This window comes from Mercurialis annua, linkage group LG5, assembly GCF_937616625.2.
Source record: "Mercurialis annua linkage group LG5, ddMerAnnu1.2, whole genome shotgun sequence".
NCBI lineage: Eukaryota > Viridiplantae > Streptophyta > Magnoliopsida > Malpighiales > Euphorbiaceae > Mercurialis > Mercurialis annua.
Genome location: NC_065574.1, coordinates 18,834,369 through 18,895,316, shown reverse-complemented (window position 1 = coordinate 18,895,316; position 60,948 = coordinate 18,834,369). Strand labels below are relative to the sequence as shown.

General features: G+C 34.3%; 3 protein-coding genes across 3 annotated transcripts; 2 read left to right on the top strand and 1 right to left on the bottom strand.

Annotated features, from left to right (window-relative positions):
• Positions 1-8,899: 8,899 nt before the first annotated feature.
• On the bottom strand, positions 8,900-20,567 carry LOC126680579 (heat shock 70 kDa protein 17). The gene is made up of 14 exons (XM_050375724.2): positions 19,704-20,567; positions 19,390-19,622; positions 18,216-18,375; positions 16,367-16,612; positions 16,038-16,174; positions 15,586-15,910; positions 15,305-15,466; positions 14,985-15,059; positions 14,733-14,833; positions 14,542-14,611; positions 10,736-10,792; positions 10,401-10,462; positions 9,344-9,416; positions 8,900-9,275 (listed from the first exon to the last, which is right to left on the bottom strand). Exons 1-14 carry the CDS (start codon positions 20,463-20,465, stop codon positions 9,120-9,122), a joined length of 2,619 nt encoding a protein of 872 aa, XP_050231681.1. The 5' UTR covers positions 20,466-20,567; the 3' UTR covers positions 8,900-9,119.
• Positions 20,568-23,861: 3,294 nt separating this feature from the next.
• On the top strand, positions 23,862-24,857 carry LOC126681644 (uncharacterized). Its single transcript, XM_050377189.1, has 2 exons — positions 23,862-24,102; positions 24,250-24,857. The coding sequence occupies exons 1-2, from the start codon at positions 23,862-23,864 to the stop codon at positions 24,855-24,857; spliced, it is 849 nt and encodes a 282-aa protein (XP_050233146.1).
• Positions 24,858-28,208: 3,351 nt separating this feature from the next.
• On the top strand, positions 28,209-29,021 carry LOC126681643 (uncharacterized). Its single transcript, XM_050377188.1, has one exon. The coding sequence runs from the start codon at positions 28,209-28,211 to the stop codon at positions 29,019-29,021; it is 813 nt and encodes a 270-aa protein (XP_050233145.1).
• The last annotated feature ends 31,927 nt before the right edge of the window (positions 29,022-60,948 follow it).

Sequence of the window (60,948 nt, the reverse complement as noted above, 5' to 3'; positions counted from 1 at the left end):
CAAAGGAAAATGTGGCGCAAGATGGAGTATTATCAAGAGCGTTTGAAGGCGAAAGTGAACCGCCATGGGCGCGATTTCCGTGACTATGTGAACGGCACGGGCGACATTTGGATTGATACTCCTTCTCCTTCTCCCGAACCTCCGGAATTCGACTAAATCGAGATTTGCATCCTTCTAACTCAACTCATACAATTTTGCTTGTTTTTGTTTTATTTCTTGCTTAGGGGCTAAGCTTGAAATAGTGTGAGGAGGGTTGGCAAAGATTGTATCTCGTTTTAGTGTGTTTTATTTTATTGCTTTTATCGCTTTATGTCGAGTCTTGTGAGTCTAGTTTGTTTTAGTTTGTGATAGTTGTTTTAGTTTGTGAGTCACCTCCGTGATCTCTTGTTTGAAATCTCGATTATGGAATGAGAATCCGTGCAAATTTAGAAAATTCGTCAAAGCAAGTATTATCTCCCGGTTTATGAATGTTTAAATGTTTTTATCTAATTAAACAATTTACGGTTCATGCTTGCTTAATGAAATGCAATGGAATTAGACATGTTGAGTTGGCATTAGGGCAAGTTTTACAATTGTATGATCTTTAGGCATGACCGAGATACTTGATGCGGATTCATGATGTGTGACCTTGATTGGAACATTGTTGTGTCGCTTTGAATATGAACATACATTGGCATGAATTCATTTGATTTAAGCATTTGAGCACAACACCACTTTGTATGTGAGCACTTTTGAGCCTAATAGATTATTGTGAGTGTCTTTTTGCCGAGAATTCCTAGAATTTGCTCGGTGTCCATTCAAAATTGCAATGTTGAGTAATTGATGATTAGATGAATATGGCATTAGGAGTAACCATTGTTTTAGATCCCACTTTAAAAGCCTACCATTGTACCTCTAGAAACACAAGCTTGAGCCTAAAACTTTGTTTTTGTTGATATCACCATTGTCACCTAAGCAATCCTATTCTCCATTTCCGCTTGAAAACACCCAAAACTTGACTTGGAAAACTAGTGTGAGGAGGTTAATATAGAAGCTTGACGAAACAAGATAGATTGAACTCGAGTTTAAAAGCCGAAAGTCTATGCCTAAGAAGAAAAGAGAAAACAAAACAAAGAAAGAATAAATAAAGTTTATGAAAAAAAAAAAGATAGAAAAGCAAGAAGAGAAAAGAAATAAGGGCATTAGAGGACAATAAGAGTTCAAATGTGCCAAAATTCCAAGCTAACCTAAGGCCGATGATAGAGTATCACCTAGTTTCAAGTCAAGTTTTTAGCCTACATATCAACTTAAACCGTCCCCGAACCTTGGCCACGTTACAACCCTTACAAGTCCATATGATAATTATCAATTACCGAGCTAGTAGTGGAGTCTAGGACTATGAGCAAACCTATGGGAATTCCGTGATTGTGTGTTGCATTTCCTTACCTTAAACACTTGTGCGAAAGAGAGAAATCATGTGAGAAATAATTGTGCTCGTGTTTAACGCTCTTGGGTGATTGACATGGTGCTCATGTTCTAAGTTGACCAAAATATCGCATGTCCCTTAAATGATAGTGCTCTCGTAAGTGCCAATTGAAAGATTTATTAAACTTTTTGAATTGTTCAAAGTGCCATATTCCTCATGTCTTGGCTATTGCATTCCTCATTTGTTTGCATGATTCGTGAGTTGTTGACACTAGATGTTGCATTTGCGTGTTCATAAATTGGGAGTATAGTTGTTGCTAAGATTGTGTTCCGTAGTTGTTAAGTGAGAAATTCTTCTTACTTGAGGACAAGCAAGAGCTTAGTGTGAGGAGGTTTGATAGGAGTGGAATACTCCTATCGGTTCGAGTCTTTTTAGCATCGCTTCGAACGTTTTATATGCGTTTTTAAAGCAATTGTATGCCTTATTACGTGTATGTGCAATTTCAGGTAATCGGAGCGATTATGAAGGTTTTTGATCAATAAAGGGCGAAGTATCAAAGAAATCTAGAAGACGGAAGCTAGGACGCAAGATGGAAAGAGACCCAAGGTTTACCAAGGTCTCTATCGAGACAAAGGTTTTCAAATCGAGAAGCCACCTTTTAGGCAGGTCTCGATCGAGAAGGCTCCTGTTCTAAGCTTCTCGATCGAGACCAGGGTCTCCAATAGAAGCCGAGAGCTACCTAAAAATAGGGTCTCGATCGAGAAGCATCCTTACAAAGGCTTCTCGATCGAGACATGAAGGAAACCTGGAGTAAAATCTTTTTGGGTCAGTGTGCTAGTGGGCCCATTTTCCCCTTTTGGCCAAACCTTTGTACTAGTGGATTTGTCATTTAGCCTCTTTTGGCTTGGCTATATAAGGCCTTTTATGTTTTTAGGGTAAAACATGCTACACTTTTAGCCTCAATCCTAATATAGTACTTTTTATTTCCTTTTGTAGAGATCTACAATTGTTCTTATTGTTCTTGAGAAGTAATTTTCCAGATTTTAGTTTTCTTTATGATTTTTCTTCTACTACAAGTCTTATTATTATTTCAAGCTTCATTATCTAGTGAATACTCTTATTTACACACAAGCTCTACTTAAGGTAATTGTCTTTTACTCATTATGAATAGCAATAGATGTTTAATGTTTGTTGATAAATTAGTAATTCTTGTTATCTTCACCATGGTTGGCTAAACCCCATGTTTGGGGGTTAATTTGAATCTTAGTTGTGTATGATTGGGTTAGGGTTTTGGGGTTGTGTTGATTGTTCTAATTAAGGAGCCTAAAGCTTGCTTAGATTAGCTACCTAAGTATTGTTCTTAAATTAATTCTCACCTTGAGAGAGGGTTTATTAGTTGGATTTGATTAATTAGAGACTTAATTAGTAACACCATGAGAGTGGGTTAGTAATTAGGTGGCCTATGAGTTGTGAATTATTTGTTAATTGCCTCTATTTGCGTTTAGTGCTACGAGAGTAGGTTAAGCTCGTTTAGTCGCGGTTTTGTAGCTCTTTGAGGCTCGAGAGAGCGGGAGTTGCGGTCTAGAACACTCGGTCCTCGTTTAGAACCCTAAGCCCGATACCCTTGATTACATGACCTAGGAGGATTATTAGCTCCCAAACCTCTTTATCACTTGAATTTCGTTAATTATTATAGTGTTCACTCGTTTCTTTAAATTAGTAATTTGTTAATTCCTAGATTAGCATAAGTTTTTAGTAGTTGGTTGTTTGGTTCATTAAGAAAAACACTTATTCTCTTGCTAAACGAATTGAATCGCAACTAAGTTCATTCTCATCGATAATCACTCTTGAATTCACTCCTTGTGGGATCGATAACTCGGACTTAGGTCCACTCTATTACAAGTTGGGGTTTTTTCTCAACAGTTCCCAAACAAGAAAGAGGAGGCAAATGACAAGTATGTCTCATGTCTGTGATCATTTTGAAAAGGTCTGTGATGAAAATGGTAGAGTCCTAAATGCTTAATGTTTGTATTGTACTAAAGTTTATAATTGTCACTCTAAACTGAATGGGACCTCTAATTTGAGAGCACACATGCTTTCCTGCCTTAAAAACCCACATAGTAAACAGACTAGGCAAACTTTGTTAACAATGATTTCTGTTGTTAATCTTTTGAATGCTGTTGATCATAATGTTGTTGTGGGAGCCTGGAAATATAGTCAAGATGCTATTAGGGTGTTGTATGTCATATGATCATTATTGATGAACTTCTATTTAGGTTTGTTGAGTAGATAGAGTTTAAAAGACTAATGAACATGCCAATCCAAGGTTAATCATACCCTCTAGGTGGACTGTGACTAGGGACTCCTTTAAAATATATGCAGAGGAGAGGTTAAAATTGAAAGTTCTTTGAAAGAATCATAGTCAAAGGGTTAGTATAACGACTAACACATGGACTAGTATTCAGAGAATTAATTACATGTGTGTTAATTGCCATTGGATCGATTATTTCAGGGTATTGCATAAACATATCATAACATTCATGCCTGTCACTGGCCATAGAGGTGAATACATATCTAAATGCTTAGAGAATTGTTTGGTTGATTGGGGTCTTAAAAAAATATTTACTATCACTATGGATAATACTAGTAGCAAAGATACAACAGTTTCTGCCTTTAAGAAAAAATTACTACAATGGGGGACTAGGGTAGCTAAGGGGGAGTATTTGCATATGAGATGTATTATACACATTTTAAATCTTGTTGTGAGTGATGGTTTAAAAGATTTGAATCTTTCTGTTAAAAAAGTGACAGACTGTGTTAGATATATCAGAAATAATCCTGTTAGGTTGAGAAAATTCGAAGAGGCTGCTGAGTTTGTTGGCATTGAAACAAAAAAAATGTTTATGTCTTGATGTGCCTACTCGTTGGAATTTAACCTTTTCAAAACCATTAAAACCAATTTGCATGCTTGTTAAAGGCTTTTGAAAAGTATGATGAGGATGAGTCTTTTTTTAGAATTGATTTGAAACAAAGTGTACCTGATGCCATTGATTGGGAAATGGTTAGAAAGTTTACTGATTGTCTATCTCACTTTTACTGTCACTTTACGCATATCTGGTTCTTTATATGTCACTGCTAATATGCATTTACAAGAAATATGTGATTTAAATGTAATGTTTTGTGATATGATTGGGAGTGATGATAATGAGGTCAGAATTTTGGGTGAAAAATGAAAACCAAATTTGATAAGTATTGGGGGGATCCTGAAAAAATGAATATGTTGATTTTCTTTGCTTATATTTTTTTTATCCTAGTTCTAAGTTGGAGGGAATGGAATAAAATTTGAAAATCATATTTGGTACTGAAAGGGTGGGAGTCTGTTTAAATCTGTGGTTGATGAGTTAACTGTATTGTGTAAAGAGTATGTTACTTTGTATGAATGTGGTGGAAACAACGTATCTTGTCTGAGTTCTCATTCTGAGTTGACTCAACCTCAAAAAGGCAATGCCTTAGCCTCTCTTGTGCCTGGTTCTACTAGAAACAGAAAACCTGCTTCTGTCAGTAAGGCTAGATTCAAGCAGCATAGATTGGAAATGGGAACTTCAAGTTCTCGAAAGAGTGAACTAGAATTATACCTCAATGAGGATTTGGTAGAAGATGGTGATGAATTAGAGGTTTTAACCTGGTGGAAGCAAAATTCTCAATGTTTTCCAATTCTATCTAATGCTTGCTAGGGATATTCTCGATGTTCCCATTTCCACTGTGGCTTCTGAGTCAGCCTTCAGTACAGGAGGAAGGGTTCTTGATTTTTTTCAAGAGTTATTTAACTCCTAAATTGGTGGAGGCTTTAATCTGCACACAAGATTGGCTGAGAGCTTGTTAGGCCCCTCTTGTTGTTGAAGAATGCTTGGATGAATTGAACTCTTTTGAGAAAGGTTATGCACTCTGTTTTTTGTATTTTGATATTCAATTATTTTCTTTAGTTCACATTTTTATTCTGAACTTCTTTACTTTTACTTGTTAATCTAGAGTTGTCAAATGTTGGTCCACCTGTAACTTGAATCAAGCAAATGCTGCTTTTTTGTTTTTTGAAAACACATAATGTGTTTTGGACCTTCTGGTGGAAGCAGAATGCCTGCATGGTCCATGTCCCTTAAATATATGGAAAGTGATCTAAGGATTTTTGTCCGTGCTCCTCCTGAATTGAAATTGATCTAAGGATCAATTTGTACCTGACCCTGTCCCTTCTAGTCAGAATATGTTGATGGAAGTAAAGCAATTGCTGACTTTGTCTACAACTGCAAGTATGATTTTCTAACTTTTATACTTCTATTTCTATTCCAATATTTTTCAAGCTATTTAAGTATGATTTTCTAATTTTGAAACTTCTATTTGTTTTCAAATGTTACAAGCTATTTAAATATAGTTTTCATTTTCTAAATTCAAAATTTGTATTTCTTTTCAAATGTTTCAAGCTATTTTGAAACAGTTTAACTTATGGTTTAAAATTGTCAAACTTCTTTATTTAATTTGTTACGTAACTTTTAAACTGCTTTTAGTACTTTTGAAATTATAACTTTTAAACTGATTCATATTTCTTTCCACCACATTCAGATTTTGTGAGGCCTTCAGTATTCTGGTATGATGTTTTGGCACCTTTTTCAGCCACCATATCATTTTATCGCTTTACAAATGAAATGATAAACACATTTCTGAGTCCCATTTTCTTTTAAGTTCCTTTTGGTTTGCAAATTGCAGAATTTAAATTTCCATTTTTCAAAATTTGTGTAGTTTAACAGCTTTCAAAACTTGCTTGTTTGAAAATTAAAACTTATACTTGTTTTGTTGTATTCTGTTTTAATTTTTTCAGCTTTCTTCTAATCTAACTCTAAGTTGTACATCTCCACTGTAACTGTTGTCTGCTGCTGCTCATTGATTCCTGCTTGATGGACAAGTACAACAAACGATTCATTTGCCAGTCTTTTGCATTTATAAATGAATCTGTATAATTTTTGTATATTCTGTTAAGTGTCTAGTTAGTAAATTGTATATTTATAAGCAATGTACATTCTTAACACTTGATTGCTGTAATTTTTTATCTGTATAATTGTATGTATATGGGATTTGGGGAACATTTGACTATTATAAATATTTAGGCACCGTTTGGATTGATGGATTCTAAACGATGGATTTTAAACAATCAATGGATTTGGACAAAATCCATCGTTTGCCTCAAAAAAAATTGATAGAATTCATGGATTTATAAATTCCCTCATTTTCTACAATCCATCATTTTTTAGGGTTTTGATTTCCCACCTACTAGGTGGGAAAGTCCAAATCCACTATTTTTTATGAATGATGGATTTTTATACTATTTATTTTTTTCCAAAAATAATGTTAAAAACCATTGATTTTATTTTCAATCCAAACGATGGAATTTTAAAATCTATGGATTTAAATTACATTGATTTATAATCCATCGATATTGTTAAAATCTATAGATTTTAAAAACCCTCAATCCAAACGGTGCCTTAAGGAATTTTATAATTGAATGTATGAGTTTGAATTGAATGGGCTTTTACTGAAATTTGGTTTTTTTATAGAGAGAATTAGAGAATTACCTAAATAAGAAAAGTATTAGCAATTACCTACCATAAAATTTGGACTTGACTTACATACCTATCCGTGTCAGCCATTTATTTTTATACCCTATCTTATTTGTTTTATACCTAAAAATTACTCCAGCTGTTTTTATCATAACAAACTTCTTCTTTCTCCTCAAAATTTTCATCTCATCTTTGCTTTTCTTTTTCAGATCTCAAATTTTTTCAAATTTCACTATTTCTTCTTCAATATTCTGTCAGATATTTTCGAATTAATGCTTCATTATTCAAATTCATACATTACGATCAATAAAAACTGTGGATTCAGTGAAAAAAAGGATATAGAATTGTTCAATCGAATTATTTTACAGTTTTAGTATGTTTAATTAGGTTTCAAAGATTTTCGAGATGTTTAAATAGTTTAAAACGTAATAAAAATTATATAACAGTTGCAAACTGTTTCATTCGCTTAAATTCAATTACGGTATCAAATACAGTTTCAATTACGGTTCCCAACCGTTACAAAGGTTTCAAACAGTCTAAAACAGTTTCTAAAAAACGTTTTTAAATAGTCTAAAAATAACAGTTTTAAACAGTTTCAAAAAACAGTTTCGAACAGTATAAAACAGTTTCAAACCGTTTACAAAGGTCTCAAACTGTCTAAAACAGATTCTAAAAAATACTTTCCAATAGTTTATAAAATAACAGTTTCAAATAGTATCAAATAGTTTCAAACCGTTTACAAAGGTTTCAAACAGTATAAAACAATTGCAAACCGTTTCCAAAGATCTCAAGCAGTCTAAAACAGTTTCTAAAAAATACTTTCAAACAGTTTAAAAATAACAGTTTCAAACAGTATAAAACAGTTTCAAACAGTTTACAAAGGTTTCGAACAGTATAAAACAGTTTCGAGAAAACAGTTTCAAACGATTTCTAAAATTAATTTAAAACATTTGAAAACCAGATCAAAATATCATTAATGAAGAACATTACGATTTTTTCAAAAAAAGTTGTAAAAAATTCCAAAAAACGATGGTATAATAATTTAAAACAACATAGAAAGAAAAAAGTAGAAGAAGAAGAAGAAGAAGAAGAAGAAAAAGAACTTTCTCCTCTATCACCATCATATTATCTCTTAAACTCTTTTTTTATTCAAATTTTTTTGTTTTAGAATTCATTTGTATAATGTGGAAAATAGAAGAAGCAGATTCGAAAAAAACGAAGAAGAAAAAAGTTGCAGAGGAAAGAAGAAGAAAAAGAAGAAGAGAGAGAAGAAGAAGAAGAGAGAGAAAAAGAAAAGAGAAAAAAGGAAAAATGAGAAGGAAGAAAGAGAAAAAGGAAAGAGAAAAGAAAAAAAACGACAAAAAAGAGAACGAGGAAAGAAAAAAAGGAGAGAAAAAAAAGGAAAAATGAGATATGCATGTGTTTAAAAGTAGGGGAGTAAAAATACAAATAAGTTGTTTTGCTAATTGAGGTACAACTAAAAATAATAGAAAAATAGAGTAAAAAAGTAAATTTTTGAAATTGAGGTATTTAGAACAAATAAGTTAAAAAAAGGAGTGTTTTGTGCAAATTCCTCTTTTTTATATGGGCTTTATGTAAGGCCCAAATCATCCTATTGAACCGAAACCAAATCGAACCGACCACTAAATTTCATAAATCATTCGGTTTTTGCAAAAAAGAATAGACAATTTGGTTATTGATTCCCTGGTTAATCGGCACCGTTGGTTTTGCATATCCTACTACCGAACCAACCAACACACACCCCTAAACTCCATCATGTGACGACGACGACTTTATAGGCAAAATGTATATAAATATGTGAAAGCTACTGTTTTAAGAAAATGAAAGATGTGCGGTAAATTCTATAGAATGAGAATTAAAACAAAGATTACCAAAAAACACCCATAAGAGGCTGGGTATAATAATAATAATAGAGATGTTACAGTTAGCGGAAGGGGCAATACATTTGATACTTTAGAACTGCTGATTAACCTAATATCTCTGCTATGCTACAAGTCTTCCAAAATTGAAATTCGCAGCGACCAATCCATCTCTGCTGTATATTTCTCATTTTAACTCAAATTACGCTAAACAATAAGTGTCCTTAATCACAGCTCATCGTGAGTTTGTTCCGTGTTGGTTTTTTCGGATTCGTCGCTTGCAGGAGTTGAATTGGAAGTGTTCTGTGAGCCCCCGGTATCAGTTTCATTTTTATTAACTTCAACTTTAGGCTTTGGCTTGGGAATTTTGTTGACAGAGGCAACCTAGAAAAAATATTATTTAATTTCCTCTATTCAGTCAGTCTTAACAAAAAGATAGGGACAAAATGTACCTTATCTTGAAGATTGAACACCTTTAAGTATACTTGCTCAGATGTGAATACCGGTTTGCTGAATCCTGATGTCCTGTACAAAAATACCAAAAACAAAACATTATACTATACTGTGTGCCCCTCCAGTTCCTCTATCTCTACCAAATTACTGAGTTTTCCTAGCCACATCAATTATTAGTTATTCAACAGAATTTTAGAATGACACTCTGCTCTATTTCTAAGCAGAAAGCATTTGTGAAGTTGGAGATTCATTTTGGAAAAAGTTGAGAATTCCCGCCATGCTAGCCAAATCCCAACTGATAAATCAGAAATTCGGTGATTTCCATGTGACAAAAACAGTTACCAGCATCCTTTTCACATAGATTGCTAGAGTTACTATAAAGATGATGAGTTTGTCAAGCCAAATCAAAATTGCTGAATTTAAGAAATCAAAAGATTATCCTGTATAAATTATAATATCCAAAAAACAAATGATGGAAATGACACCATTACTATAGCATTGACAAATGCCAAGACACCAAAGATACATACAGAGTTGTAAACAATACACCTTGATCCAATCACACATGACAAACATATTTCAGTCTTCTCAGTAAAAGCCCTTTTTACCACAAACAAACTAGGATCTTAGAATAAAAATAGGATCCGACTATAGCTACTTAGCTATGATTACTTTGTTCTTTGTTATTTATGTCTTTTTCTAGATTAGTTATTTTGGATTTCTGAAAATAACTTTGTTTAGATCCCGATCCCATATGGGTTTGTGCTTCTCAAACTTTATTCTATAAATATATAATCCTTGACAATACCTTTTTTTCAAACTTTATGTAGTTTTTATCATCATGCACAAAGATTCAGAAATTCTAAATAAGTAAAAATAAACACAGCACATGTAACAGCTTCCTTAGACTTGAAGCAATGAGTTCAATAACAGAGGTGAATATGCATTTCCAAGTCTATAATTACATAGACGAATATAAAAAAGGGCTAAATACTTATAGAAACATAAAAGAAGTTAGCAGCGCTAATAACAGAAACAGGCATGAAAAGAACTTACTTCTTCTGCTCAGTCTCCATTTCGTCTAGCCAACTCTTTATATTGTCAGCATCCTTATGAACCTATAAAATCCAGTAAGAATAATAACAATCTCTTAAGCTAAACAACAATGACAACAACACTAATAATAATAATAATAATAATAATAAAACAAGAAAAACATTGACAATGATGACCATACAACAACAACGACAACCTTAACAATAATAATATTATTAATAACTATACCAACAATGATAATAGTTTCAATAGTAATAATTATTATTATTATTATAAACAATAACAACAACAATAACAATAACAATAACAAAGATTTCATTATATTGAAAAAGCACCTCATCCATTTTATTCTTTGGAAGCCATGGTTTGTTTGTTTCCCAGCCCTGTATAATCTGTGAGCACACACCAAAAAGAAAGGTTATTTTCTGCCATAAAAGGCCAAACCACTGCCCATATAGAAAATATAATAGTTGCAGGCAAATCATTTAACTTCCACTTCCAAAAAAAAAAATTCATTTGACTCCGATCTACAAAAACTGTTTATTGATGCACAACTTACACATAATTAAATATAATATACACGTTACCAGCAAACTACAGGAAAATCAACAATGGACCTAGAAGGAAAACTATCATAATCTAGTGCAAACTGCCTTCCATTACTTCTATGAGTAATTGCCCAAACCCTTCTAGATGTGATTTTTAGAAGAGTTTAATATTTTTTCTTACTTCCTCTTATTATTCAGATCTTAAAGCGTATGATAAACCATATACTCCTATCCAAACATTTAGCTTCCGCAAATATACTTATCGGATAGTTTACCCCTAAGCTTCCCTTCAATCAACAAGTTGTTTCCCACTTTCCCTAATTTAAACATTCATAAAGTTCTGGACAAAAAAATATATAAGATCTAAAGTTATCATACATTTTCAGTTATTACTATTTTAAGAAATTCAATCCCATCACTATTTCAAAACCATAGAAAAAATTTAAGTTGTATTAGTCAGATTTAAGAAATTTAATTCTTAATTATGGTTCTAAATTATGCACGCATTTTAACTATTGCTCCATAAATAGAAATTAGTTTATTACTTTCCTAGTTAGAAATTAGGATTATTTTATTTCGCGAGTAATATTAGGATTTCTTCTCTCTATAACTCAGTAATCTCTTGTTTTATTTTCAGATTTTTGAGAATAAATTAAAAAGATCAGCTTACTGTTATGTGATTTGTCTTGATCCTTTTAGGTGTGCCAAACCCTTTTAGGCGTGCTTCTTAGAACATTTATCTTTTTTTTCTGTGTTTGCTAATAGTTTTAAGACCTGAAATTCAACTCTACTCAAACATACGTTGAACAGATTGAGAAATCTGTTCTACATCAATTTTGGTATCGAAGCAAGTAAAAGAAATTCTGCAATAACCACATGAAATCTTACTAGATCAATGATTTAATTTGGTCAGCAATGAGGTACTACAATATTAATACTAGAATCTTTATCTGATTGGTAGAACTTCAATGATGAGTGTAAGGTGAGGTTTCCATTGATGAATTTGAATGGTGGGGTCATGTTGAGCGCTAACATTGAAAAACTGAGACAGCCACTAATCAATACATAGCAAGAGATTAAAAGAAAACTTCAAGGAAAATATATGCTATGTATTGATATTTCTCTTAGGGCTGTTTTAGGACATGTCCGTGCAGCCTTTAATGTCAAGAAAAAGATTACCAGCATACTTGCATATTCAAACTGTGATTTCTGGTAATTAGTTAAAGAAACTTATTATTGATGGTGAAGGTTGCATGAATGTAGTGTCAGAGTCAACAATTGAACTCTTGATTATTTCCAACCAAACCAGATTCACACCCATATAAAATTGTTTGGATTAACAACTCTATTATTTGGATAACACATCATTCCCTTGTTAGTATTAAACATGGCGGTTATAGTGATAGTGTATATTATGATGTTATTACCATACAAGTAATAACTCAAATTCTTTTAGGTCAACCATCCCCTATGAGATGGGTGTGAATCATAATATCATGGATAACACTTGCTCTGTCCGAATACTGTTGTTTTGAAACCCATGAGTTGTCTTGATTTCAAGAGATATGAAGAAATAGGGTTTCAAGTACAAAGGGTTGCAGACTGCAGAGGTTTTAAACCAGACAACATTTCTAAATATGAAGCCTATTGCTCCAAAAAGTGAAGAAAAATTGAAACAGCAGGTCAAGACAGTAGACCTGTATGCACAAATTTCTGGGCAGCACAGTAGAAAGTCAGTAGAACAGCTTGAAACACTTCACCCACAAGGATGAGGGGCAACAGCAATTACAACTACGATAGGAACCTGAACAGCAAGCTGAGTAACATGAAAGGGGGTCGGAAAATCAAATCTTGAAACCTCAAATCCTTATACAATAAAATCTGCTCTAAAATTTGCAAAGTCTGACTGAAATAAGGAAGAATTACATAGTCGACAGCCCAATAGAGCCTTTGCAAGATGACTGCCAACATATCGGTGAGTCAAAGAATGATATTTTAGGTGTTGAAAACTCCAAAGAGGAAGAAATGCTGATTTTGAATTACCTATTGCTCATGATGAGAAAACTGACTTTGTTATGCCCAACGATTTTTAATTGAACCGAAACGGAGGTTTGAAGTATTTCAATTGCTGTCAATGATCAAGAAGGAAGGGTGGAAGCCTAAGGCATTTAGGCTTCTTAGGCACTTCAAAATTGAGTTTTCTCCAACCAGGGGACAATGATGCATCAAAAGAACTATGAAATAAGAATTTTAATCCTATATTATGGAGTAAAGAACTCCTAAATTTTCTAGTAATGGTTAGTATATGTTTCCCTGGTTTATAACTAGTTCTAGACTCTAGTAGTCTTAGGATTTATTTTCTCTGTGTAAATACGTACAGTGCGTTTGGTTCAAATGAATTTCACAAAATTTTGTAACAAAAAAATTGTAAATGAATATAGCTCTATTTGATTTAATTGAAAATTTATTAATTCTTTTCTTTAAGTTACATAAAATTAGTTATGTTTATGTCAAATAAATACTAAATAAATTCATTAGCAAATGAAATGAATACTACAATTAACTGAACCAAGCAAAGGGTTAGTCTTGTTAAGTTTTTAGATTTTGAGAATAAATTAAAAGTTCAGGTTTATACCATTTTGAGTTGTGTTGATTCAATTCACAGCCACTACAGGCGATTGCCTTGGACTCCTTTGAGTGTGATTCTTACACAATGTTCTTTATTATCTTTGTTTTTAATAGTGTTCAGGCCTGAAAATCCCACTCTAGATATTTGCTTCCACTGTTTTTCTACTCAAACATGTGTAGAACAGAATTCTCATATCTGTCCTACATCAATAAGCTAAATTAAATGGATATTTTGAAGCAGAAGAATCTGGCTTGAGCTTTTCCATTCAAAGTTGGGATTTATCATACACATTAATATATTAGTTCTGGCCGATGTTTAGATTTATCAATTTCTTTTCCTGAATTCTAATTTTTCATATAACCAACTTAGGCAACTAACATATTATGATTTTGTTTGTGGAAAATTATACAACACAACCTTTGCGCCATGCCAGTTGTGCAACAAACCAATAGTGCGTTAGACATGTGGAAAATTGAATGATAAAATAATAATAATTAGAAGATTCCCTATTGCAAATGCTCATTGGTTTGTATAAATAATGTGGCGCAACGGTTGTATGCAATAAACACTATTTGTTTGTTGTATCCCTAGTTTATTAATATTCAGTTCTAAATCTGTTTCATCTTTTAATACTAGTTATTTCATTGTTCCACTCCTTTAAAACATTTTCTATTTAAGGTGCAGCTTAAAACCCATTGTTCACTGAGAAATATAAGATTATTATGAAAGGGCAATAATTTCTCAAGCAAAAAGAGCATAGCATCAACACTTATGGGTGAGTATAGCATGATTGGGCAAACAAAAAGTTAAGAAACGAACAAATATAGAAGATGAAAGCATTTGTTTGGACCAAGTAGTCAATTAGCTTCCTGCTATCGCTTAGACAGCACATTCATATTAATCTAAATTAGATTTGGCATAATAAGACGGTTGAAGTTTGTTCAAATTAAAATACACCTAGTACCTGTTGCACCTCAGTAAGGTATTTTCGTGCAAACTCAATGGCTGCAGGCCGTGCAGTAAGCTCATTATATCTGGAGAAAAACATTCATCAGCTAGCTTGAACCCGTAAATTTAATAGTAAACAAAAGACATGAGCTCATTTCAGAGGAGCTAAGTCCCAGGTCCGAGCTACAATTGATATTTCATTATAACCTGAAAAATAAAGGATCGCCAATAGCTTTTAATAAATCAAGGCGATCTTGAAATTCAGTAGCAGAGGCATCTTCACCGTCAGTATATAGCCATTCTTGCACCTGTAACAGTACAAAATGTTATTGGCAAAAGTTTATATGATGACAGGCCTTTCTGAATTCTAGAGAATGAGAAAAAAAAAGAACATAAAAGGACAAGAAGAGTAGACGGAGAAAAGAAAGGAAAAGAAAAAGAAAGAAGAGAAAGACTTGCCTCATCAAGCTTTTCAATAAAAGATTTACGTTCATCAGCAGTAGATATTTTCTCAAACTCCTCCGATGTTTCAAGCTGGTATGACCAACAATCATCAGAAATAGTAGAAATTAATTTAAATCAACAAGTAGAGCTCACATATAAAATAATTCAAACTGGCCAAAGAAAAGGAGAAGAGGGGGAGGAGGGGTAATAATACCTACATTCCTTAGAAGCATAGCTAAAAATAATACAAATAGGAAAATATGGAGCAAAACAAGTAAAAAATACCAGAAATTTTAATATGTTCGGTAATTTTAATGCAGCTCAATAAGTCAGACCTTTTCTTTAGTTGAATATATATATCCTTCCAAATTATTTTTCAGCTCAGCAGTCTTCCTTCTCTCTGCATCCTTTTTCTCCAATGCCTCTAATTTGCTTCTCGCTTCAGCCAAAGATTCTTCTAAAAGAGGCATTCCAGATCCTGATGTCTTGTCAGCAATCTATAGAAAATAAAAAAGTTAAAAAAACCCAATAAGATGAAAGAAAATACTCAAAACAAGAAAAAGAAAAAAGGTTTCTTAAGGATTGCTAGAGAGTTCTGAGGCTGCTAATTATCTACCTTCAAAGGAATCCTAAAGGTCCTCTTTTTCAGCTTCTTTTCTGTACCCAGCTCAGTGGCAATTGGTTCTTCAATATTTGAGTCAGTTGCATTACCAAGAGCCCCATCAGAATGCAAGTTTTCAGTGCTTTCTTCTGAAGTATTTTGGGCCACACTTTCAGATGATATATTTACGGTTGGAGCAGTCAAATTCTTTTTAGGGACTTCAACCCATTCTGATATTTCAATAACAGCATCTGCTCGATCTAGAGAAAGAATTCCACTTCGACTAAGAGAAAAGTGCAGACTTGCTTTAATGGGGGAGGACAAATTTCGAGACATATATCTAGACACGATAAAGAAAGGATAAAAATATTTTATCAGCAGATCATTTTGCATGAAAAATAGTTTGTAATAAATAACTCAGAAAATTTGAAATATGGTAGATGTCTAAATAGGACTTGAATCTTTACTTTTCACTTGCATCTGCCAGTCCAGAAACAGAATACTTCGCAAACACAGGAGAGAGTGTGCCCGGGGGAAGAATGGCTTCGCCATCATAAGCAAGTGAAACTTCAAAATCTTTATCATGAACAATGGATCTGAACATCTGTAAATTATCAAATAGCCATATCAACTTAAAATGCACAAATCTTCATGGAGCTAATACATCAAAATGGCTTCTTTTCCTCGCTTGTAAACCAAATCAGAAAACAGATACACACTACGATTTCAAGCACTATGAGTTTTACCACCATGTTTCACTTTAGACAAAAATCATGAATAGAATAACGCTTTTTACCTTACTGGGCAGTTTTTTCATCCTTGGCACAAGCAACTGCCTAGTGCTCTCATCTTTGAGAAGATCAGGCCCATCTAACTCAACAAAAAACCCATATGAAGAACCATCAACCATTCCTAGCTTACGGTTCAATTTGATTCCATCACTCAGATTTGCAGAATGCAGTGCTGCACCGAGCACTATAGCTTCATCAGCATCAAGATGTTTGTCTAGTTCACTCCTTCCAAGAAATTCCTGGATCTTGGCCTGTTATAATTAAATGTCAGAATTATTTGTATGCTGCCTTCGTAAAGTAAAGAGTCAATAGTTGGCCAACTGTGGCTGTTAATCAGTTGGCTAAAGTGCCACCGTATAAAATCTAACATGATTTTATACAAGAACAAGCCTAATGCATCCGCATGGAAATTATTGAACCGTAGCCATGGTGGCCCAACTAGTTCCTCAACTTTTTAGATCAAATCAAAGCTCAATTAATTTTTGCAAGCACATTTGAATTGTTATATATAATATTAATGGTAAACTATCCAGGCATCAAATCAGTTGCAAAAGAATTTACTCTAACAATGTAAATAGCACACAGCATTCACTGTAAATAGCATACAGGAATATAATACATTTCGATATCAAAAATCGATGTTACACAGACAAACATTTAAGATAACATTAACTGGTGCTCTAAAAGCAACATACTGCATGAAAGGGAGTACAAACGGCATGATTGCATTTAACGAAAATATTTACACCACATGCAAGATATAAAAAAATTGAGCAACATGAGAAATTCAAAATAACTCATCCAACCTGCAAAAGGGTAATTGGTACTAGAAGTATGGACACCATTATTATTATCCAGTCCAAAATGTTCCAGTTGATGGGGAAAGAAAGTGGCAATATGTGTAATAAAGTTGTTCCAAAAAAGGATCCAATTCTCAAGCATTAATTTGGGATATAACTATGTAAGATATGATGGAGAGGGTGGATGGAATTTGAGTAAGTTAAAGAAATTTATTTTGTTGCAGGAATTCAAAAACCAAGGATATTTTGGTAATTTTCTTATTTTCAGAAATTTAATATATTGTAGATTTCAAGGCAGCAAAAATTACAGCTACGCACAAATCACCAACTTGTGAGTAAAAACTCATGATAAATATGCAATCCTCACAAAATTTAGTACATTTCACAATTCAATTATGATTCGCAATAACACATGGATAACCAAATTGCAAAACGTGGAGGAAATTTTCAATATAATTTATGCAATGACATGTATGTGTTTGGGGTAAAAAAAGTCACATTACTTTTGCATTGGTTGGGGGTATTGCTGAAAAGGAATTATAAGTCTAAAAAAGTTGTTTGTGGGCTTAACTACCAACCAATAAATTGATTACTAGTTTTTAATGCTACACTTAACAAGTAATGTGTAAAATTTTGGGAGATGTAGAAGATGAAAAAACAATGCATATGCTTATTCTTTTATGTTCCCATCATAAAAATAATGTGTAGATTATCAACCAAGCACTCAGCGATGATCTTGCAACATTAACTGCTGTGAATTAAAAATACGTAAACATTTGGAATAAAATGTAGATATTGAGGGTCACATTAATCTCCCAACAGAGTGCAGGAAATTTTCAAAAATAATATATGCAAACACATCTTTAATATAATTTGAGCAAAACAGAAGGACAAACTAGCTGCTTCACGAGTTATTTGGCATTCCCCACAGTTATTAATAGATCATATTCTTACCCCACTTCGCCTTTAACAATAATTTTGAGTTCAATGTTCAATTATTGATATGAGCTAAATCAGTTTCCAGCACTTCAAAAACAATAGTTATAGTACCAACCTGCAACTTGGGCACTCTGGTGGCACCTCCTATAAGCTCTACTGCATGTATCTCTTCCACCTTCAAACCTGAATGCTTAAGCACATCTTTGAGAGGGGTAAGAGATCTATCCCACAAATCTTCACAGAGTTCTTCAAACTTATCACGTGTTAATGTACTCCTGAAAAAATTAAAATCAACACACATATATCAGCATTAGCATTTTAGTCAAGTCAATTTTACCTGATGCAACTATGATACAAAACAGCACCTATTTGTGATCCCACAATAAATGAAAAGAATGCATGGTCCTGATATCCCGCGGGTGTCTGAATTTTCTGAAGACCAAAACAATGTTTCCTACTTTCGGTATTACAAATTATAAACTAACAGTCTATCTGCTGATACAACCGGTACAACCAATATGGAGGCTAATTCAGATGAATTTTAATTAAAGTGTGAAAAAACAAAAACAGAGTACGGCAAGATTCCTTTAATTTGCTTATTAAATTTTCTAGTATTATGAGTTTTATGTACTTTTCACTCCAAACAATGTTCACCAAGTGTTTTGATGATTAAATGTGATAATATTCTCCATATATTACTGTTTATTTTGCTAAATATTTACTCCCTCTGTCCCACAAAGATAGGCAAGTTTCTATTTCGGATGTTCCAAAATATAGGTTAAGTTGCTATTTTAGTTTGAATGGTTAACTTGAAACACCAATTTGCCCTTCATTAATGTTAACCATTTCTATCATATTCTCTTATTCATCATTAATTATCACCTTATCCAATACAAAAATTAAAATTAAATTAGTATTTCAAAAATTAATTTTAATCCCAACAAGCAATTGATGGTTTTAAAATATATAATTACAAATATTTAGAATATCTAGATAATTATGTTAAGGGTAATAATGGGAAATTAATAAAAAATAATCAATTTAATTTCTATTTCTTAATTATTGTGCAAACCCAATTTTGCCTATCTTTGTGGGTAAGAAAGAGTACTAAAATGAAAGACAGCAGTCACTCATACGCTCCGGTCACATTCAATCCAATCCATCCAATGCCGGTATACCATTTCCAAGGGCAAAATGGCTCAACAATGCCCGCATATAAACACATTGCTATACATAAACTTCAAAATAAACTTAGAATTCAAGTTAAAGTCATGAAGAATGAAAAATACCTGAAGTCGCGATCATCATAGAGAGATTCAACTGATATTGGAGCCATTGTGTTTGCGCTCAAGATTTCTTTGGTACGTTTGACCTGCTTCTTCAATTTAGCCATAGCCTTGGGAGAGTTTCTGACATCAACCCCATTTCCAACTTGTTTATTGAACTCATCCGCAAAGAACTCCACCAACCTTGCTTCCATAAGTTGCCCTCCAAGCTCTGCATCCCATCTAACATCCTTTACCTGAACAAACATTCACCAAAATTAGTTAAATTACGTTTCATAGATAAAAAAAAAACGAAATTGGTGAAAGAAAACATGTACCTGAAATTGGTTAACAGGCACAGTCTTCCCAAACTGCTTGGAATTGTAAGTGGAGTAATAAACAAGAGCAGCATAAGTACTACCGGATCCCATATCATAAAAAATAACATGCCTAGAGCCATTAGAAAAATCCTTATCAATGCCATACTGCAAAGCAGCACCAGAATGCTCATTAATCAAAGAAAGCACATTCATCCCAGCCAACTGAGCCGCCTGAACCAACCCCCTCCTCTCCGCCTGTCCGAAATAAGGCGGCACGCTTATCACAGCATCCTTCACCTTCACCTTCGAATGAAACTCCGCCAAATTCATGGCATAACCAAGAATCATAGCCACCATTTCCTCGACCGAATAAACAGTGACATTATCATCAATCTTGATACCAACACTGCCTCGAGAATCCTCCACAATATCAAATGGCAAATACATTGAATCTAGAAATGATTTGACGTGGCTATAGGGCTTCCCTAACATGTCACGGAGCTGTGAGTAGACTTTGTTAGGGTAACGGGCTGTGATTCCGGCTGCTTCCTCACCCAGGAGACGGGCTCCTGAGTGGAATGCAACTAAAGCAGGGGATTTCCGCTTTGACATTTCATTAATGGCTATGGAGATTGGGGTTTGGCCTGGTTTTAGGTTGACAACTGCTACTTTAAGGGATTCTGATCCTAGATCTACACTTGATACTGCTGATTCTGATGGATTTACATCTAAAATAAGTAGTGATAATGATAATATTAACGCTAACTTCAATAACTTCATCGTCGATCACGAACAAAATCCTTCTCTGCAACTGCGAGTGAAAATCAAAGCAGCTCCTCTGTATTTTCGAGAAGAAAATGTTTATTTTCTGTTTGGTTGACGAGAAATTTCTGGGGGAATTATGAAAAGTAATAGTGTTGACGTGGAATGTGTGCCAGGAAATTCAGCCAATAATAATCGGACAAATAGATATGAGATACACGTGGAATGATCTGAGACGCTATGTGATGCTGTCCTTATTACTTACACGTAGTTAGTACTTCAGAATTTTAAATGAACGAAGGATTAATTTACCCTTCAACTTGGCAAAAAGTATCAAAACGTCCAAATTAGCAAAATCGGATCACTTTTATCCCGAATTTATCAAAACCGGCTCAAAAACCTCCATATGCTGACGTGGCACCTTAATTGAAGAGTGATATTTTATAAACATCATAATCTACACTAATTAAATTCCAATTAATTATAATTAAACACTAATTAATACAGGAGCCTTTTCGAACTTTTTCAAAAAAACTTAAATTTTTTTCTAATTTCCGGCGAGGAGGAGCTTCTCCACCTCGCCGGGTCCGTTCTTGAATCAAGAATGAATCTGGGTTCTTGAACATGAAGAATAAATCTGCGGTCTGTTCTTCATCTTCAAGAACAGATCGTGATATGTTCTTGGAGGAGCTGCTCCTCCTCCACCGGAGCAGCAGCTCCTCGTTCTTAGGCGAGGCCTGAGAACGAAAATTTTAAAAAACTTAATCTTTTTTCTGTAAAAATAGATTATATAGGGTTAATTTAATATATAAAATTAAAAATTAAAAAGATTAAATTGTATTTTTTAAATTATTAGGTATTAATTTAAAATATTAAACAAAAATTAGGATCATTTTAAACTTTTTAACATCAAAAACTGCCTTGGAATGCAAAACCACTATCAAATCCGGAGAGTGTATCTCACTCTCATAGGTGAGAGTGGGGAGGGGTGTTTTTGTACCAAATTTGACAAAATTCAGGGTAAAAGTGACCCTGTTTTGCTAATTTGGACGTTTTTGATACTTTGTGCTAAGTTTAGGGGGTAAAATGATCCTTCGTTCAATTTTAAATCCTCAAATTTAAGATATTAATCTCTCATATTTAAAAGGGCATAATATCTCAAAAAAAACCCGATCTTTTAACCCCTTTTCAATTCTACCCTAATGTTAAAAACTGGTCAATTTTACCCTATTTCGCACTTTCTCGTTTCAATTGTACCCTAAATTTTTAATTTTTCATATTATTTTTATTTAAATGATAAAAACATTTAATTAACTAAGTGTAAAGATAAAATTAAATTTATTTCCTTTCAAAAAAATACAAATAAGTCTTTTATTTTTAAAAACTAACTAAAAACCATAATCAAATTAAAACTAATTTGAATTCTTAATTAACTTAACTAAATCTAAATAAATTTTTAACATATACAATTAATATATGCTAGACATGGAGAACATTTTTTATTTTTTTCCAAACGAAAAAAATGTCAATTTAATATTTCAATGTACAATTGAAACACAGAAATGCGAAATAGGGTAAAATTGACTAGTTTTCAACGTTATAGTAGGATTGGAAAGGGGCTAAGGTCGAGGTTTTTTGAGGCATTAGGCCTATTTAAAAAGTATACTGAGCCGTTTTTATTTTTTTATCACTAATTCATTTAGGCTAAACTATTTTTTCCTCATTAGATAGATAGCGGAAAGTTAGGTTATGAAAGTTATATAATAAAGATTAACCATATGATCTTTCAAACTAAATCCAAAAAGAATAAGAAACAACTAAGAATACAAGTCAAAAATAATCGAAAAGAAGATAACTCTAAAACGCAAATCTTGCCGAAACTTAACACAACGATGAATCGCTGCCGCCGGTATGGCGAGAAAACAAACCGGGAAGATGACTGCTACTCTGATTGCTAAGGTGATTACTTAAGATCTGAAGAAGGATGAAGTGAGTAATGAACAGAGATCTGATTATTTGGTTGAAGAGAATCCAGCTAAGATGAACGAATCGATTGAACAAACTACAGAGAAGATAATGATTGGATCTGATACGATGGAGGTAGAAGTTGAACCTGTGATTCACGAAGATGAACACTGAAGAGGAGGTGAAAAATCCCCCTAAAATGGTTAATATGTTTGATAACTGTTTGAGAAGTGAATCAAGTGTGTTGAAGTATATTCCGCCATCGATTAAGGATGGGAGTAGATTTGTGAGCTTAAACTCTAAGAAAACTTTGAAAGAAGAACACGGGTGGAGGAATGTTGTAGAGGGATGTGTCTATAGATCGTACCCTATGTTTGAAAGAATTAATGCGTTTGTGAGAAACATATGGGTGAAGTTTGGTTTACTTAATGTGATCAGGATCAATGTAGCGCTGTTCCTGTTTGAATTTCAATCTGAGGAAGATTGCAGTAAGATTCTAGGGTCTAGTCCATATACGTGTGACCAGAAGCCTTTACTGTTGAAGAAATGGCAACCCAGGATGTCGATGGATCCGAATGAAATCAGATCAGTTCCTGTGTGGCTTCAACTTCCAGGTTTGCCATGGGAGTTCTGGTCATCTTAAATATTGAGCAAGATAGGAAGTATTTATGGTAAGCCTCTTTACTGCGACCAGTGCACGATTAATAGATCCAAGCTTAGTTTTTCTAGAGTGTTAGTTGAAATGGATGCAACAGGACCCTTCCTAGAGACTGTTACTCTTTGTGATGAGAATATTATGATTTTTATTCAGAAAGTGGTGTATGAATGGAGACCACTTATTTGTGAGAGCCACACAAGATGCTAGGAAAGCTATAGAAAAGGTGGTGACTAAGGAGAGCAAGGAGGGTGAAAATGAGAAAGAGGTAAATCATGCCGAAATGATTGAGGAGATCTCTAATGCTGAAAATGTGAAGATGTCTAATGAGGCAAAGGTGGATAAACATGTTGTGTCCAATCCTATGGAGGTTCATGTCAATGAAGTGAATAAAACTAAAAGTGCTGATAAGGCTGTTGTGACTAATCCTGTGGAGATTCCTGTTAAAAAAGTGGATAAAGTTGTATATGCTGAGCAATTTGTTGTGCCTAAGCCTGGTAAGATCCCTATCACTAAACATGATCTTGTGAAAGTTGGAGATCCAGATGGAGCTACTAAAATGAAAGGGAATGATCAAAATTGGAGTATAAAAACTAGTAGGGGAGGGAGTAGGGCAAGGCTGAACTCCAGACTTCTTGATATTGATAGATGATTGGTATATGGAATACTAGGGGATTAATAATCCATCCAAGCAATCTGAAATGATTGCTTTTATTTCCAATAATAAGTTGAGTATTGTGGGTATTGTAGAGACTAGAGTGAATTTGAATAAATGGGATTTGGTTTAGAGTAGTATGAGGAAGATGTTAAATGGTTGGGAATTGATTAACAACTATTCATGTTCTAGTATGGGCAGGATATGGGTTATTTTTGATAGTAGTAAATTAATCATGAAAGATATTATGGTTCATAACCAATTCATCCATTGTACAATGGAGAGTGATGAGATAAATTGTTGGTGTACTATTGTTTACGGGTCTTACATTGCTGTAGACAGGATGGAGTTATATAGTAAGCTAATTGATGTGAGTAAGAGTATGTAGGATAGATAGATCATTCTAGGGGATTTTAACTCAGTTTTGAGTAGTAATGGTCGAGAAAGTGGGATTGATATTGATGAGATTGCTGCAGACTAGTTTAAAAACTGGATTAATGAGTCTAATATTAGTGAAATTAAAAAAGTGGGTAGTAAGTACACTTGGACTAATAACCAAAGTGGTAGTGATAGAATTTGGAGAACTATTGACTGGTGCTTTGTCAATGATGCGTGGTTATCTGACTTAGGGAATGCTTACTATGATGTGCTAGCTCCTGGTGTGTCTGATCATAGCCCCCTAGTTATTAAGATGCATAATGGAAATGTGAAGAAGGGAGGTGGATTTAAGTTCTATAACGTTTGGTGTGAGCATCAGGATTTCATTGATTATGTCAAAAGAGGTTGGAATATTAATATAAATGGTGTAAACATGTATGGGGTCTACCAGAAGCTTAAGAACACTAAGTGTGAGCTTAAAAGGCTGAGCAGAAGGGACTTCAGTGGAATTTCCATTAGGATTATAAAAACCAGAGAGTTTCTTTTCAAGTTGCAGAATGATTTACAAGCTAACTCTTCTTCTTCTGAGCCGATTGATGAAGAAAGAGTTGTGCATAAGCATTTCTGCAAGTTGATCAAGTGGGAGGAAAGCATTGTTAGACAGAAATCTAGAATGAAATGGATAGCTTTGGGGCATAAAAACACCAGGTTTTTCCACATGTGCATCAAGCAAAGAATCAATAGAAAAGAATTGTGAGAATTAAAGTGAGTGGGTTGTATGTTAAGGATCCTCACCAGATTAAGGAGGAAGTCTTGAGACATCATAAAACCTTTTTTAGAGGCAGAATGAAGGATAGAAGCAATGCCAATCCTACTGTTTTTTTATCATGGGTGTAAAGTGAGCTGTAAAGAGAATGAGATGCTTACCAGAGAAGTATCAAATGATGAGATAAAAAAAGTTATGTTTAGTATAGATGCTGACAAAGCCCCGGGGCCTGATGGGTTTGATAGTGCTTTCATTAAGAAAGACTTGGAGTGTGGTGGGAGGTGATATTATCAAAGTTGTTAAAGATTTCTTCCTCTATGGAAAAATGTTGAAGCAGACTAATTCGACCAGCATTTCTGATCCCTAAAGTGGTTGTCCCTGAGTCTATGAGTGACTACATGCCCATTTCTTGTTGAAATGTCATGTACAAGGTTATTTCCAAGATTATAGCTAAGAGGTTGAGTAGCATTTTGGGTAGAATTGTTTCAAACCGCCAGTCTGCCTTTGTCCCTGGGAGAAGTATTGCAGACAACATCCTGCTGGCCCATGAGCTAGTGAGGAATTACCATAGACAGAATGGGGAGTCTTGTGATATGAAAGTAGATCCGCATTAGGCTTATGACACTGTGGATTGGGACTTTATTGAAGAAGTGTTTCTGGGGTTGAATTTTGATAACATATTTATAAAGTGGATCATGGTCTACATCAGAAGTGTTATGTTTTCTATTCAGGTCAATGGTGAAAGCTGTGGCTATTTTCAGAGTGTTAGAGGTCTGAGGTAGGGGGTCCCATTTCCCCCCTAGTGTTTGTGTTGTGCATGGATTACCTTTCGAGAAGCTTGAGTATGAAGTCAGGGGAGGGCTCAGGGTGTAAGTACCATAAAAGCTATAATAAAGAGAAGCTTTTCCATCTGGCTTTTGCAGATGACTTTTTCCTTTTCAGCAATGGAGAATTTCATTCTGTTTCTATTCTGAAGAATACTCTTAATGAATTCTCTAAAGTCTCAGGTTTGTTCCCTAACCTTAATAAGAGCTTTGTGTACTTTAGTGGTAGCAACGGAAACACTAAAGATAATATTTTGAGTATTCCGGGGTTTAAAGAGGGTAATTTGCCTGTAAAATACCTTGGGTTTCCCTTAATTTCATCTAAGATTTCCAAAGATATGTGAATTGAGTTGATTGATAGAATTTCTAATAGAAGTAGTTCCTAGTCCTCTAAATGTTTGTCTTATGCGGGTAGACTCCAATTGATAAATGTTGTCCTCCTTAATATGCATGTTTACTGGTGCTCTGTTTTCATCCTGCCTAAGTCAGTGATTACAAGGGGTTGAGGAGAGATGTAGAAAGTACCTTTGGCATGGTAATAATGTCAAAAAGGGCAGTCCTGTGAGCTGGGAAACTGTTTGTTCTAACAAGAGGGGTGGAGGCCTGGGTATTAAGTCTATGTATTTATGGAATGTTGTTGCTATATTAAAGAATATTTGCAATGTGGTTTCCTTTAAGCCCTCTCTTTGGGCTAATTAGGTCATCACTAATAAGCTCCGGTTGTCTAGTTTCTGAGGGATATCCCCTTAGACAATTCTTGGAGTTGGAAAAACCTGTTAAAAATCAGACCTCTTATTGCTTCTTTCTTTGGGTATAAGTTGGGGAATGGAAACAAGTTTTTCTTTTGGGGTGATCCTTGGGTGAATGGGCAGTCCATTACAAAAAGATTTCCTAGAGTTGACATCAAAAGTTCTGATATCAAGAAGTTTGTGAAAGTTTCAAGTCTGTGGAGGAGTGACAGATGGGTCTTACCAGATCCTATAGATGATGTTACTAATGATGCTTGGGAGTATATAAGAGATAATATCAGAGTGAGAATCACCTTTGAAGATCAAGTTAGCAGCAGAGCTAGAACATATGGAAAGTTCAGTATTAGTAGTATTTGGAAAAAGCTGGTTCCTTACTGGTCGTTTCTGTTAATCATGCAAATAGTAAAAGAAACCTTAGATGCTGACATAAATGGCGGACATGCTATGCTATAATTTGAAAATATTTCAAAAGAAAAAGACTATCAAGCACTAATTACAGTAAGAAATGTGTGTTTATGTTATGATCAAATATGCTACTTATATACTACTTGTGTTAAGGGTAGGAGAGATGTTTCTCTTCTACCCATATACTACTTGTCTCCGTGCTTTATGAGCTAAATTCCCAAATGTCAGCATATTGTCACGCGCTATATAATTTTTCGCACGTGATAGAGGTTATTGTCCTGAACCTCTCTAAACCACTCTCTAATCTCATGTTCCGGAATTCTCCGGAACGTTCTGGAAACCTTATATTCCGGAAATCCCTAGAACATTCAAGAATCATCTAGACCATTCTAGAATCATCCAGAACATTCTAGAATCATCTAGAACACTCTATATCATTCTAAAATCCTCTAAAATATTTTAGAACCCTCTAGAAAAACCTAGATTCTCAGGAACATTCTAGAAGCTTCTTCATGAGACTATTCCGGAATTATCTAGAATCCTCTAGACTAATCCAGAATACTCTAGAACTCTCTAGAAGGTACCAGATGTATATAGTAGCTTCTTACATTGTATAAAATAATATAGATAATTCTAGAATGTAGAATATAAACCATTGGATCAAATAGATCCTAACCATTCATTGAGGAGGTGGAAACTCTATAAATAGGCAACCCCCCCCCCCTCCCCCCCATTTGTAATACACACGAATCATTATAAAGCTCTCTATTTACTATCAATACAAATTTTTATTATTCAAGCTCTTATTGTCCCTATTTGCTACTAAGTTACTTTCGTACTAAAATTCAAGGCTTACTTAGCATCTTCACAAGTAAGATCGCTTAGGTGCCGCGCGGGTCAGCGAGTGAAATTCATAACTCTATGACAGGTGGTATCAGAGCAAAGGTTTATCCTAGGTACTCATGTTTTGCAAACTAACAAACATGGCAAGTAAGGAAGCCATTAATGTCAGTGTGGGTGTGCAACAAGAGAAAACCAGTGGGCAATCTGACGTTCGTAGACGACCTACTCAACGTACCAACACCAAACATAGCAAATCTAAGGTTCCAACGGGTGATGCAACCAGGTTGACCCCTGAGCCTAGAATTGTTATGTTGGAGAAACACGTTAAGGATGTTCAACATGTTGTTGGCAATATCTCGGATGACCTTGAAAACTTGATCGAAGAGAATGCAGAAATTACTAGAGCTGCAAAATCCATGATGGATGAACTTGGTAAGACCCTGAAGGGTGAAATACAATCTTTTGCAAGAGAACTCACAAATCTTTGAGGATTTGTTGAGAGAGAGCTTCGCGGACTAAGAATGGAGGTGGATGAGATTCGTACAAATTTTGAATCTCATCGTAAAGCAAATAGCCCTTGCTCTACCAATAATATCCCTGCTACGCACGGTCTCAAGCTGCCTAAGCTAGTGATGTACAACGGTACTCGCAATGCTACTATGGAGGAAAACTTCCTTTTTGGCCTCGAACAATACTTTGACGCCATGGGAGTGTTGGATGATGCAACTATGCTTAGTAATGCCCATACATTCCTACGTGATGTTATCCAACTTTGGTGGCGAAAGAAGTATGCTGATAAGGAAAAGGGTTTATGTGTCCTTAATACGTGGGAACAATTCAAAGTAGAGTTACGCAAACATTTTATGCCACATAATACTGACACTGAAGCAAGAGGAAAGTTGCAACGGTTGAAACAATCAGGTACCATTTCTGACTATATTAAAGAATTCACTACTCTCATGCTTGAAATCGAGGATTTGTCCGATAAGGACTCCCTCTTCTACTTCAAAGACGGGTTGCTAGACCGACGCGGTGTTCAGTCTCTCGATGATGCTATCGCCGTGGCTGAATCTCTCGTTGACTATGCTTCTCAATTCAAAAGCAAGAAGCCTAATTTGAATAAGAATGGGGGTGATAGAGATGGACAAAAAGGGGATAAAGCCCGCAAGGATAACGAGCACAAGCCTTCGAGTAGCTATAAAAGGGATAAGCAATTCGGTACTAGACGTGATGCCTTGAAGCTGCCAAAACCCTGCTTCATATGTGATGGACCGCATTGGACTCGAGATAGTCCTAACAAGAAAGCCATCAATGCTATGGCCGCAGAGTTCTAAAAGGACAAGTCAAGAGGAATCTCAAGCTGGCATGGGATCACTCCAACAATTGAATGCTATAAGCGAACTGTTCTCCTCAAAACCCTCAAAGGAGGCAGACCTTTTATACGCTAACATTGCGATTGAAGGAAAACATGTGAGTGTGATGCTCGACACGGGAGCCACTCACAACTTCATTGATGAAAAAGAAGCCAAACGATTGGGCCTATAGATTAAGAATGGGAATGGCACTATGAAGGATGTTAACTCCAATGCGAAACCACTAATTGGCATTGCCAAAGGAGTAACTACTCAAATTGGCGATTGGAAAGCTACGCGAGACTTCTCTATTCTTCATATGGACGATTTTAAAGTTGTATTCGGTCTAGCTTTCTTCTATAAGGCATTGGCTTTCCCTGTTCCTGCATCATGCTCCCTTGTAATTTTGGATAACTTCAAAATATGGGTGGTCCCAATGAAATATATGGAGAACTCATCCTCAAAAATGATTTCTGCCTTACAATTCAAGAGGGCTACCAAGAAGAAGCCATGTTATCTTTCCATTTAAGGGAACTTAGCGACGGAGAAGGTCAATCTGGCCCCAAAGAAGTTTACCCATATATCTAAGTTATCCTTGACGAATACAAGGATGTAATGCCTTCGAAGCTGCCTAAGAAACTTCCACCTAGACGGGAGGTGGACCATCAGATTGAGCTGGAGCCTGGTGCAAAAACCCCTACCATGGCCCCTTATCACATGGCGCCGCTAGAATTGGCAGAGTTAAGAAGGAAACTGCATGACCTTCTAGACTCTAGCTATATTCAACCTTTGAAAGCCCCGTATGGCGCACCTATCCTCTTTCAAAAAAAGAAAGATAGCTCGCTGGACATGTGCATCGACTATAAAGCGTTGAATAAGATCACTATCAAGAATAAGTACTCCATTCCCTTGATAGCGGATCTCTTTGATCAATTGGGCAAAGCAAGATACTTCTCCAAACTCGATTTACGTTCAGGCTACTATCAAGTTCAAATTGCTGCCGGAAATGAGCCAAAAACCACTTGTGTGACGCGTTATGGTGCATTTGAGTTCCTAGTTATGCCATTTGGTCTAACAAATGCACCCGCAACTTTTTGCGCACTCATGAACAAGTTGTTTCATCTGTTCTTGGATCAATTCGTGGTTGTCTACTTGGACGACATTGTGGTGTATAGCCAGAGGATAGATGAACATGTGCTAGACCTCAAGTAAGTCTTTCAAGTCCTCCGCGAAAACCAACTATACATCAAGGTGGAGAAGTATTCTTTTGCACAACAAGAGGTAGAATTCCTTGGTCACAAGATTAAGGAAGGAAAGCTCATGATGGACTCGACAAAAGTGCAAGCAATCTAAGAATGGAAACCTCCAGCAAAAGTTCCCAAATTGAGATCTTTTCCCGGGTTGGTTAATTACTATCGTCGGTTCATCCAAGGGTACCCAAATCTAGCAGCCCTTGATTGACTTGCTTAAGAAAAATAAAGCATGGGACTAGTCTCAAAAGTGCTCAAAAGCTTTTGAGAAGTTGAAGCGAGCAATCTCTGAAGAACCTGCGATGGCGTTGCCCGATTAGTCAAAACCCTTCGAGGTACACACAGACGCCTCTGATTTTGCTATTGGAGGAGTCCTAATTCAAGATCACCATGCCATCTCTTATGAAAGTCGCAAGCTAAACGACACAAAGCGGCAATATACTGTCCAAAAAAAAAGAAATGACTGCTATCATCCACTGCCTACGTACATGGAGGCATTACTTGCTCGGGACCAAGTTCGTGGTGATGACAGATAACATTGCCACTAGTTATTTTCAAATGCAAAAGAAGCTAAGCCTGAAACAGGCTCGCTGGAAAGACTTTCTTGCTGAGTTTGACTACAAGCTAGAGTATAAATTGGGCAAGGCAAACGTGACGCACTAAGTAGAAAGGCTGAATTATCTTCCATATGCATGAGCAGGAACACTCGTAGGAACACTCGCATGAACACTCTAGAATGTTATGGAACATATAACATTCTAGAAGCTTCTTCACGAGACTATTCCGGAATTATCTAGAATTCTCCAAACTAATCCGAAATACTCTAAAACCCTCTAGAAGGTACTAGATGTATATAGTAGCTTCTTACATTATATAAAATAATGTACACAGTTCTAGAATGTAGAATATAAACCATTGGATCAAATAGATCATAACCATTCATTGAGGAGGTGGAAACTCCATAAGTAGGCACCCCCCCCTCCCCCTCATTTGTAATACACACGAATCATTGTAAAGCTCTCTATTTACTATCAATACAAACTTGTATTATTCAAGCTTTTATTGTCTCTATTTGCTATTAAGTTACTTTCGTACTAAAATTCAAGGCTTACTTAGTATCTTCACAAGCAAAATCGCTTAGGTGCCGCTTGGGTTAGCATGTGAAATTCCTAACTCTGTAACAATATGCAAGGATAACTATGCCTAGTGCAACCCCTACCGTGACCCCAATGAAAAATATAAGGCAAAGTCTTTTTAAAGAAGCCAACTGTGGCTATGCATGAAGTGAAAGGGTTTAAAAGTAAAAAAAAGATTAAAAGACATTTGAAGACAAATTGTAGATATTCACAAAAATATTTAACTGTTGCAAGAAATTGTGTTCCAAACTAATGGAGGCATAAAGGGAAAGCATTTTTTATTGTTAAATGTACGGTAAAAAATGCTTCTCTTCTTTTACTTATAATATAGATTTTTTTTTTGCCAAAAATAACAATATACGGGCATTCTTAAAACAAAAATAAATATAGACTTAAAGCATTTCCAATAATATACTCTATTTTAAAGAGCATCTTTAACTAAATATAGAGCATTTTTAATAAGGGCTTTTTATATAAAATGCAGGAAATCAGCCACTATTTTCTTTTATACGGCCCAACCCAAATTTTTACTTTACCTACCTTATTTTCTTACTTTGATAACTTCTACTTTAAATTTCTTTCTTTTATACGATTTTTCTTATTTCTCTCAATCATTCTTCCACGATTTCTTTTGAGCTGTAAAACAAAATTTCCATGATTTCTGCTCCTTTACTTCCGCCGCCTCCGCCTTTGCCGTTCCGCCGCCTCTGCCTTCGCTGTTCCGCCTTTGTCTCGTCGCGCCATCTTTCTTTTATTTTTTTAATTTTAGATCTGAAATTTTTTATTCTTTTTTTTTCATTTCAGATCTGTAATTTGTTTATCTTTTACTATTTATTCACCATTAAACATGTATAAAGAGTATATTTAAAGAATCTAATACTCATTTCATGTTATATAGAATAATTTTGTGATTTTATATAATAAAATTCTGTTATTTCTGCATTTTTTTGTGTTTTATTGTATTTCTGCGTTTTTTTATTCTGCAGAACGATTTGTTGATGATGATTGATTGCTGAATTATTGTAATGTTACAGTGTTGTTGACTTTATGTTGACTTTATGTTGATATTATGTTGATAACAAGTGATTCTTTTTATTTCAACATTGACAAATAAGATAATATTGTCTGTGAAATAAATTTTTCGTTTCATGAAATGAAACTGTATCATAACCGGCTTTGTCGAAATTTAGTTAGGTATGAGAGGTGGAAAACGGAAAACAATTATACAAGTGATGTTGAAGAAACTGTGCAGCTGCGAAGAGAATTGAGGAAGAAAAATATTCTGAAATAGATTTTTTTAATTTGTGAACTATTGTGTTGATGTATATTTAATATATTTTTATTTTTATATGTAAGAATAATTTTATTTTTTCATTTGAATTATTGTTATTGTTTTTTCATATTGTTTTGATTACTTACTTTGATGATTTCTTTATCTGATTCATTTATTTTAAACATTTTGTATCTTTGTTGTTCTTTAGTAGAATTACTACTATCATATTAACAATTTATCAACATAATGTCAACACGGTATCAACAATTAATGCTACTTTAGTTAAGATGTTTGTAAAATGAGAACATTGATTGATTTAAGTTAAAAACAATCAACATATTATTAAAGGCATGTTAACATCTCATCAACACAGCAAATTAAGATTAACTTTATTTTTCTTTTAATGATTGAAAAATCAACATGTTATCAACATTATGTCAACAATATGTCAACATAAAATTGAATATGAAAAAGAGTTGAATACTTATCAACATAATGTCAACAATAAATCAACAACGAATCAACATAAAAAATAAAATAAAACATATATCTTTGAAAAACTGTGACAACCAATAAAATATCAACAAGAAATCAACAACAAGTTAACACGATAATGCTAACATATCCTTATTTAATCTCAGTTAAATTATTTTGTTTTTTTTTTAGTTTATTTCACGCACAAAATTATCTAATTTGCCAATGTTTTTTTAGAATAAAATTTTCTAATGTTAAAATCAAGGAAATACCAACTGATTATCAACATAAAATCAACAACACTGTAACATTATAATATTTCAGCAATCAACCATCATCAATAAAATCGAGTTGCAGAATAAAAAAATACAGAAATACAACCAAACACAAAAAAATGCAGAAATAACAAAAATTTATTCCATATAACCATAAATTTATATTACATGACATGAAATTAGCATTATATTCCTGAAATATAATCTCTATACATGTTTAATGATGAAAAAACAGTAAAAAAATTGTAGATCTGAAAATAAAAAAGAAGAAGAAGAAGAAGAAGAAGAAGAATGAATAAATAATAGATATGAAATCAAATAGATGACGACGATGAGCAGAGAAGATGATGGCTTTGGCGAAGATGACAACGGAGACGATGATGAGAACGATGACAGAGGAGCGAAGGAGCGGAGGACGGTGCAGCGGACGACGACGGAACAGAGAAATGGAGAACTGTAAAAATTAGAGAGGAAGATGAGCTGAGAGAAAGAAAGAGAAATATGAGGTGAGAGGAAGAGAGAATTGAATGATGAGGAGAGGGAAAATAAATGAAATTATGATGAATGTGCTTTTAGGGTTGAATATATAGAATCCGTATAAAAGTTATAATCAGCTCCGTGTGTGGTAGTTTAGTAAGTGGAAAGTATGTCATATATAAATGTAAATATTTAGCCAATTTAGGTTGTTTGTGTAAAACGCCCTTTTAATAAGATATAGAGAGTGCAAATCTAAATTACATCCAATAAACTTTTTAAATTTATCTATTTTTTGGTAATTTTATTTTTTTTTCAATTTCAGATCATACTTAATATCCTCTTTTGATAGATCCATTTTGTTCAACCCGTCTCCATAATTCATTTTGTTCGACCCGTCTTTTGTTTACTGGAATTTTTGTCCAAAAGAAGATGAGATGTAAACCATACTGCAAATCTTAACTACTTGTATTCAGCATCATATGAATTCGGATTGCATCGTGCATGAAATACCATTCTATTGGCTGCCAATTTTCCTCCCAATTGTTTGAGGCAATAATCAAGAAGCTCTGAGATCCTTTCTTACACATTACACCTTTCAGAGTATGCCTATGTTTATTCTCTCTAGATGCTGCCAATTTCTCTATCAGATGTACAATTTTTTTTGACTGTACAGTTATTAAGAGTAAAGATCTCGAACTTGAATAATTAAAAAGCAGCGAATACAGTTTTTCCCCCAAAAAATAAGGAAGTGGGAGAGAAATGAAAATCCACTTTTTTTAAAATAGCCAGTCAATTTGTGAAGAGCAAACTGACTCTTTATTTTTATTTTTAAAAATAAAGAGTCCACTGAACTAGAATTTTATGATTGCACTCTTTAAAATAAAGAGTTTAGATGTTTTAAGAGTTTATTAGAGTTGCTCTTAGCAGCTATATGAGCATTCAATTACACAAATTAAAAGGAAAAATATGTGAATAATTTAGTAAACCAAAAATAACAACGACAATACTAAAAAGAACTAATTATCAAAACCTTCAATCTTTTAATCCTTTTTAGTTACACCCCGACGTTATAACTTTGTCTAATTCATCAAAATTTCCATTTTTGTCTCCAATTCCACCTTAAAATTAAATTGACACTTTTTCACTTTGATTTTTTTTCTTCTAATTTGATCATTTATTTTTTAATATTTTTCAAAAAGTATTTAATGTTTTAAAAAATAAAAAAATGCTCGTCCCCATAGTTTCAAATAATAATATAGTTTATTAATAAATAATTTTTTCAAATCGTCACGAGGAAGACGAACGGGTTTTAAAAATTAATATTTGCTTAAAAAGTTTAATAAATTAATTATATATTTTATAAAATTATTTAAATATAATAAAATAAATTAAAATATTCAATATATTAATTCATTACTTAGGAAATATTAGTTATTTGGAATATTTACACTTTATACCATAATAAGATAAAATATTTACAAACATGCTAACTTATACTTTCTCTTTACAAGAGTGTTTTTCATATTTCCAAATATACCACCTTATTTCTTTAATTAACAAAAATTATGTCCTTTCTTTACACTTCATCTTCTCCATCTTCTACATCTCTCAAAACACTAATTTATTTTCTTATTTTCTTCCATTAACACACATCCACCATCATTCTACCGCCACCGCCCCTCTCACCTCACGCCTCCGCTCTCTCCTCGCCGTCGCTCTCCCACGCGCCGTCGCCGCTCTCCTCCCACGCCGCCGCTGCTCTCCGCTCTGCTCCTCTTTTGTCAATTAAATATGAAATCGGATCTGAAAATATCAGACTGATATTTTCAGATCTGAAATTTCAGATCTGATATTTTCAGATCTGAATTTGTTTTTTTTTTAAATTGTATACAATATGTGTTATATACGGATTATATGCGGAATATATATAAAGTTTGGCTTCATCTTCATCTTCATCTTCTCTGTTTTTCAGAGATATTCTCATTCTCAGATCTGATTTTTTTTTTAACAAAACGTATATAATTCGTATTATATACGGATTATATACAAAACTACATTTTTATATACGAATTTTTATATAAAAACTGTATTTTTTTAATTATTTTTTGAAAATTTGTACTTTTGTAATTATTTTTTATATTTCTGTTAAAAAATATGCAAGTAGTATCTTGTAAATATTTTTATATTTTTCGGTATTTGTAAGAAAATCTCTAATTATTTTGAATATACGTCAAAGTCGGAAAAAATGCGGCGAAGTCGAAGGAGTGTGTGGCAGTGGAATTTTTTTTTGATATTATAATATTTAAATAAAATTTTATTATTAATTTTTGAATTTATGGAGAGATGATTTTTTTGTTATTTTTATAACATTAAATGCTTTTTAAAAGATATGCTAACAGTAAAAGATCAAATTGGTTTTTTTAAGTGAAAAAGGATCAATTTAGTTTTTAGGTCGAATTGAAGTCCAAACATTTGGATGAATCAGACAAAATTCCTTGAAAATTAATTTTTGTTTTAAAAAATTAATCATATATTTGTAAAAATTAATATTTTAAAATTTAAAATTAATCATATATGTGCGGATTTGGGTGAATTTAACAAAATTATGACGTCGGGATAAAATTAAATAAAGGCTAAAAAGGTGGCGGATTTCTTTGGTGATCATGCTTACTAAAAAAATATTATATAAATTTATACTATATATAAAAGCATGGATAGAGGGGGATCTGCACATTTACCAAATCACCGTTTCTATTTTAATTTCAATTACTATTTAAATTAAGGTTTACAAGTCATTTACTAATTAAATAACTAAATTATAGTAGTATTTATCTATTACTATTAAGGAAGAGTTTAATTAGAATAAATATATCTATTATTAAGGAAGAGCTTAATTAGAATAAGGAATCTACACATGCTTATCAAAATAAACATCCTATATTTTAAAGTGAAACATTTATTGATCTAAATTGATATTTTCGGCACCAAATTTACTTCTACAGTACCAAGTTTGCTTAAATATTAATATTACTTGATGGATATCGAATCCTACCTTAAATACAATGGAGCCGAGTCATAGAAGATCCACTTTCAGGTGATACCGGACTCCCATCAGAAGAACATATAAGTAAGACGGCGGAATCCATAGGATTCGCCATTACGACGCTCAACAAGATGAAGACTGAATCCCTTAGGACTCGGCCAAAGCGCGTTGATCCTGGGATTCGGATAGATCGCCAGATCTACTACATAATCTCGAAATACCTTCCTATTTGGATACAAACTCCACCTTAGAAAGATAAGCTCTAACTTAGAAAAAAGAGACTACTCCCTCCGTCCCAATAGAGTTGTCCACTTTGAGAAATTTTTTGTCCCAAAACTCTTGTCCACTTTCAAAAAGTAATTAACTTTTACACTCAAATTTTCTATATTACCCCTATTTAAAATCCACTAATGAGTAAATTGAAAGTGAATTGCAAGTGGACTCTATATTAAATAAGGGTATGACAAGAAAAGTAAGGGAAATTTTATAAAACCCATAAACAATAATTGTTTTTCTTAAACTGTGTGATAAAGGTAAAGTGGACAACTTTATTGGGACGGAGGGAGTATTTAGGAAGACCTTCCTAAATAGGACCCATGTCTGAATAAGCAAGATCACGCTAAATCAGGATCAATCTCTACAAAGTAGGATTCACTTTCCTACCATAACACTGCTAGGTATGCAATCATCTACTATAAAAGGAGCATGAGGTATGCCTAAAAACACAATTACATTCATATACTCGAAACGCTGCTTAAAGTTCTAAACTGACTTTAGGATCGGAGAGTTAATCGGACAAGCACCGTCCGGTTAGCTTTTATCCTGTTTTGCAGGTCTCATTCACCGGTTCAGAAGGCAGACTCCATCAATTGGCGCCGTCTGTGGGAAAAGCTTAATAAAACTTCAAATTCGAAGGAGCTTTTCTGAACTCAAACAAATTTCACTAAAGAAGATGACTTCTGAAGGAATGAACCTGAAAGACAAATCAAGAAACATACCACAATGCAGAAAAAGAACAGCAGTAGAATCCTCAATTCCGCCGCCGGTGACTTTCGACGGGGAAGATTTCGGAAGAATCACAGAAGAACACAACGAGGCCCTAGTGGTGGCCATGATCATCGAACACTGGAATGTGGAAAAGATCTTAGTCGATGAAGGGAGCGAAATTAACCTAATAACAAGAAAGGCTTACGAAAGCCTAGGAAGGGATCTCGCAGAATTGAAAGGGAATGCTACACCTGTAACGGGATTTGGGGGCTCCCTCATAAAACCCATTGGAACAATCATACTAGACGTCAAGCTAGGAAGAACAAGAAAAAGCGAAGAATTGCCCACACGATTTAGTGTCATGGAAATTGACCTGCCATATAACACGATACTGGGGAGACCTTTCCTCCACGACTCGGCAGCTGTGACTAGTGTGAAAGCACTCACTATGAAAATACCAACGAAGTGAGGAATCATCACGGTGCAAGAAAACTGAACCACGGCGAAAGAATGCTATGATCAGGCGATAAAAGAGTCATGTGAAGCCATGCCCATTGAAGAAATCCTCAACCATGACATTGAAGAAAAAGAAACGGCTCCCAAAGACGAGACGAAGAAACTAGAACTCAGCACGGAGAAAAGAGTAAACCTAGGAGCAAATATGAATCCCAAAGTTGAAAAAGATATCACGGCGATACTGAAAAACAACATCGGAACGTTCGCCGCCAAAGTTTCAGAAATCGTCGGAATAGACCCGTATGTCATAACTCACGATCTGAATGTAGCAGAAACGGCAAATCCAGTCAAACAGAAGAAGAGAAAGTTTTCCGAAGAAAAAAATAATAATAGAGGAAGAAGTGGAAAAACTCAAAAAAGGCGGATTCATCAGAGAAGTCCATTACCCCGAACGGGTAGCCAATGTGGTGATTGTAAAGAAAGCTAAAGGAAAAAACAGGATGTGCGTAGACTACACCAACTTGAACAAGGCGTGTCCCAAAGATAGTTACCCGCTACCTGATATCGACGAGCTTGTGGATTCTACCGCCGGACACGCGATGTACAGCCTAGCAGACGCTGCCCAAGGCTATCGCCAAATACAAATGAAGGAATAACATCAGGAGAAAACATCATTCATCACCGAAGGAGGAACCTACTGCTATACGGCGATGCCTTTCGGATTGAAAAACGCTGGAGCAATGTATCAAAGACTCATGAATTTCATGTTTGAAGACGAAATTGGAAAGCGGGTCCAAGTGTATGTGGACGACTTAATCATCAAAAGCAAAAACGAGGAAACCCACGCGAAAGACCTGGAGGAAACATTCAAAATACTAAACAAATTTGGGATGAAGCTGAACCCAGACAAGTGCACATTTGGAGTACAAGGAGGAAAGTTCCTGGGATTCATGATATCCCAGAGAGGAATAGAGGCGAATCCAGAGAAGATCAAAGAGATAATGGACATGAAGGCACCTCGGAATATAAACGAGGTTCAAAAACTTAATGGGCGAATCACTGCACTCGGTGGATTTATGTCCTGCTCAGCAAAAAGATGTTTACCATTCTTCAAAGCCCTTAAAGGAACACAAAAATTCGAGTGGAGCAAAGACTGCGAGGAAGCATTTGAAGAACTGAAAAAATTCCTGATCACCCCACCATTACTCAGCAGACCGCTGAAGGGTGAAACGCTCTACTTATACATCTGAACAAGAAAAGAAACCATAGGAACAGTACTAGAAAGGGAGGAAGACGACAAGCTGAAGCCAATTTACTACATCAGCCGAGTACTAAAAGGTGCGGAAACGAGATATCCGGAGATCGAGAAGATGGTGCTCGCCGTAGTAACTACAGCCAAAAAGTTAAAATACTACTTCTACAGCCACAATGTGGTAGTAAGAACAAACCAACCATTGCGAAAGGCGATCCAGAGATCTGAGACCTCTGGAAGACTTGTCCATTGGTCCATCCAACTCAGTGAGCATGATATCAGATATGAAACCCGCCCAACTCTCAAAGCGCAAGCCCTGGCGGACTTCGTAGATGAAATAACTCCCGGAAAACCCGAGGAACCTAAACCAGAGTTACTATGAAAACTCCACGTAGACGGAGCTTCAAACGAAAAAGGAGCCAGAGCAGGAGCCATTCTCAAAGGACCCGGAAAAGTAAAAATTGAATACAGAGTAAATACCCGATTCGCCGCTAGCAACAACGCTGCAGAATATGAAGCCTTGATCAGTGGTCTCGGTCTAGCACTGGAAATACGAACAGAAATTCTGAAAATCTACAGCGACTATCAGCTAGTAGTAAATCAAGCTAAAGGAGAATATCAAGCCAAAGAAACTGGAATGATTGAATATTTGGAGAAAGTCACAAAGCTACTTCGTCAACTGGAAGCACACGGAGGACTGTGGGAAATCATTCAAATCCCACGAGAAGAAAACGCTGACGCTGACGCCATCTCCAAGTCAGTATCCGAACTAGGGGACTTATTTATGAAAATGCAGCTGAAAGAAACTCTTGAATCGCCAAGCACCAAAGAAGAAGAAATTATGGCAATTAATGAAGCCGACTCTTGAATGACCCCTCTAATCAAATACTTGGACCAAGGTGAACTACCAACCGACAATGTCGAAGCCGTCCGAATCATCTGAAAATCTGCCAATTACTCGTACCATAATGGAGTTCTTTACCGAACCTCCTTAACTCATCCTTGGTCGAGATGTGTCTCGCACGAAACTGGGGTCTCAATCCTGAAAGAAATCCACGAAGGAATATGTGGGGCACACGAAGGAGCGGTCACCATCGCAAGAAAAACAATTCTTCAAGGCTACTACAGGCCAACCATCAAAGAGGACGCAAAAGCTCTAGTAAAGAAATGTGACAAATGCCAGAGATATGAAAATGTCAGCCATAGGCCAGCAGTACCACAGGGATCGCTGGAAAGTCCCTGACCATTCTCCACATGGGGAATCTATATCGTAGGGCCATTCAAAACGGGAAAAAATCAGATGAAATTCTTAATCGTCGCGGTCGAACACTTCACCAAATGGGTCGAGGTAGCGCCAGTTGCAACCAAAACTGCAGCAAGAGTAGAAGAATTCTTCAAGAATGAAGTGATATGTCGGTTCGGCATACCTCATACAATAGTAGGGGATGATGGAAAATAATTCGATTGCAAGCGATTTCAAGAAATTTTATGAAAACCTGATGATAAACTTAAAGTTCACATCAGTGGCGCAACCGCAGACAAATGGGATGACTGAAGTTAGTAATCGAACCATAGCACAAGGAATAAAGAAACGGTTAGCCCAGTACAAAGAAAAATGGGTTGACGGGCTTTACAGTGTTCTGTGGGCATATAGAACAACCCCAAGGAAAGGAACAGGCAAAACACCCTTCAGGCTCGCCTACGGCACTGAGGCTGTAATACCCATAGAAATCGGCATACCAAGTATCATAGTAAACTACTTAGAAGAGGAGGCGAACGAATCAAAAATAAGTATGTGTCTCGATCTACTAGAAGAAAGGAGAAATGAGGCAGTAATCCGAGCTGCAGCTTACAAGAAACAAGCTGCAGGATACCACAATAAGAGAGTATGCTCACGAGAATTCCAGGTCGGCGATCTAGTCCTACGAAACGCTAAAATCGACAGAGGAAACACTAGAGTAAAGAAAATGCAAGCAAATTGGGAAGGTCCTTACATAGTAGAAGAAACTACTGGCAAAGACGCGTACAGGCTAAAAACAATGACCGGATCTATGGTCCCAAGATATTGGAATGTAGAACATTTAAGAAAATATTACCAATAGACTATTTCGTGGCATGTACAAATTTCCATTGTGAAATAAAGAGGATTCGACTTTGAAACATACACAAATTTTACAAGACTCGTTTGAGTCCCAGTCAATATATACAATTTAACAGAACTCGTTTGAGTCTCAGTTAAAATAACTGAGACTCGTTTGAGTCAAAAAAAGGGATCCGATTACAAATAAATTACATACAACCTAATCCTAATTGGTTTTGCAACTACGCATTCAGGAAGTTTAAACTAACTTCTGAAAATTAAATAAAAAACAAACATGAGTTTAGATTAACTCTGGAAACAAATAAAGAAGAATTCTGATTGGAAAAGAACATATATATTAATCAAAAATAGAATTTACAATGGATCTGCCGCGATACAATACAAAAATCAAGCAAAAAAGATAAAAGCTAAACTTTCCCCACAACATTCGGCTTCTGCTTGTCCAGCTTCGCCTTCACCTCTTTTGCCAGGGAGGCAGGGTCCAACTGATTCACATCGAAAAGATCAATGCCAGGGTTCTGCTACCGCAACTTCGCCCCGATAGCCAATCGGTACTGGGTCATAACTTGGGAGTAAAAACTCCCAGACTCGCCCAGACGCCGGCGGAGACGCTCTTCCACTTTCTTCAGACCATCTCTCTCTTTAACAAGAGAGTCTGAAGAAGACTTTAGAGACTAAATTTCCTCGGACAAAGTCCGAACCCGAGCCTCTAATGATGAGATATCTCGCTCCTTGGCAGCAACGGATGAACGCAGTTGCTGGTTCAGACCCGCCGCTTCACCAACTTCTCCTTCCAACTTTAGTTTCTCCGACTGCCAGGACTCGGAATCCTTCTGAAGTTTCTTCAACTGGTCCACCGCATCCCTACGGCGACGCTCTAAAACGGCGATTGACTGAACCACCTACAAAATAAAAGAAGAAATAAATAATGAATACAAGACAATAAAAGGCGATATAGAAAGTAAACAAAATAAAACTCACCAAAAAACGCCAAGACAGGCGAACTCAGCAAGACCGTCACTGTGGTCTCGATCTATGGACTTTATGTCCTCCTTGATCATAATATTCTCCATGCAAGCATAAATAATAGCAGCATTTGATAGCCGAGGCGGATCCTGAGCATCCGCCCACGCAGCAAAACGGGGCGCCTCGTCACTATAAGCTCCCCTAGAAGCCTTCTTCTTCTTGAAGCGTTTGGAAGAAGGGCCGACCTGATCCTCAGCAGACCGTTTCTCACCAATAGCAGGCAACTCCTTCAGAGAAGTAGGCAACTCCTTCAGAGAAGAATCTAAATCCTTTGATGGAAGTGAAGTGGATTCGGGACTAACCGAAGGCACTTGATCCGCAGCAGGTGTAAGATCTGTCGAGCTCGGATTCGGGCTCGGGATGGCAGCAGGGGTGGGGACGACTCCACTAGTCACCTCGCCCATATCTACACTCATATCGACATTAAAATTATCAAGGAGATGATCAAGAGAAGTTGACATCCTACAAAAGAAACAAAAAATGACAAAGGTTTGAAAAAATACCTTCTAAAGGAAGATCCACCAAAAGTAAATCTCGGCGATGTAAATATTGTTCCAAGAGAACGCCGTACTTAGGCTTGTCAGCCAGACAATCTGACAAAAGCGCCAAAGCGAAGTCCCTCTCTTCGTCGGATAATGAAGGAATAGAAGAAAGCGAAACTTTACTTTGAGTAAAGCTTCGCGACAAGGAAGAAAAAGAAGCATGCTGAACCAAGAAAAACTTCGAGGTCCAGCCTTTTATAGAAGAAGGAAGAGTAAACAAAGACCGATTACCACCAGTAAAAATAAACTCCTCACCTTTTCGGCGGGAGAAGACATAAAAATAATTAAATAAACTAAGAGAAGGTTCTTGGCCGCGAGATCTACAAGACTCGATAAAGGAGCAAGTAATACGGATCGCATTCGGATGAAGCTGACCAAGAGGAACATTTAAGTTATGACAAATATATAAAATTAAAGATTCAAGAGGAAATCGAAGACCCGCTAAAAATTGCTCATGAAAACATCAAAGGCGAATTGGTACTATTATTCGCCCGTAACGATTTTCCGGGCCTTACAATAACGTAGGACCCGAGAAAGTCGAAATCATCAGCAAAATCTTTTATTTGCTGAGCGGATAAAGGACTTCGGGTATGCTCTAAGTAATCATGAGCACCCCGGATCTTTTTTTTTACTTCCGACATTTGAAAATTGAAAATGGGGGGAAATAAGGAAGGATGATGAAATTTCGATTTTAAAAGATCAAAAGAGAATAAAAAGTTGAAATAAGAAGAACACGAAGAACAAGTAGAAAAGCCAAAACCCAGAAACTAAAAACAGAAAATCAAAGAAGTGAAGGTAAGCACACATACCTCGAAATCAAATATGCTGGATCAAAGGAAAGGTATGGAGCAACTTGAATATGAAGGAGGAACGGCAGAATTGCTAAGAAAACTCAAAAATCTTTTGCATAAAATAGAAGTAAAAGAAGAAAAATGACAAACAAACACTTATATACCCCGAAAAAGAGATCAAGAAGTTCAAAAGACGAAACCCTAAGGGTCTAGAACGAAAAATGGCGCACAAGCAATACACTTGTTCTTCATCCAGGAACTACCACTCACCGATGAACGCCACATGGCAGTAAAAAGAAAAATGGAATCTTACTGGAGAAGTAAAACAACTCGCCAAAATATGAAACGACTCAGCTCCAAAAGAGTCAAAATTTACTAAGGCATAAATACCAAAGATTTAAGCTCACTTGCGCGGGGGGGGGGGGGGGTGGGGGGGTTGGTGGGATAATGATGGATACTGAATCCTACCTTAAATACAATGGAGCCGAGTCACAGGAGATCCACTCTCAGGTGATACCGGACTCCCATCAGAACAACATATAAGTAAGACGGCGGAATCCATAGGATTCGCCATTACGACGCTCAACAAGATGAAGATCGAATCCCTTAGGATTCGGCCAAAGCGCGTTGATCCTAGGATTTAGATAGATCGCCAGTCTACTACATAATTTCGAAGTACCTTCCTATTTGGATACAAACTCCAACTTAGAAAGATAAGCTCTAACTTAGGAAGACGAGACTATTTAGGAAGACGAGACTATTTAGGAAGACGTTCCTAAATAGGACTCATGTCTGAATAAGAAAGATCACGCTAAATCAGGATCAATCCCTACAAAGTAGGATTCACTTTCCTACCATAACACTGTTAGGTATGCAATCATCTACTATAAAAGGAGCATGAGGTATGCCTAAAATCGCAATTACATTCATATACTCGAAATGCTGCTCAAATCTCTAAACTGACTTTAGCATCGGAGAGTTAATCGGACAACCACTATCCGGTTAGCTTCCACCTTGTTTTGCAGGTCTCATTCACAGTTCAGAAGGCAGACTCCATCACTACTACTACTAATAATAATAATAATAGGCTTGTGATTGCAATAATTAGAATTTCAAATTTCACTAATTATTAGTATGTAATACTCCCTCCATCCTTAAAAATAGAAAAAATAACCATTTTTTATCCCATAAAAATAAAAAAATAACCATATTTATTATCAATTTAAAATAAAATAATCAAACTACCTCACAATTTTATTAAATGAGCATTTAATATAGTAGTTTTATAATGATTTACTTTTAATTTCTTTAAAGGATATGTAGAAATATTTTAATAAAATAAATATAATTAATGAGTTTCTTAATGAGAAAATTAGCTCAGATATTGTATTAGGTTAAAATATTTAGATTTTTACTGTGACTAAAATTAAATTAGTAATATATAGTTGGAAACTTTTAATTTTGAATTATAACTTTATGCTTTATGCAAATAAACTTTTGAATTTGACAAAATAAAAAACTATTAATTTGGTAACACCCACAATCATCAAGCACTTTCCTATTTCTTTTAAATTTCCCCAAGATTCTCGCTGACTTTCATTATCTTCTCATTAACCAAATATTTTCCATTTTTGTTTGAATTTAAATTTGCTTGCCCTTTTTATATCATTTTCTTTCATTTTTCTACCTCAACCACATCTGAAGCCGCCGCTGCTGGAGTCCAATCAACTGCAACGAGAACGACAAAACCTCTGAGAAGAGAAAGATGATGCCGCTGTTTTTCGTCGATATGGGTCTTGGCCGTTCGTCCTCTTTTCGTCGGAAGTCTTTCTCGTTCGAAACCAAAGAAATTAGGATTTCTGAGCATTTTGGGGATTCAAGATTCTGACTTAGTTTTATGCAATCGAAGGTAAGTCTATTCATATAGAGTGTATGATGTTAAATCTAGAATTCCTTTCTATTTTTACTAATTAATGATTTTTCTTAACAATTTCAAATTCTATGATTTAAATTTCTTTACTCCAACGAATTGTAATCAACAAGCGCAATTTGCTTCAATTTCTTACAAAACAATACAAGTAATAATGAGTAAGCGATTCGAAATGTGTGTGTGTGTGTTATTTGTTTTTTTTTTTATTGAATTTTTCTCCAAAGGATGTGATTTGATTTTTTTAACTAAGATGGATTAGAATAGAGTCAGGCTGTTGAAATTTTATTGAATCCTTTTTCAAATTATTAGTGTATTATAAATTTTAATTTATATTGTTGTTAGTTTTATCTAAATTAACTTTGTGATATTAATATAATTTTTATTATATGTAGTTAACCAATGATTAAATATGTGTAAACTGACAGTTAACCACTGTTTTTCTTTTACAGAAAAATAAAGCATACTAGCATACTAGCAACATTGACAGCGATGAGGAGGTGGAACCGAAACCAAAACTGAAGAGGGGGGGGGGGTGCAGAAGGATTAGATGTATAGACAGATTAGAAGATTTAGGTTTAATTTTTTTTTATTAAATGAAAACAGTTGTAATTGTGTCACTGATTTTAGGCTAGTCTTTTTTTTTCTTTATTTTGTTATGAAAACATTTGTTATTGTCAAACATATATTATATTTTGGTTACCAGTTAGTCAATTTTTTAGATTTAATGTGTTGTGTGTAAATTGTATGCACTTATATGTGTACTATCAATAAACTTTAAGTTAACTAATAATATCCTACTAGGTAACTGCATGTTAACTACATGTTAACTTTATTTTTCAACCAAATGTTAAGTTATTAAAAACAAATTGATGTTTTTTAATGAGTAGTAGCATACTATTAGTTTAGTGAAAGTAAACTCGATGTTTACATAAGGAAACCTTTAAAGTAAAGTAGTAAATTTATAGATAAAATGAGAATGGATTACAGAATAATATCTTATTAGTCAACCGCATGTTAACTTCATGTTAACTTTATTTTTCAACCAAATGTTAAGTTATTAAAAATAAATTGATATTTTTTAATGAGTAGTAGTATACTATTAGTTAACTGATAGTAAACCCAACGTCCACATAAAAATCTTCCTTCTATACTCCGTCATAATAAACCAGAATCCTCAATGTTGTCATTCCTGCATTTATGAAATACAAAATTTGTTAATTTTCATATTATTAAACCATTAGTTAACAATTAGTAAAATTTTATTATTTGAAAAAAAAATTCAAATCGTTTTTTGTTGAAGAAATAATTACAGCTGGTTTAAATAAATTGTTATTATTTTTTGAAGAATCATGTATTTGAATAATGTATTTGCCGTTATATATAGGAATTACATTTAAATAAATTGTTATTGTAATTAATGATTCTTAAAGATTTTTGAAAATCTTTTCTATATATGTAAGTTTGAGATTCTGTAGGACTTTTTGATTTTATAACAACAGGTTTCCTTAATAATAGTTGACCGTTTTTTAAATTAAATAAATTATTTGTGCAATTTGAAAGTTGGTAACTTTCTTTTTCAACTTTCTTTTTCTCTCTAGTAAAATTTAGAATGTTATAACACATGTTGGGTATTTGTTAAAAAAACCCTTCCTTAATTCTTGTAAAGACACTATCTTTTTTATTTTTACGGGCGGGAGGGAATGTTTTTTAGAATGTACTATTATTACTATATTTTTTTAATTTTTAGAGTAAGTAATTAATAAGTAATAAAATAACAATTGACGAGTCAAGTTACGACTTTTACTTTATAAAATTTAATTGTTAATTAAAAATGTATTGAGATAATAATTAGAGTTGGAGTACTAATTAAAATAAAGGCTTAATCACCAAAAAATGTCAAACCTATACGTCTTGTGTCAGTTATAGCTAAACCTTTAAAAACCACAAGATTTAGCCAAACGTTATATATTTTGTTTCTTTTGTAGCTATTTTTTAATCGAACCGGTTTTTTTAACACCTTATCGTCCACGTCACTGCCAACTAAGCAATTGGCTGGCATGACAACTGACATAATTAAATTAGGTTTGGCTATAACTAACACAAAATACATAGTTTTGGTATTTTTTCGGTGATTAGAGCTAATTTTAAAATCAAACTAATTTTTAAATTCAATAATTAATAAATTAAATATATTATAATAAAATTCATATATATTTAACAAAATAGTATTTTTTATTTAACGCTAATTAAAAGTAATTTAATTTTTTTACTAAACTTAATTGATTCTAATAAATTTGTTTTATAATATTTGATGAATATATAATTAATTTAACTTTTATTAAAAAGAAAAAATGTCATATTCATCTTAAAATTTATATTTTCAAAGTTTCGGTTGCCAGTCGTCGACACCGCCACCGTTTGAGACCCAATTGTTTGTCTTCTGACGAACATCCTAATAGCAATATATACAACAAAACAGTGTTCATAATTCAACTACACACACATAAACATAAAAAGAATTACTCAATAGATCACTGCTTATTTAATGGACGGGTGTATTTTTTTGAGAAAATTACACCAAATCACCCAAAATCTGAAAATTTTATGTTAGTGACTCAACATAATATTTTTAGCAAAAATCCCCCTTTTTAAAATGTTTATTTTCAGCTCTACCCCTTTCCATTACAAGTTACTAAATTAACCCTATACAACTGTTACTATTGTGCACTTGATTTACTCAACTTTCCCCCAATTTCCCTCTTCTTCTACGTTCTTGACCACCACTGCAATCTTAAATTAGGTTCTGGTCAGAGGTCGGGTTGCGGTGGTCGGAGTCAAAAAGAAAAACTACAGATCTTGCTCTTCTTTTCAAAAAATTAATAGATCTATATGAAGTTCTCTCATGCTTGATTATAACTTGATTAATTAGAGCATTTGCAGAAATATTGGGTAAAGGAAGTGTTGGAACATCTTATAAAGCCATTTTTGAAGTAAGAACTGTTAGTGATATGCATTAGGTCAATCATGTTTGACCATGTTTTAACTTTATCATTTTGTTATTTATTGATTGGCAGTTTTTATCATTTTATATTAATGATTAAAATACTTGAATGGTTAATTCTTTCTAAGGTCATCAAGTATGTGACTTGATAGTAGAACCCTTAGATTTAATAAAAGAATTATATACCATCTATCCCTAGTCTTAATAGAACATTGAGACTAGTATGATGTTGACTAATGATTATGTTTTACTTATCATGTATATGAGATATTAAGTCAAATCATAGGTGCTATTTGAGAAATAAGGCACTGGATGACCCACTGTGAGAATACTACATAGATCACTGTCATAAGTAATTCTCATTACAGTTCTATTAGTATAATCCTTTGACCTTGAAATCATCATGGATTTCTACATAGCTATTTCATATTTTGATACAGTCTTACATTATCTTTAACAGGATAATGGAATAGATTGTCATTGGATATGAAAGTAACTATGTGAGAAATGTGAGTGACTGAGAAGGAATTTGTCCCTAATTTATTTGAGTAAGATATCTATGGGCCCCTTGAAAAAGATAGACTGAAGGAAATGCATGGCCATGCTAAATGAATTGATAAAGAGTTATCATTTTCAGTCTACTTAGAGTCAAGAAACTAATGATTGAATATTATAAGGATGACAGGACTATGCCTTATTCAATCTGGATATCGAGAGATAAAGGCATTAAAATATTATTGTAAATGGTTAAATCGGATTGTCGATATTCGTTAACTTGGGTAGTCATAATGTCTTGCTAGAGGCCACTTATGACTTATGGGCTGAAATAGGGATTTCGGGCCTACTGCCAAAGTTATATGAACTTACAGGGTCACACACTAAGAACAGGCCCAAAACAGTTATGGGTTGTACAAGCCCAATGTGATTAAGTGATTAATTATTATATATATATAGTTCGTAATATATATTAATAAATATATACTCCCTCCGTCCCGTTTAAGAAGTCCCATATTCTATTTTGGGATGTCCCATTTAAAAAGTCCCATTACTATTTTTAGAATACTTTTCCATTGAATACCCCATTTTACCCTTATTTTAGTTATCTTAAAAGAGTTTTATGGAAAATTCCACTATCATTAATAGGGGCAAAACATGAAAAAACATGAAAAGACAAGAATAATTAATGTTTTCTTAATCTGTGTGTAAAGTTAAATGGGACTTCTAAAGTGGGACGGAGGGAGTATATATTAATTCGAAATTTATGAATAAGTGTTTTCCTTAATTTATTAATTTTGGAAGATAATAAATATAGTAATTAATATATATGGATGATTATTAAAAAAGGAGTTTTTGATAAACATAAACTTGTAGAATTGCAATGAGATTGAAATTCGAATTTGTCTCAAACCATAGTGTTGTTGTATCACTATAAATACACATTAAGCAATTGGTTTGAGAATCACGAAATTCATTATTCACTAAATCACTAAAATTTTAAATTGCTTGTGAAGCAATAGTGCTAGCACACAAGCACTAGTTTTGGCTAAGGTCTGTTCGTGTGGATACTCGTAGAGGACGCATTCTTTTGGAGGCGTTTCTGATCCGAGGCCAGGTATCACCAAAGTGAACCATCTCCTTCCTTCCTACATTGTTGTTGAATTCAACATACAAGTAAGTATTAATTCTGTAGTTAATCTATTTATTTGAATTACATGGATCTTAGTTTCGGTTTTAGATAAAAATTTTGAAATTCCGTTGCGTTATGAACCTAGAAAATCCAACAGGAACCAACGTGGTCATGAAGAGATTAAAAGATGTGGTGGTCAGTAAAAGAGAATTTGAAATTCAAATAGAAGTTTTGAGGAAGATTATAGATTTTTTTTCTTTTTTTCTCTCTTTTTTCGTAAAACAGATTTCATTACAGCAAAAAACAATTGATTTTGAGTGTCATTACTGACTTTGTTTGGCCAAATTTAGGAAATTACTAACAACTAAAATTTAATAGAGTATTAATTTTATATCTTCAGATTTTTTAGATGTTTTTATTTTATTTTTATCATGTGATATGTTCGGCTATTGTAGATTGCTCTGCAAGTACTGATATAATTCTTGTGCTAAATTGATTTGTCGATTTAAGATGTTGTTGTGTCGATTTTGTGTGCGTATGTTTTTAGGAAGAAAAATTACGACGAAGCGCATATTTCATTGTGTCCTCGACTTCGCCTTGGTGTTGCTGAAATTGAAAAGAAACTCTGGTTTTATCATCTTTATCGGCATGGTCAGCCAATTAACAACTGTGTATGTGTTTTAGATTGTTTCGTTTTTGTTTTTTAATTTTTTAATTATTAATAATATATATGCGAGTTATAATAATCATATATGAACTTTATATCAACTTAATTTTCTCATTTTGTTTGTTGGCAGCATGTTGATATATTATTTTACCATCTAACAAAGAAGGTAAAAATAGGACATGGTGTGAGCGCTAGAATCACAACCACAGACAATCGGTTCGATCAACTGATTCAAAATGTTTACCTTTGTTATTTGAAAAAGAAAGACAAGAATGTTGTATATTCAAAGAGCTCAGTTGTCAAACACAATAACAGTGGTTTCATGCTATGTAATACCAAATGGTATGAAGTCGATGACGTTATGTTTACGTTTATTGTTGCTTATTTTTATTTTTAGAATTAAATAACTCTTTTAATTGAAATGTAGTTGGTAGTCTATAAAACCGAACATCAACCTTATTTGAACCTGATGTGAACCTATATCAATTGAACTACTTTAATTCAATTTTAAATAACATTTGTCTTGTTACTCTTTACAATCTTAACTGACATTTCATATAGAGGAAATTTTGAGATTTAGTGTAATGTACAAATTGAATCTCTCTTTTAAGTGAATGTATTTGGTAGTTTATAAAACCGAACATCAACCTTATGTGAACCTATATCAATTGAACTACTTTAATTCAATTTTAAATAACATTTGTCTTGCTGCTCTTTACAATATTAACTAACATTTCATAAAGAGAAAATTTTGTGATTTAGTATAATGTATACATTGAATATCTCATTTAAGTGAAATATATTTGGCAGTCTATAAAACCGAACATCAACCTTCTATATATGAACCTGATATGAACCTATGTCAACTGAATTACTTTAATTCAATTTTAAATAACATTTGTCTTGTTGCTCTTTACAATCTTAACTGACATTTCATAAAGAGAAAATTTTGAGATTTAGAGTAATATACAAATTGAATATCTCTTTTAAGTAAAATATATTTAACATACTGTAAAATCGAAAATCAACCTGATGTGAACCTATATCAACTGAACTATCTTAATTCACTTTTTGATAAAATTATATTTCTGTTCTTTACTATCTTATCTGACATTCTATATAGAGAGAATTTTAATATTTAGTGTAATATATTAATTGAATATCTCTTTTGAGTGAAATGTATTTGCCACACTATATAACCAAAAATCAAACTGATGTGAACCTATATCAATTGAACTAATTTAATTCAAATTTTAATCAAATTTATCTTGTTGCTTTTTACAATCTTAAATGACATTTTATATAGAGAGAATTTTAATATTCAGTGTAATATACAAATTGAATATCTCTTTTAAGAGAAATGTATTTGATAGTCCATCAAACCAAAAATCAACCTGATGTGAATCAGATGCGAAACTAATTTATTTAAAATTTACACTATCAAAGATCAACCTAATTTTGTTTAAAATTTACTCAATCAATATTAACGTATCCAAATAATAATAGCAACTTATTTTATATAATAGAACATAAAAAATAATGTGTCCATTATCATGCATTAAATCTAATTAGATGTAAGGCTATGTCTGGTCAAGCATTAATATACTGAATCTAGTCGAAACTTCATTTATGACAATATTTGTTTTTTATATTCACAAGTCTTCCATTGCCTCGATGAAAAGAACTGTATTATTATTCATTTTCTAGGTGTTTAATGGTTACTAGTAGGGCTGTGCATTCGGTATTTCGGTGCGGTTCGGTAGATGATAGAGCAAAACCGCACGGTTTACGGTTATAAAAAACTAAAACCAAACCATAATTTTATGACCAATAACCGAAATATTTTATTACCGATATTTTTATTCGGTTCGGTACGGTTTTCGGTTTTTAATTCGGTTTTTAACCTAAAAACAACTACTTCAAATTACTAGTAGCTTTTTCTGTAATAGATAAAAATATAAAATGTTACATACAAAAAGATATTGGTACTGAATAAAACTAATAAAAATATATATATCAACAAACATTGTTTTACAGTGCAATGCTACTAAGATATATATATAAGCCAAAATTTAAAATTTTGGTCCAAAATATACAATAAGAATAATTAGTGAATACTAATTTTAGTCTAATAGGAACTGTTTGACTCAAAAATTGCATTAGCTCCAATGCTTCAAAATGCAAAACTAGTGTAGTTGTTATCTGTACTGCAGCCATGTTAGTTTGCAGCTGCAATCAACCATGCAAAAAAGGGTTGCTTCATATGGCAGTTGCCAATGGACAGTTCTATTCCTATTCCTGTCCCATATTCACAAAAAATATATAACCTATACAACTACACTCCAAAATAACCAAAAATGAAATCCATCCATCTTCATTAATCACCATACCTGCACACACAAACACATAATATAAGGAATAAATTGATTGTACATAATTAATAAAAAAAACAAATATAACTTTGTAAGTTCATTGTAGAGACAGAAAATTAAATAAATATGTAAGTTCACATTTAAAAGATAACTACAAATCAAATACAAATAACGGATTCAAAAATGGTTGATTTCCAATTATATAGTAAAACATGTCTCATCATAATAAGATAGCGTAATCAGCATTTGAAATATAAAATGACATCAAAATAAGAATGAGAACTATACCATAACAAGTATCAAAGCTCCAACCTCCAACTTCAGATTTCAAAATGAGAGTCATACCATAGAAGAGCAGCCTACATTAGGCAAAAACTCTGGAAAGAAAGATAAAAATATGAAATCAGAATTATAATTATTAAAAAAATAAAAGAATAAAATAAATCACATTGAAGATTGAAGACATAACCTTTTTCAAAACATTCAACTTCATCTAAAACTTCTTCAACAATTAGTGGAGATGAAATTGGTCTAAGCCAATCCTGACCACAAATGAGCGCCTCCACCAATTTTGGAGTCAAAGAACTCCTAAAGCAGTCCAAAACTCTTCCACCAGTACTAAAGGCAGATTCAGAGAGGCAACCGTGGAAATGGGAACAGCAAGTATATCTCGTGCCATTTTTGAAAGAATAGAGAATCTCTCTTCGTTTTGCTTCCACCATTTCAAAATGTCCAAACTCTCATCCTCTATAACAGGCTCATTCACATACAGTTCCAGCTCTGTTTTTTTGATAACATTGCTACCCATTTCCTTTTGGTGCTGTTTGAGTCTTGCTTTAAGGCGCGACTTAAAAACAGATTGAGGCACAACTGATTGTGAATCAATTACATTAACAGTTTGAGATGTGTTGCTTTCACCCTCATACATTGATCTATACTCCTCATGTAATCGATTCAGATCACACAAAATCTTCTCATGCAATGTTTTAGCAATTACATTTCCAAAAACAGTTTTCCAAAGAAAATGTAAGCTCTTCAAACTTTGGCGTAGGGTAAAAAACACAAGCAATGAATATTAATATGTTCATTTTATATGGATCACCCCAATATGAATTAAACTTTGACTTCATGCTAAGACCCAACTGTTTTATCTCAAGATCATCATTATTAATCATGTCATTCAAAACCAAACTCAAATCAGAAATCTCTCGAAAATGTGTGTTGGATGTAAACTGTGTGTTATATGTATCATAAAAATGAGACAAACATTCAGTAAACTTGGAAACACAAGTCCAATCTAGAAAATCAGGGATTGCATCTAAATCTGCCCTAAGAGAAGACTCTTGCTCATCATACTTATCAAAAACTTTGTCATACATATATGCGACCATTAGCATTTTGTAAGTTGAATTCCAGCGGGTAGGCACATCAAGGCATAATTTTTTTTTAGTTTGAACGCCAACAAATTCAGCAAGGTCATTAAACTTCTTAAGACGGGCATGGCTGTTTCTAATGTACTTGCAGCAATCCCTAATTTTTTTAACTGATGGATGAATATCTCGCAAACCCTCATTTACCATCAAATTCAGAACATGCACAATGCACCTCATATGCAAGTATTCACCTTTAGCTACACAAGTACCCCAAGACATCAGTTTTTTCTTAAAGTGTGCAAGTGCTGTGTTATTTGAACTTGCATTATCAACAGTGATAGTAAAAATATTCTTGACACCTCATTCAAGTAAACAATTTTCTAATGACATAGCAATATATTCACCCCTATGACATGATATTGGAACAAATGACAATATTCTTTTGTGTATTTTCCACTCATCATCAATAAAATGCACAGTTATTGTCACGACCCAAATTATTGAGCCGCGACCGGCGCTAGGGAACGGGAGTGGTAGCTCCGGAACCCGTAGCAAGCCTAAAACCATTATAAATTTTTTCGCGAATAAAACATCTTATTATGTATAATACGTTTTCAGAAATCTTTCTTAAGTAATATAATTCAAATATCAAAATATCGCTTTCCTTTCCTGAAAATGTTCGCAGCACAATTCTTAGAAACCAGGGTCTTACCGAGCGATATCTCATATCCAGCACCGCCCTGTTTCTAGTCATAATCATAACCAATTCCTCTCAAGGCAATTGGTACAAAATTCAAACGGATAAAACGTCATATTTATAAACAACTTATCTATAAAATTATATCAGAGTTTACTTTTCAAATACCGTTTGAAATTAAATCATAAATCTTATACTGACACCTACTGACTACTGCAGCTCTATAAAAACTCGCACTTTGTGTAAGCCAAAAGGTTGCCGACACAAAGGAGATGGTCTGTCTGATCCGACTCCGGTCACCTGAAAGGAAACACTGTGAGGGGGTCAGTATTTTGGAAAATACTGAGTGAGCTTGCAAGTTACTATCAGTATTAATATAAAAATATAACATCGCATCTTAAGAAAACAATAATATAAAACATATAAACAGGTATTTGATCCGTACGAAACTAATATCCTAGCATGCGACACATCTCTCGAATAATCATATATCATTCAACCCAATCGTAAATATCAATTGCGAGTCCAACTCGCTGGTGGCCCAGCCACTAGATACGGGGACTTCCAGGCTACACCGTAGCCGAGTTCACTCTCGTATCGAAATCATATACTCAATCGTAAATTTCATATTCATCAACAGCTCCCAGCTGTGTCAAGTCATTTCTCAGTGCAAACATACTAGACTGACTCGATACTGGTGATCACACAGCCTATTGACACCCAATAGGTAGCTAGTTTCTTCAGATCGCATACTAGTTCTCGTATATACATTTGATAGAAACATATAATATTTAATCAAATCATCTAACATGCGATGCGTAAAAACAGTATACATATCAATATGAAATGACTTTATATATATAATACACGAAAGTAAAGTGCAACTCACAGTGACCGCTATCCAAAACTGCACTATTATAATCCCGCAAGCGTAAGCTCCATGCGTTGTCCAATCACATGTTTCTAATATCTCGATATCCTAATCGAACACGTCATGTTCGACATCCAAATTTCTCATTTTTGGGGCTGATGTTTCCTTTTCAATGTCCGACACTCTTAAAGTCGGAAAACGGGGTCATAGCGGGGCGAAAATAACCTTTAGGTGCTTCGAATAAGTTGTGCGCCCGTATAGCCTTAATGCGCGCCCGCGCAACATAGTTGTGCGCCCGCGCAAAGTGATTGCGCCCGCGCAAAGTGATTGCGCGCCCGCGCAAGATTGTTACGCGCCCGCGTAACCTACTTACGCGCCCGCGTAACATACTTACGCGCCCGCGTAAGATGGTTACGCGCCCGCGTAACATTTGTTACGCGCCCGCGTAACATTGTTACGCGCCCGCGTAACATATTTACGCGCCCGCGTAACTTGCTTACGCGCCTGCGTAACATAGTTACGCGGCCGCGTAGCTCCTCGACTCGTTTTCGGACTATTCCGACGTGCTTAAACTCGATTCCGTCATGCTCCTATTTCATATTAACACAAACTCAACTCCGAATTCATCAAAACGACGCTAGAAACGCGATTACGATTCGTTCGATTCGTTTAAAATCAAAACAGCCCTTATTCTCTAATTTCAGCAACAACAACGTCAAGGTTACCTTAATTTGAAGCTCAAAGATGATAGAGAATCGAATTCTGAACGAATCGATATAAAGAACGCTCGATTTGGACGAGAAACGGCGAAACGGCGACGGATCGTAATCGATCGTCGAAAGCTTCTGTAACCTTCCTTTTCTCCTTCTGATCCTTTCCCATTCCTTATGCGTAAGGAAATGTAACATGTAAGTTGGAAAATTTGCCATTTTGATCCTTCATTTCTTTATCTTAAACCATTTCTCTTTTAAACTTTCTAATTTAACCAAATGGTTAAATTATTCTTTTAACTCGATTACTTACGTATTATTTATATTCATATAAATAATACTAACTCAATATTATTATTTTCCGTCAAAATCTTTTAATTACTATTCTCGAGACTTAATTAGCTAATTTACACTTTAGCCCTTAAACTTCTCAAGAGTTGCAATTTAGCCCAAAACGCATCCGCGTCCAAATTTTAAAAGGTCTCCGATTGACCCGAAACTTTTACCACATATACTATAAAACATTTCGCGGACCTTGGCGAAATAATTTTCACTTTGGGATTTGTATGGCTAAATTACCACTTTAGTCCCTGAACTCTAATTTGGGACTTTTCTTGACATTTTTCCTTTCTAATTCCAATTCCAACTTTAGAACTGAAATATAATATTAATTCTCTCGCAATAATCTTTTCGAAACCGTCCTGCTAGAATTTTTATATTTATCTTAATTTCTCGAAAATTCTTCCGATATTGCCACTCCAGCGATTCAACACTAGACACGTGGACCAATTAGACAATTTAATTATTTGGGGTATTACATTCTTCCCCCCTTATAAAAATTCGTCCTCGAATTTTCATATAACTCCTTGACATAACTTAACCCTTAACCTTTTGAACTTCATTCATCACTCCATTTCTGTACTTCTTGTAGATTAATGTTAACCGTCATTGATGACCTTTCATATCGTCTCCGTCTTTCATAGTGTTTTTAGCCATTTTCTTATGTACTATAACTTCTTACCTTTGATTGCTTCTCTTAATAATGCCTGATTATTACTAACGATAATCTCCACTCTTAAGCTTGTTCATTCGTATTCAAATGATGTAGATAATCCATTAGTTTGTACCTCTTAATCTTCTTTTATGATAATGTTTATCGTGTTCATATGTACTTATAACTTTCCATTCTTGATTTCTTCCCTCTATCTACTCCGTTTAATCCTATCATCATTCCTTATTGAAAGATGTGGACATTCAACTAACTCGGGCTTCACTACTTACGTAGTTTCTTTCGTACTGCTGTTGTCACCATCTGATTGCTATTCGTCGTGCTGTTGGGAATCTAATCCCATTATCCACCATCCTAATTATCTCGTTATTTCGCTTTTCATAATAAATTCTTTTGCTATCGTCGTTTTATCACAATCTTTCATGAGGTGAATTCTCATGACATATTCTCGTAAGGGTTTTGCTGTCCTTGTAAGGGTTACTTTGATCTTTTTCTTGCGTCTTTACTTCTCGTATACTCCTTTACTCATTGTATATTCATTGATCTACTTCCTTTTCTTAAGAGTGACGCACTATTCTTAAAACTTCTAGTCTTTTCTTTCTTTTCATCAATCTATCTTATTTTTCATTCTCCATCTTTGTTATCATGTCCTGTACTTCCTCTTACGATCCTTGCTATCATCTTTTAAAGATTGTCAGTCTTACATTATGTTTCTTTACACCACAGTTGCCTGTGCTTCAATGCTTGATGTCCTATAGGAAAGAGATGTTCAATCTCTTTGTGAACCTTCTTGGTTCAGGCACAGCTGTTACGTATACGATCTCCGTATTAGAGGAGCAACGATTGTTGCCACATTAGAGTTTTATTCCCGATTTATTCAATGCACCATGTTTACTCCTTTCCAATAAGGATCCTTGATTCTCTTAACTCTTATCGTCGTGGGTTGATTTTAACAATATCGTCACTGTCACCATCACCGTGTATCGTGTATACTCTTATTGATCTTCAGATTCGTTAATCCATTATCTCATCTATCCAATTGCGCCCTCGTGTTCTCATGGAGATCTTTGTCTATCCTTCTAGCAAGTGTAACCATTCCTTACGACCTTTAAGGCATGCTGATCCTTATTATCATTACTGTATTCAAATCCTTGTTGCCATATTTGGCATTTTACAATCTCTTCACATCAATCTCCTCTTGATATCAATTTCTCCTTTTAGTGAGTTCTCACTATGCGTCTCGTCATAATCCATCCTTTGGAATTCCGATATTAACTTTAGTATTAACTTTTAGGTTATACTCATCCTTAATTTCTCGTTTACCTTTTCGTTTCATCTTATCTATGTTCTTCCTTCTTTCGTCGTCTTCTTAACGTTGATCGTCTTACGACCATTAAGGATGCTTTTAGCATTTATCGTTATAATTCACTATTCTTTTTCCGTTCTTCCTTTCAACATCGTATCTTAGTTTGACCTTTAATTCCCAAACTATTTCTCTTTTCCATATCGTGGTGTAAGGTTTACTCTTTACTGTCCACAGTCTTGTTATTTTCACTTGTTACTCCCTTGACTTCTTGTTTTTAATTAACTAATAGGATTAATAGTCTTAATGCTGTAACCCTATGGTACCTTTCTTGTGTTCCATATTCATGTTCTTATCATACGCCTCGATCGCCATCTATTGCATTCTTTGTGTTTCCCTTTCATCGCATCATGTACATCGTATACCTCTTCTTTTTAGCATCTATAACATCGACCATGAGTGATGGTCGTAGCCTATGTCATCTGAATTTAACGACGTGATGCTCTCTCAATTGCTTCATATTACCCCATTATACCCTTACTGACATCTTAACTGTCAGTAAATCTGATCATATGTCTCTGTCCTCTTTATCCTACTTGTTTCTATGTGTCCGCGACTACATAGAATTCCATTTCTCTAATCTCCTTGTCAACTTTCCACGTGAATTTTCTCTTTTCTTTTCCTCGATCACTCTTATCGAGTTCCTTGTGACATACGCAGGTTATCCGTACTTTCTTAACACTTATTACCTTAAATGGTCTCTTATTATCCATGACCTGCGTTTGAATCCTTATATCTTATTATACATACCTCGTCCCTGCTTCCACATGGATACTTTCTTGTAGGTATCTTACTTCTACCTCTTGTCTCATATTTCGATCTATCTGATGTTACTTTCTTTAGTATAGCCCAGTTTTGACATTAAGTCTCCTCTTCACATCCTTTCACGCATTTCAATGCATGAAGTTCCAATCACATACGAAACACGTTCGATGTTATATAATGTATCTTAATCCTTCATATAGTGTCTACGTCCTTACTAACGGATTACTATTAATTCTCCAAGTCGATCGCACTATGCACTTGGTTTACTAATTCGCTTTATAATTGCAATCTTGTGATTGAAATTCCAACTCCTAATTCACTTATTGCAGCACTTCTCGTTTATCTCTCGATCTTTCTTATCGTATCTTTCTTTCCATTTGCTTTCATGTGGGGTTGATGTTGGCAATACTTAATTGATCCAATTCCATGCTCCGTACTTCA

Excerpts from the sequence above, each read along its gene's own strand:
- LOC126680579 (XM_050375724.2), bottom strand. The coding sequence starts at position 20,465 with ATGAAGTTATTGAAGTTAGCGTTAATATTATCATTATCACTACTTATT. Across the intron at positions 16,613-18,215 it reads CCAGAGTGCCCAAGTTGCAG|GCCAAGATCCAGGAATTTCT; the intron begins GTTGGTACTATA and ends TAATTATAACAG. Across the intron at positions 9,276-9,343 it reads TGTTCAATCTTCAAGATAAG|GTTGCCTCTGTCAACAAAAT; the intron begins GTACATTTTGTC and ends TATTTTTTCTAG.
- LOC126681644 (XM_050377189.1), top strand. The coding sequence starts at position 23,862 with ATGAGGAAGATGTTAAATGGTTGGGAATTGATTAACAACTATTCATGT. Across the intron at positions 24,103-24,249 it reads GCTAATTGATGTGAGTAAGA|TGGGTAGTAAGTACACTTGG; the intron begins GTATGTAGGATA and ends AAATTAAAAAAG.
- LOC126681643 (XM_050377188.1), top strand. The coding sequence starts at position 28,209 with ATGGAGGTGGATGAGATTCGTACAAATTTTGAATCTCATCGTAAAGCA.